The 72,089-nt window shown below is 36.2% G+C and overlaps 1 protein-coding gene across 11 annotated transcripts; it reads left to right on the forward strand.

The window, feature by feature from the left end:
• Window positions 1-4,238: 4,238 nt before the first annotated feature.
• LOC131149348 (DNA repair protein RAD51 homolog 4) lies at window positions 4,239-53,900 on the forward strand. Of its 11 annotated transcripts, none has more exons than XM_058099726.1 (11): window positions 4,287-4,536; window positions 5,410-5,485; window positions 5,598-5,641; window positions 5,766-5,921; window positions 6,012-6,059; window positions 16,713-16,853; window positions 19,307-19,420; window positions 19,506-19,590; window positions 21,575-21,645; window positions 22,856-23,005; window positions 23,104-23,382. In XM_058099726.1, the coding sequence occupies exons 1-11, from the start codon at window positions 4,522-4,524 to the stop codon at window positions 23,227-23,229; spliced, it is 1,026 nt and encodes a 341-aa protein (XP_057955709.1). In that variant the 5' UTR covers window positions 4,287-4,521; the 3' UTR covers window positions 23,230-23,382. The 11 variants fall into 11 exon arrangements, with proteins under 11 accessions (XP_057955714.1, XP_057955711.1, XP_057955717.1 ...); XM_058099733.1 differs by having other exon boundaries at window positions 5,766-5,881; window positions 5,978-6,059; window positions 23,205-23,382; XM_058099731.1 differs by lacking the exon at window positions 5,410-5,485 and having other exon boundaries at window positions 4,239-4,536; window positions 5,562-5,641; window positions 5,766-5,881; window positions 5,978-6,059; window positions 23,205-23,382.
• Window positions 53,901-72,089: the final 18,189 nt, after the last annotated feature.

Here is a 72,089-nt window from a genome sequence, read left to right on the forward strand (position 1 = left end):
TATAACATATTTTCACACAGCATTTCTATTTACTCATGCCACACTATTTAGTAGTAAAATTCATATATATATTTCCTATAAAATAAGTCAACCCACATTGAACATTCACGTACTGGAAAAATACATTTAATTTCTTACATAATTATTTTAAAAATTATTTCACTTTCATCAGTTCAATTTCACATATACGTATTCAGTAAAACAACCCTAAACTCAGAAAATATAATTTAAGGTTGGCAATTTAAACTCATACTGAAACATATACACATATATATAACACAATTTATTTTCAATTAGATTCATAAAAATTCTGGTTTAATATATATTTTTTATCCCTTACCTGGTTTCTTGAACTACGCCAACAGAGACCTTGAAAAGATACCTGCGGCACTTACCCGAGTCTTGAAATAAAAATCCTAGTTCCATTAAATTAATCTTAAATAAAATACTATTTTAATATTTTCTAGGCTCATAAATTCCAAATAAATAATTATACCCTCAAATATAACCAATTTACTTATTTTCCTAAATCCCACTCTTATTTTGAAGTGGGGCCTAGAAAACCCAAATTGAAAATTTACTCCAGCTAAAATGATGACGATTGCGACTAGGACTCCGTTGTGGTGCTCGATCATCGATTTAATGACAGATTTAAGGAGAAATTGAATAAATAGAGAAAAGTTGTCTTATCCCAAGAATGATGCCTATGCCGCTCCCATAATAAATCCACTCTAGTAGAACTATTAGTGGCGGAGTTAGGAACCCAACGGTACCTTCCGTTTCTCGATCGGCCAAATATCCGCCAAGAAATAAGGAGAGAGAGATAGAGACGGAGGAGAAAGGGGCGCAGTTCTCTCTGTAAAAAAAAAAAAAAAAAAATTTCTTCCTTCTTCAAAAGCTTCAAGAAGTTACCTTATGTATATATTCTTATATTATGTTAATATAATATATTATATTATATAATTTAAGTAATAATAATAATTTAATTAATTTACTTTTTTTAAATTAAAATTTTTATTGTATTAATTAATTAATTAATTTTTATTTATTTATTATTTTTTTGCCGAGTTACTACAACTCTCTTAAAAAAATGTTTCAATGAAAGAATCAAAGAGAGTTTGGAGAGTATAAACATTTACCTCAAAAATGATTTTGCAATAAAAATATAAGTGGGGGAACTTTGATTAAGAAAATGATTTGAGAGGGTTTTGAAAATAATCAAAATTACCAATCTTGACTTTTGAGGGCGTATATATAGAGTTTCAGAAATTTATAACCGTTGGGGACATATTGGAAATTTTAGAAAAATTTAATTAAATTTTAATCCCAATTACCACGATAAAAGCATGACAACCCGAGATGTTCGGTTGCCCGATGCGTAGGGTTGGTCACCCGAACACTCACAATGGCCCTTAGGCAATTTTCCAGGGCTTTGTGGTTTTGGTTGCTCGGTGAGTGGTTCGGTCTGCCAGTATTTTAGGTTCGGTTGACCGAGGTGTTTTTGAACTACAAGTTCGGTCGCCCAGGGATAGTAGAAAAGTCAAGTTCTATGGTTCGGTCGACCATAGAAGGTATGTTCATTTTATAGTCGCTCGCTCGAGGCATGGTCAACAGTTGACATTTTATCTACAGTGTGTTTGGTCGACTGAGCAGATTTGAACCATAAGGGTTTGGTCGACCGAGACTTTTATTTAAGACAAAATATCTAACGTCGATCGACCGAAGTCTTTGTAAGCCCTAATTTGACCCTAATGTTATTCCAAAAACTTTGTATGATTTTAGTTTTTTTAGAAAAAGGTTTTTGGTGAAAAGTTAGGTGTCCAATGGTCAACCTATGGCCATATGAGCATTTAAACATATCATGCAGATGCATGCATTATTATATACCAAAGATATAAAAAATTAAATGCATTACAATTAAAATCAAAATGTCTTCTTCTTTTGCTCTTCATTTTCCATGGAATTCAGTAGGAGTGTGTGAGTTTTATGTCCCTACTGGCTTTCATTTTCTGGTATCTTATGTTCATGCTGAAATGAAAACTTGTTCATACACTAAAGGCATACATAAAATATATGTGTTTTGTCAGCATCAAAATAGGGATCAGACTAAAAAAGTCAACAAAAATGTCGCTCACGCCTCTGCTGGGCTCGTGAAGACTTTCCAAGATGAGTTATTGTGACGCGGTTTGCTGTCCCAGATTCGTATCGTCGTCGCTGACCCGATGGTAAGCTCTGATACCAATTGATAAGGAAAATAGGATAGTCCAAAACACAAACACAACACACACAATCACACAAAACACAAATGGATTACGTGGTTCAGCCAAACTTGACCTACGTCCACGAGAGAGAGGGAGTCTCATTATATGATCAATAAGAACAATACAATGGAGGAGGAGAACACACCCTAACTCAATTCCAACTCAAACCTCTCTGCCTTTCGCACATAACTCAGTTGCATAAGCACTTTTATATTTTCTCTCACACACTTTCCTTTACAAAGCAGCGTATTTATTTTACCAGAGAGGAGACATGAGACAGAGCAGCAATAAAAAAAAAAAATGCATGCTCCATGAGGCTGTCCATGCTCCATGAACTGCACCTTCCCAAGCAGAAATAAATGCACCCACATGAATGGGCTAACAAGTATATCTTTTAATGAATCTATCACTGTTGTAAACTAGAGTGTTTAGTTACACATTTGATGGATTCACTTATGTGGGTACGAGAATGGAGCTGCTTTGCATAAAGGTTTAATGGTTACTTTTAAAGTACTCAGGAAAAATCTAAGTATAGTGCACAACCTATTCATACTGGCTTGCGGAAATTATGTGATTAGAGATGTTAGTGAATGATGTGTTTATTGTGTTACATTAAAAGAATTTAATTCAAAAATTCAATATTTACCAAATTCTTACAACTCATAGCACAATTTCTCTAATCCTATGTTTGGGAGAGACATTATATTTGAATTTGTATAGATTTAAATAAAATGTAAGATAATATTATATTGAATTTTGTCCAAAATCATCCAAATTCAAATTCAAACTTCGAAATCCATAGTCTCAAATGCAGTGTAAGTGTTGTTTTTCAAATCGAAAAATATTGTCACCAATATGTTTGATCTTGCGATTTTGAACCATGTGGGGGATTCCTAGTATTATTGTTTTAAATTAAAAGAAAAAATATTTTATGCCTACCATAAATATAAGGCATTGAATAGCCGCTAATTTTTTAAAAAAATTAAATTTATGATTTTTTAATCATTAATTTTGTTGGTTATACATTCAATACTAAGTATTATAATTTTTTTTCATGTTTATTGCAATTGTGAGTTATTTAATTTATGACAAAAGACATTCACCTTCTTTGAGGTTTGGTAAAAAGATGGAGACCTCATTTGAGGTTTTAAAAATGATACATACTTTTCTTGATGTTTGTAAAAAAGACATAGATATCCCCTAAAAGAATTTGTCTTTTTGTAAAGTATAACGAGAGATTTGTGTCTTTTTGACAAATCTTATAAGAAGTGCTTGAGATTTTAAAATCATAGAGGAAGTCTTTGGAATTTTTGAAAGCTCAAAAGAGGTTATTATCTTTGTATCAAATCTCAAGAGAAATTAGTATCTTTTGTCCTTAATTTATAACCTATAAAAGGTGTGTTTTAGCATCAGGGCAATAATGTAAAACTATCTTCTCCTCATTTCTTACGCTTAAAATTTTGTTAGGTAATTTGTCTCTACATCTCTTAAACCTCTAACATTTGTGAGGGCAAACAAATTAAACTTATTGAATAATCTTATAAATCGGACACAATGTATATGAGTCGATTGCACACCTCAACTTACTTTAAATATACATTTTTTTTCCATAATTACCTAGTCATAATTTTTTTCTATTATTTTTCCAATAAATTGTACAAAAAAAAAACTCTACTTCATGAAAATGAAGAGTTTTCAAAAATCATTTTAAAGCGCGAGATGTTAATATTTTTGAAAAAAAATGTATTTTTTTTTTAAATTTATGTTTGAAGGTGATTTTGGATTTGGATTTGGATTTGTATAAATTTTAAAAAAAATAAAATTATAATAATTTTTATTTAAATTTATCTAAATTTAAATTTAAAGTTGAAATTTATGTTTTTAGAAGTAGATTTGGTAAAAGAATAAAATAAGGTATAAGTATTTTGAAAATTAAATATCATAAGAAATTAAATAAAATGTTAGAATGGTCTTCTTATGAAAGTTAAGGAGACAGTGGCGAATTTTATTTCTTTTGTTTTTAAAGATTAGGACAACCTCTCTCAAATTTTACGCAAAATTCGTTTGATTTTTGGTGAAGCTCAGTATTTTTTCTTTTGCAAATTATATTTGCCACCCAATTTGGCGAACCCTCACGGGCTGCGCGCGCGCGGACGAGCTGAGAGAGAGAGAGAAAGAGAGAGAGAGATGGCTCCTTTGAAGTCTCTGGAGCGCGACTTTCCGATAATCGACTTCAATTTCCAGCAGTTCTGTGCGTCTCATGGCATTTTCACGGGTCCGACTTTCCCACCATTTGCTTCGTTATTTTCTCGAGAAAATTGCTTCCACTCTTGATCTCTGTTTGTGTGCGTGCGTGTGTGCGTGTGCGCGTGCGTGTGTGTGTGTGTTTAGTACTTTCATTGTTATTAACACTACCAGTGATTCAAAAATTAAGGTAGTCATGGAAAGTTCCGATGGTTCATTTTCTTCTGCCAGTGACGCATGCTTCAGTTGGCTAGTTGGAAAATTTGGGAAAGTTAAAAAAATGAGTTGATCACCAGAGTTTGTGTTATCTGGGGCCTTAGAATATATAGGACATCCACTGAGCTGTGCTTCAAGTTTTCAACTGCTAACTTCAGGAAAGCTCATCAATTTTAGAAAGGTGTCAACATGAAAGGGAGAATTTTTTCCACATTTGGGACCAAACATAGCTGAGTATTAGTGCTGGCAGACGATATTTTTTTTAATTAAAAAATTGGTATTGTTGGATCTATTCTGTATCTAAATGCAGTTCTTGATTTCACACTCCTTTTATTCACGTTTTTTTCCATCAATTTTAAATTTATATGTTTGCTTGCCTCCCTCTGTTTAGAGTTCCCTTCTTGTTGCAGTAGATTAATTTAAATTAAACTAAACTAGACCAAAAGTTTGAAACTTTTGGTCCCTGGAGAGAGAGAGAGAGAGAGAGAGAGAGAGAGAGAGAGAGAGAATTTCCTGTCCCAAATGGTGCTGTTATTTTAAATTTAAACGAAACTGTGCTTGAAATTCTCCCTCTTGTCGCTTTCTTACTTGTTTTTATGAATCAGCATTCACATTTTTCTAGTTCAAGAACCATACTGCTTATCTTTATAAATCAACAAGAATTTTGATTTTTAAAAAGTTGAAACAGATGATGAACTTGGATCTGGTCTCAGCACCTATTATCCTTGTATTGCAAGAGTTCTTCTCAAATAACATGCCTGAAGGTTATGCATGTTTTTACAAATGCTTTTGCTCCAGACTATTCTTTATACTAATTTTTCCCAGTTTGTTCTCATGCAGTGGAAGATTTACTGATTCATGATCTCTATGTTTTAGTTGCTTTAATGGAGCAGCAATCTACTTCAGAGAGATTGAAGCAGGTTAACTTTTAAAAGAAATCTTTGTTATTGATCATATTCCAGTACCTGATTACTTCAGAGGATGCAAGACAGTAGAGCCCTCACTACTTAAAAAGCTGTTCTGTCATCTTTGTTGTGTGAGTAGGGAATTACTCAGGTCCTCTCTATAATAGATGGTCTACATCGACCATGGTCAAATGGCATGGAGTTATTTGAAGATACTCAGCGGAACAAAATTGTTTTATCTACTGGATGTGAAGGGTATCTTGAATCGGAACTTTCACTTATTGCTTTTGATGTGGTGAGGTTTAATTCTATAAGGATGCCAAATTAAATAATCACGATTGTTTGGATTAGGATTGATTTGCTTCTTCATGGTGGATTTCATAAGGGACATGTGACAGAACTAGTCGGGCCATCATCTTCCGGAAAAACGCAGGTAAGAATTCCATTCATAGAGACATGTCCAGCCAGTTGATCAGCATAATTCATCAGATAATGCTTTCTACAAGTTTGCATTTTGTGGTCATTAGTGTAGTGTAGACTGTAGTATCCAGCTTGGGGCGGTTTTCATGTGACTGGATCCCTGTGGACCCTGTCATCCAATAGGGGACCTGGTCTAATCCCAATTTTTGTAAGGTGAAAAAACCTGATAGTTAGTTTAGAAGTTAAGTGTTTCTACCGTAAATAATGTAGGAAAATTTCAGTTGTATTTTGTTGAGGGAACAGTGTTTCAGCTTCAATTTTTTTGGATTTTCTTGTTCCTTGGCAACCAAGGACATGTTTCAGTCTGTAGGTGTTTGATCAATGATGAATTTTGGCCTTTGGACAGAGCTGGTCAACTGCAAACTTCCAGAAACCATAAGCCAATGGGCTTGTTCTGGGCAGTCTACAGTACCACTCAGCAAAGTTCATGCAGGTAGTTTGAAAAGCTTCCTTTGGGCTGTGCTTTTGTTTTCTATCCTTGTGTTACTAATCTACAAACAAAAGGGTTTGTTTGGTAGAGTCAAAAAAGATTCTTGAGCGTGAAACAATTGTCTTGTGAGAGAAAACTTGTTGGGTGTATTTGGGGCAATGGGTTTAGATAGCCTGAGCTCAATTTCCCATCTCGTATCTCTTTCTTCAAATCTCCTCACTATCTGTATCCCTATAAAGGCTGAACGCAGTGTTGAATTATGGCTTATTCTAGAAACCTACTATTGCCATTGAAGTCTTCAATGGTGGGCTATTTTTTCTAAGGTAGGTGATTAGTGGTTGTAATAGTGGTTTTTCCTAACCTATATAAATCCATCACCTCCATTTGTAATCTCATCCCCAAATTTGCCTACTTCTCTCTTAGGCACATTCTCTCTTCTCTTTCTCATTTTGTAATATTTCTACAATAGAGAAATATTGATTGATAGTGTCCGAGGACGTAGACACAATTAGCCGAACCTCGTTAATTCTGGTGTTCTTCATTTTATCTACTCAGTAGTTAACTTTTGTCGGGTATAGTTGTAGTAATATATTGTGTTAATTACATGTCTAAGGAAAATTCTGTCTAGGAAAGAGGGATTTAAGCGGTCCGTTGTGACCCCCCACTTCCCTGGGAATTTACCTGGTGTAATTTTGTACAATTATTCACTCTCTATTTACCTGTACAATTGTAACTGTGGTAAAGTTAGGTGGAACAATCCCTAGTTTCACAACAATCGGTATCAGAGCCAAGGTTATTCTCAGTATGCATGGTTTTAAATCACGGTAGCGGGTAGCGTAACGTAACGGTAACGGGTGTAACGGGAAGCAGGAGTAGCGGATGTTACATAACGGGAAGCGGGTGTAACGGCCGTGAATTTTTTTGGAGCACGCACAACCTTGTGCATATTAGCATACTTGCATGTTTTAAGCTTTTAGCCATCCTTAGAAAGGGTTTTAGTGTATTTTGGACCCTTTAGTTCGAGTAACTAAGTTATTTGGTAAGGGCAACAAGTTTACATTTGTTTTAAACCATCATTGATAGAAAATTACATGTGTGCGAGTATTTATACTTCTCATTGTTCTTATCTGTGATAAATTCTTATGCGTGCTAAATGAATTAATAAAATAAAATACATTATACACTCCATTAATCTATTAGACACATAAGACATACGAATAATATAAATATAAAATAGCAAGAAAAGAAAGAAGGTTGAAATTGAAAAATAAAGAAGATAAATATCACATTACTAATATTATTAAAAAAAAAAAATTCCCCAACAAGTTAATATTTTGAAATTGTTAATTAATGCATCTATTGTGAGTATTTAAAGAAATAGTAAATTTTGTATCATTGTCATCCTCATTATAGTCTTTTCCCCCTCTTGCCACTTGGTATATTGAGAATGATATATGAAAGAGAGAGAGAAAAAGTGATAAGAAAAAGTAAAAAATAAAATATTTTTTTGGTGTAACAGTCCTGTAGCGGTTACGTAACAGTTGTAGCGGCCTTTACGTAACGGTTGCGGTCTGTAACGGTCGCTACGGCCGTGATTTTTCTTCCCACCGATTTTGTGGTGTGTAACGGTATCGGTAACCCAAAAAACCTTTACGTAACGGCGTTACGTAACGGTTGCGGCCTTTATTTAAAACCATGTTAGTATGCTCTGTGGTTGCAGCTTAGTCTGATCTTCCACATCAGAAAAGTTTTCCTTGGGCTATTAGCATTCCGCATCGGCAGCTATTGAATAGCATTTATGGCAGAGATGGCAGATAGTGCAAAAGCATCCACATCAAACTCGTCTATTTTGGCAAGAACTACTGTGACAAATGCCAGATTTGCAGTGGAGATTTTTGACGGCACCGGTCATTTTGGTATGTGGCAAAGTGAGGTTCTAAACGCTCTCTTTCAGCAAGGTCTAGACATTGCCATTGAAGAAGAGAAACCAGAAGATATTGAGAAGAAAAAATGGGGGACCATCAATCGGTTAGCATGTGGTACAATTCGATCGTGTCTTTCAAGAGAGCAGAAGTATGCATTCTGTAAGGAAACTTCTGCAAACAAGTTGTGGAAGGCACTGGAGGAGAAGTTTTTGAAGAAAAGCTCTCAAAACAAACTCCATATGAAGAAGAGACTATTTCGCTTCACTTATGTCTCGGGTACCACTATGAATGATCATATCATCAACTTTAATAGGTTGGTTACTGATCTAGTTAATCTGGATGAGACTTTCAAAGATGAAGACTTGGCTTTGATGTTGTTGGGATCCCTTCCTGAGGAGTTTGAGTTTCTTGAAACTACTCTGCTCCATGGAAAGGATAAAGTGTCTCTTGGCGAGGTTTGTGCTGCTTTGTACAGCTATGAATTGAGGAAGAAGGACAAGCTTGAAAGCACAAGTGGAGCCAACGAGGCTCTAGTAGTTCGAGGCCGTTCACAAAGCCAGAATAGTAGAAAGAAAGAGAGATCCAAGTCAAAATCCAGACCAAACAAAGATGAATGTGCCTTTTGTTGAGAAAAGGGGCACTGGAAGAAAGATTGTCCGAAGCTAAAGAATAAAGGCAAACCTGATAAAGGAAAGGCCATCTCAAATGTGGCTGAGTACGAAGATGGAAGCTCAGATCTTTCGCTTGCTGCTACGCCATCAACTAGTTCTTCGAGTATATGGCTACTAGATTCTGGGTGTAGCCATCATATGTTTCCCAATCGGGATTGGTTCTTTGATTTTAAAGAACTAGAAGGTGGAGTCGTCTACACAGCAAATGATGTCCCTCTTACCACACATGGGATTGGTTCAATCTGCTTGAGGAATCAAGATGGATCAATCAAAATATTGACGGACGTTAGATATGTACCAAGTTTGATGAAGAATCTTATTTCTGTGGGAACCCTAGAATCAAAGGGATTCAAAGTAACAGCAGAAAACGGAGTCATGAAGATCATCTCTGGTGCACTTGTGGTAATCAAGGGAATTCGGAAGAACAATAACTTGTATCACTATCAAGGTCGTACAGTTATTGGGACGGCAGCAACAGTTTCTTCTGATGATAAAGAAATAGAAGCAACTAGGTTATGGCATATACGCTTGGGGCATGCAGGTGAAAAATCCTTGGGACTTCTTACAAATCAAGGATTATTAAAGGGAGCAAAGACCTGCAAGCTAGATTTCTGTGAACATTGCATCAAAGGGAAGCAAACAAGAGTGAAATTTGGTACTGCAATCCATAATACCAAGGGTATTTTGGATTATGTTCACTCTGATGTGTGGGGACCTTCCAAGACAACTTCATTAGGAGGAAAACACTACTATGTGACCTTTGTTGACGATTTTTCTCGAAGAGTATGGGTGTATACTATGAAAACTAAGGATGAAGTGTTAGGAGTCTTCCTTAAATGGAAAAATATGGTGGAAACTCAAACAAGCAGAAGGATCAAGCGCCTCCGTACAGATAATGGTGGAGAATATAGAAGTGATCCATTTCTTAAAGTCTGCGAAGATGAAGGTATTATACGACACTTCACAGTGAGAAGTACACCACAACAGAATGGAGTGGCAGAACGTATAAATTGAACATTGTTGGAGAAGGTTCGGTGTATGTTATCCAATGCTGGGTTGGGTAGAGAATTTTGGGCTGAGGCTGTAACATATGCCTGCCACCTCATCAACCGCCTACCATCTACTGCTATTTGTGGTAAAACACCATTGGAGAAATGGTTTGGAATGCCTGTTATAGATTATGATTCCTTACATGTATTCGGTTCCACTGCCTACTATCATGTCAAGGAATCAAAGCTGGATCCGAGGGCTAAGAAAGCAATCTTTATGGGAATCACCTCTGGAGTAAAGGGATATCGTCTTTGGTGTCCAGAAACAAAGAAAATAATCTTCAGCAGGGATGTTACCTTTAATGAATCCACTTTTTTAAAGGTGACAACAGAAAGTGTTGAGCAAAAAGATGGTGCTCCAAAACAGGTGGAGTTTGATAGAAGAATTGTTTACCCAGAAAATGAAGACTCTCCTATGGTAGAAGAAGAGTCGCCTGTAGAAGAGGTTTCAACCCAAGAACCTCCACAGCAACATGAATCTATTGCATTGAGTAAGCCAAAAAGAAAAATTAGAAAGCCTGCTCGCTTTGTTGACATGGTGGCTTACGCATCTCCAATTGCAAACGATGATACTCTTGTTACTTACAATGAAGCAATCCAAAGTTCGGAAGAAGAAAAGTGGAGGGAAGCCATGAATGAAGAAATGCAGTCCCTTCATAAGAATCGAACATGGAAGCTTGTTAGTCTTCCGAAGGGAAAGAAGGCAATTGGGTGTAAATGGGTATATACAAAGAAAGATGGATTTCCTGACAAGAATAGTGTTCGCTACAAAGCAAGGTTGGTGGCTAAAGGCTATGCACAAATGGAGGGAATTGATTACAATGAGGTATTTTCTCCAGTAGTAAAACATTCCTCCATTAGAATCTTATTGGCTTTGGTAGCAAAATTGGATATGGAACTAGTTCAATTAGATGTAAAAACTGCATTTTTACATGGAGACTTGGAAGAGGAAATCTACATGACTCAGTCAGGAGGTTTCAAAGTTGCTGGAAAAGAAAATATGGTGTGCAAACTTGAAAAATCGTTGTATGGATTAAAGCAATCCCCAAGACAGTGGTACAAACGATTTGACAAGTTTATGATGGGGCAAAAGTACAGAAGAAGCAAATATGATCACTGTGTGTATTTTTGCAAGCTACAAGATAGATATTTCATATATCTTCTTCTTTATGTTGATGATATATTGATAGCCTCCAAGAGTCAGACAGAAATTGACAAACTAAAGGCTCGGTTGAATAAGGAGTTTGAGATGAAGGATCTAGGCGAAGCAAAGAAAATTCTCGGTATGGAGATTAGTAGAGAAAGGAAATTGGGGAGGCTTTGTTTGACTCAAAAACAATATTTGAGGAAATTACTGAAGCGTTTTGGTATGGATGAGAAGTCAAAACCTGTTAGTACTCCGCTTGCTCCTCATTTCAAGCTGAATGCATCTATGTCTCCAAAAACTGAAGCAGAACGAGAATACATGTCAAAAGTACCGTATTCAAGTGCTGTTGGTAGCTTGATGTATGCCATGGTGTGTACAAGGCCCGATATTTCACAAGCCGTTGGAGTTGTGAGCAGGTATATGCATGATCCTGGAAAGGAACATTGGCAAGCTGTGAAATGGATTCTACGATACATTTTGTATACGGTAGATGTTGGACTAATATTTGAACAGGATAAGTAAGATGATCATAGTATTGTTGGATACTGTGATTCCGACTACGCTGGTGATTTGGATAAGCGTCGGTCAACTACTGGCTATGTTTTTACTCTTGCAAAAGCGCCAGTTAGTTGGAGGTCTACCTTACAGTCAACAGTTGCTTTGTCCACGACAGAGGCAGAGTATATGGCAGTCACAGAGGCTGTGAAGGAGGCAATTTGGCTTCAAGGATTGATGAAAGATTTGGGAATTGAACAGAAGCACATCAAGGTGCATTGTGATAGCCAAAGTGCTATCCATCTAGCAAAGAACCAAGTCTACCATTCAAGGACAAAGCATATCGACGTTCGATATCACTTTGTTCGAGAAATTCTGGAAGAAGGTGGAGTAGTAATCCAGAAGATTCGAACCACTGAGAATCCTGCTGATATGATGACAAAAGTGGTAACTGTGGTTAAGTTTCAACATTGCTTGAACTTGATCAACGTTGTTAAAAATTGAAAGATTTGCGCTACAAGCGCGTTTGAAGACATTATGGAATCTATGAGAGATGTTAAGAGATGGAATTTCGCCAAGGTGGAGATTTGTTGAATTATGGCTTATTCTAGAAGCCTACTATTGCCATTGAAGTCTTCAATGGTGGGCTATTTTTTCTAAGGTAGGTGATTAGTGGTTGTAATAGTGGTTTTTCCTAACCTATATAAACCCATCACCTCCATTTGTAATCTCATCCCCAAATTTGCCTACTTCTCTCTTAGGCACATTCTCTCTTCTCTTTCTCATTTTGTAATATTTCTACAATAGAGAAATATTGATTGATAGTGTCCGAGGACGTAGGCACAATTAGCCGAACCTCGTTAATTCTGGTGTTCTTCATTTTATCTACTCAGTAGTTAACTTTTGTCGGATATAGTTGTAGTAATATATTGTGTTAATTACATGTCTAAGGAAAATTCTGTCTAGGAAAGAGGGATTTAAGCGGTCCATTGTGACCCCCCACTTCCCTGGGAATTTACCTGGTGTAATTTTGTACAATTATTCACTCTCTATTTACCTGTACAATTGTAACTGTGGTAAAGTTAGGTGGAACAATCCCTAGTTTCACAACACGCAGAACCATTTAAATCTTTGTGTTTTTTTCTATTTGAGTATGTCTTGAATTCCTTTTCACAAGCCTGTTGATACGAGGCTCTTTCCTGAAGAGTGGGACCCATTTTCAACCCTTGGGAAAGGGTCCATCACATTTCGCTCATCATGTTTGCCACTTCATTGAGTTGTCTAGGGCCGTGGGGGTTGGATTTGACTCAACTTGATTAATTTTTTATTCACCAGGTCTTATGCACATGTGTGTGTGTGTGTGTGTGTGTATTTTAGATTACAAAAGAAGTTGTATTAGATTGAAAAGAAAGAGAAGTTACAATCTAGGGGGACAAGAAGTCCATCCAAAAAAATAAAAAATAAAAATAAAAAATAAAAAAACAAAAAATAGATACTCTCGAATTCTTGCCGAGCATTCATGCAAGAATAAAATACCTGCTCCATTTCTTTTCTTGTTGAGTAATTGGCTTCATTATTATCTTGTTGGTCTTTATACCAACAATTACTTTAAATGTGATTCAAATTTCTATATTTTTTGCATCAGAAAAATGGTATATTGTCGTGTGCACTTTATTTTTTTATTTTTAACAAATAGGACACTAAGAATCGGAATGCTAAAATTGCTTAGGCTCAAATATTTTGGATTTGACCACATCCTATTCCATGTGAATTTCTTGGAGTTGAGCTGCCTTCTTTATTATCTTGCTCTCCTTATAACATTTTTGCTCTCTGATATTTGTCTTTGACTGAAAAGCTAGCTCTAAAATTTGGTTTGAAAATCTATTCATTCTTTTTCATGGGTTTCAAAACTTCCTATGAGTTCATCTAGAATGAGCTTTGACAGATGTTTCGATTCTTCTAATTGCAGCAGCTACATGTTCAAATATTGTTGGCAAGCCTTTCAAAATTTTTGCAACAATTTTCTTATCTTCTATGCCTCTAATTGATTAATTGTAGAAACTCTAGTAAAAAATTATTGCACATAATGGCTAATTTATCAAACTCTTGCCATGAATTTTGGATCCTAATGGGGATTACCTTATCATATTCTTTGTAAATGCATAAAATTACTTCTTTGCCCTAGTTTGTGGCATTGATCAAAGTCAAACTTGTATATGCGTAATAATTAAATTAATTATTAGTTATATTGTATTTGCTGTAGGAGGTCAATATTGGTGGTGTGTGCCATGATTGGCCACAAAGACATGCGGTGGGTCTCTAACAATCTCGGTCTTGGGATGTTCTTGAGAGTCTTGATTTGGTGGTCTAGAATTAGAGTTCCTATCCCTTAGCCCTTTCCTAAACTGTTCAAGCATCCAATGCCACTCACACGTGCTTCCTTTTATTTCTCTCACCCTAACTATGTGTCACAAATTAATTTGCTCAATGATCTATCATTTTTTCATCAATTGAGATGTGAAATGACACTCTCTGAATGGACTATGGATCCTTACACCCTTTTGCTTCTCCCTTATAAACATCCCCAATTATACTTCAAGGGGGGGGGGGGGGGGGGGTTTCCTTTTGACACTTAGACAATTAAGCTCTTCCTCTCTTTCTCACCCGCTCACTTTGGATTTCAACTAGTTAAAGGAATCGCTTTAGTTATCATAGTACCTTCACTTACCACAATCCATGCCTGAGCTTCCTGGGAATTGCTTGGCTCACCTAGGTCCTCTCTTGAACATTCATTACTTGTGTGCAACGGAGTCCTTCTCCGGTCTCAAGAAACCCTTGCACATGCTCCAAGTTGTTTTCTTAAATTTTGCAATGCATCTTTAGGTGTAATTTTCCTGCAATTCTAGGTAGAGTAGTTTTACTTACTCCTTGGTGCATAAACAACATGGCTCTTGCTTTTGCTATTGAATAAGTTGCTCTAATCCCTAGACTCGGAACTCCTTCAAACTTATCTTAAAAAATGTATCAATCTCCAAAATATCCTGGAACATGAATTATGTCTTCATAAATAAATTGTAATCTCCAACCAAGATTGGAACTTGTTGGAAATATTTGAAAACAAGCTCATTGTTGCTGCTTGAGGTCATTGTTATGGCTAATATGTGAGGGCTTATGGAGAGAAATTGAAATCAAGGGGCTGGTTCTCTTACCGCTTAATTGTGTATGAAAATGAAATTTTATAAAAATAAGACGAAGGAATTATAAAAGCATGAACACTATTGCTTTATGGAGCATGGAGGCAGCAGAGTTGCCAAAGCTGTGGATTTTCATTTTGCAATTGCATATGATGATTACAATGAAATGCACAGGATGCTTTTTTATTGGCAACAAGTGGTTGCTGCCCTAGCAAGTTGTGCAATTTGCCCACTTGCATAGCGGGTCCAACTATAAAGGCCATTCAAATAATAATAAAAAATTGCAAACTATGTTTTGATACTCATGCTCATACATGTAGGCTTTCAAAGCTCAAATAGGTAAATCTTAGCTTTTGCTTTGTGTTGTTTTTCCACTTTGCCTTGAAAAAATCAGGGTATATGTAGCAAGTATACTGATGTCATTAAGGATATGTAGTAGGTATATTGATGTTATTAATGATATGTACGATGGAGTAATGACTAGTGTAAGGACTATAGATGGAGAAACTAGAGAATTTCCATTCACCATAGGTGTACATAAAGGATTTGCTTTGAGCCTTTATCTTTTTGCTCTAGTGATGTACCAACTGACTAAGAGTATTAAAAATGAGGTTTCATGGTGTATGTTGTTTGCAAATGATATTGTATTAATTGATGAAATTAGGGGCGGAATAGAGGCTGAGTTAGAATTATGGAGAGAAGCTTTGGAGTCTAGAGACTTTAGGATCAGTAGAAATAAGACAGAATATATGAAATGTAATTTCAGTAATACTAGGAGGAATGTTGGAGATAGTTAAACTTGATGATGAAGATATAAATAGCCCTTGTAGATTTTGATACCTTGGATCTATTATGCAAGTTGGAGGAGAAATTGAAGATAATGTAATGCATAGAGTTAAAGCAGGTTGGGTAAAATGGAGAAGTGCTTCAAGTGTCCTTTGTGATCGTAGAATACCCTTAAAATTAAAAGGAAAGTTTTATAGGATGACTATAAGACCAGCTATGCTATATGGATCAGAATGTTGGGCGACGAAGAAACATAATATCCAAAAAGTAAAAGTTGCCGAGATGAGAATGCTGAGATGAATGAGTGATATAACACTGAAAGATAAATTAATGAATGAACATATTCGTGGTAAGTTAGGTGTAACTCCTATAAAAGATAAGATAAGGAAGGGACGAATCAGATGGTATGGACACTTGCAACGTAGGCCACATAATGCGCCAGTGAGGAAGAGTGAGTTAGTTACTGTGGGGGATACTAGATGGGGTAGGGGTAGACCTAAAATAACTTGGAAGGAGATAGTGAGTATGAATTTAATAGCCCTGAATCTGTCAAAAGAAATGGTCCATAATCGCATAAATTGGCAGAAAATGATTCATATAACAAACCCCACCTAGTGGGACTTAAGGCTTGGTTTTGTAGTTGTTCTTGTTGCTTATCTGCTCTATTGCTGTGTTGATTTGACCTTTGATCATAACCTTTTGCTTTGTCATTTTGCTCTGTGCTCTGCTATTTCTTCTCATCATTGTGTGTGTGCATACTTGATATTCCCCTTGGTTTTTGTGAATTTTAAATTGCTGGTTTTATAGTGATACCACGAATGCAGTTAAAACAAGTTTTTTTTATAGTTTCTCATTAAACATAAATTTTTATTTAGTTTACAGCTGATTCTTGTTCTTGTATATTATTAGGTTTGCTTACAAGCTGCCTCCACTGTAGCAAAGGACTATGTTGGTGGTGTTGCGTTCTTAGATACAGGAAACTCTTTTTCAGCGAAACGTGTTGCTTGCTTGATTGGCCAGACCTTGGACCTTGACCCTGACCTAAAAGAGGTTAAATATAATATTCTTTTACCGTTAATAGTGTTTTCTTTTTATTGTTTGTTTAGTTAATCTCTCTTGTGATCCAGAAATGGCTATGTGCTTTCCTCCACAGGTTTGTTGTGAATGTCTGCTGCATCGTGCCTTTTTTTTCACCAACAGTAGTATAGGATATTTCATTTGCATGGGAACAAAAATAACTTGAACACTCTAAAGATTACAACAACCAGCTTTGACAAAAACTGAAAATCAAAGGAATAACACAATACACTCTAATCAACTGAGAGTGAAGCAAAACAAACTCTGAAGATGTCACCAATTCAGAACCTGAGATTTAGATCCATGCCATCATGTCCACAGTTTTCTTGAGTCCCAATTTTGCCAGATGATCAGCTAGCTAACCTTCTCTCTATGTACGGATGAACCCATCTTCTCATTGCCCGAATTGTTATACAACTGGTTGGTTGCACTTACGACTATGATGGGTTGGATTCTAATTTGCATTTGATCTTGGGATACTGTAAACCCAAACAATTCTTTAGTTGTTAGACACTATGTGAACGTAACATTACTGATTTTGCTGATAATAATTTCTCTGTATTATATTATATCATATTAAAAATATTGATGCATTTCTTTGGGAAACAAGGATTCATGCAGCCAAATCCCCAAACCATGGCTTTGTTGAGTTGAATTTTCTCTAACATGTTTCTATACTCACATACATGTGAATACATATAATTTATTTGTCCATTTTTTTGATGAACTGGTTTTTTTTCCCCCCTACTATATATATATATATATATAGTATCGCTTGTGTTGCACTTGTCTTAACTCTTTATTTTGGCCCATCTAGCAACCTGGGTGAGGGTTGGGTGGGGGTTGAATTTGGTTGACAATCAATTTCATTTACTTCAAGCATCATTCACAAATTTGCACAATCAAGTAAGAACAACACAGTTGAAATCAAAACTTAAAGAGTGGGAAAAGAGAGAGAGGGACACAAAGACTTCATACTAATCCAGTTCAAATCTAGAGCATACGTCAGCTCCTCCAGTATCTATCTTGACCCTTTCTCTAAATTCGAGCCCATTTGCAGTGAAGTCTAAACCTGTTACAATTCCCAATTCTCAACAAAACACTGAGAAATCATTTTTCCCACACAAGGTACCGAACCTTCCACCATGCATGGACTACACATCTGCACATGTCCTCTCAACATAGCACAATTTCATGCACTCAGAAATCTTGGTTTTTCTGAGTCCCTTAGCAAGCTCAATTCAGTAGGCAAGAGCAAGGTTGATTCTTCGCATGCTTCATTTGTGAATATATATGGCCTTCAAAAGATCTTGCTCGTTAATGTTCCTACACTTTCTTTCCTAGCAAATGTAGTGGCTTTTGCGATATCCAAGAATATCTTTGCTGAAGAAAATATGGGAAGGAGACAATATAGAATTAAACAAATTTCATGTTTATAGAAATATTAAGTCCATAGGAATCTTTTGACAAAATTACTTTAAGAAAATGAAAATTTAATTTATAATTTGGTCAAAAATTGTTTTAATCAAACAAGAAAGTATTTTTTGAATGCAATTCAAATAGAGAATCAAGGGCACAGTCAAGAATTTTCATGATTCATAAGATATGCTTAAGAAATTTGAATTATGAACTTAGCCAAGGGTGAAGTAACAGAGGCCAAGGGTTACACCTACGGTCCTTTTGAAATTGAAGGCAGGATATTCAAGTGGGAAAATTTGTCTTATAAATGCTATATTCCAAATTTTAACATATGAGATTTATCTATTAAATATGCCAATTTATTATTATGGTCAGCTCACTATTTAGACACCGAATTTTTAAAGGAGTTCGGAATCATCAAATCTTAGGGTAGTCCCAACCTTTACATAAGGGAGGAGGATTGCGTCAGGTAGCAGTCAGGGTAAAAGTTGTTAGAGCTCTTCGATATGGATAATTTTTACTTAAAAAAAAAAAAAACTTCATTTTTGAAGGGATATTGATTTATCTGACATTCTGATCATGCTGATTTTTGATTCATGCTCTCAACCAAATAATATGTTTGTAACACAATCAAGTTTAAGCAAGATCTGTGGGCACTAAAAAGTTGGTCATGCTATTCGTAAATCTACGGACTAGATAGTAGAAGTATCATATGGGCCTACTTTGTGATGGATATCTATATATGCATTGCATTGCGTACGTGATTGTTCTCATTTCTCAGTGTATGTTTAACCCTATACATATTACAAATACATGCTAGTAGACAACAGTGCATTTACTCCTGTTGGATTGTGGACATGAGGTTGCATTAGGATGTGGCATTTTCTGGTTATTGGGAAGTGAACTTGCTGACACTATCCTTTTTTAAGCACACACAAAAACATATGATAAATTAAAAGCATAGTTCTCTATTTAATCTCTAGTATTGTTCTTAACCTTTGTTGCAGGCCAAACACAAAATTGTCCAGAAAGTAATGAGTGGCATATTATGTTACTCGGTGTTTGACATCTTTGCAATGCTGGATGTGCTCCATCAGCTGGAGTCTAACTTGAAATGTCGGGTATTGACATAAAATAAAGCTTTATGGGTGACTACATCTTCATTCCTATGCTCATCTGGTTGAACATTTATTGACATCAATGCAGGCAGGAGATAATGAGTTGCATTTGCTTATCATTGATTCGATTTCGTCATTGATTACCACAGTCCTTGGTGGCAGTGGACCTCATGGTATGGTTCTGTTTTACCTTTTTTATAGGTATATTAGATGATGTTTTGCTCATGCTTCTTCACAAAATCCATTCTAGAAAATCTTTGTTAAAATATGCGTATGGTTTCAGCTTGAATAAATGTATAATTGGATATGCTTTGTTTCTTTATGGCTCAGTTTGGATCAAGGATTTATTGGAGAAAAGCAAGGAAAGGAAAGGAAAATAAAAAAGAAATTTATTTTCTATTGTGTTTTTTCTCTACTAAAATACTATAAAAAATAATGTTGTGTTTTAATAAGACTAAAAATTAAGAAATGTCAAATGTTAATGACATGTAAAATTAATTTTTGATTCATTGACTTGTTATATATCTTATTTTCTTTCTCACTTTCCTTGGTAACCAAACGTGAGACAACAGAATTCCTTCACATTTTCCTTTCCTTCTCCTAACGGCTTTCCAATTTCAAAATGACCCTTATATGTTTTATGGTTTTTTATTGCAGAGTTAATGAGCATTTAATTATTTTAAATTTAGGAAGTAATATGATTTTTCCATTCATATTTTATTTTTACTTTTTGGAAAATTTTGATTCATTTATGAAAGTAATATCTAACTTTCATTCATAAATTGCCAATTCATTTTCTTTTCCAATTCCTTCAATACCACCCTAAAAGTTTTATTTCATGATTACAGATTTAATACAATCATAATAACATCTGTAATTGTAATTCAGTAATTTGCACCTGAACCGGCATTCCCGAAACCATCACCTGGTTTATCTAAATTATTTCTGGAAATTTCTGAATTCTGGATTATGTAGAGATATTGTTTGATCAAAATTAAATTCTTTTAAAAAAATCACAGTAATGCAGCTTGTTAGTTTGTGTCTTGATTTCTTGTTGTTCCTTTCTTTTTCATTTTGGTGTTTAATTGAAAACATTTTGGAGGACATTTGGTATCACTGTCAAAAATTATGAACCAATAACTGAAAATTAGAAGTGAAAACTAAAAACTGAAAACTAGCAACTTGTTTTCAGTTAAAATTTCCAAAAATAAAACAAATTAAAAACCAAATTGAGCTCATGTTTGTTTTTATGCTTGTACCAAATAAGAACTAAAATATATGATTCAAATGATAAAAATATGACACAAAATAAATTTAAAATATTATAATAAAAAATAGAAACTAATTATGGCCATTTCTTTTTAAAATTTAATTTTTAGTGCTCCAAGAATCATTCTACTGTACATCACAATTGAAAAATGGTAAAAATGATTTTTTGAATGGCTTTTAAAATTTTTAAAAACATTTTATAAAATTTATAGATATTTTTATTTTAATTATATTTTAAATCACATGATCATTTTGATAGGAATAGAAAATGCGCAACATAAAAAGTTGTGTTAACATGTTATTTTATAAAAATGAAAACAGAGAATCAAAAACAGAAATGATGCTGAACGACTCTTTACTGAAACGAAAAGAAATCCTTCTTTGTTGGATAAAAAGTAGAAACCATTTCTTTAAAACTTTTTTCATCACATGTTATAGCCAAGCAATTAGAAGTACTAGCCTGTTATATTATGTTTAAGAGTAAGACTGTAGAGGCAATTAATTTCCTCAAAATCTGAGTTGCCTGTCACAAAATGGCTTGCCTAAATTGTGCACTTTTATTTTCATTATGATCTCCAAAGTGGGTGTGTATTTGTAACTTAACCTAAAAATTGATTAGCTGGTTGTTGATACTGCAAAAGTACTTTTTCTTAACACATGTTGCACCAGACTTTTGTTGCAAACTGTATATAACACAACTAAGGCCGCAGCTTTTATATGAACTTCTATTTCTTAATTTATTCATTAATCAGTATGTATGATTGGAAATGGAGAGTATAGTTCATATATATAACAACTCTTTCCATATCAGAATTCTGTTTGTCTGATGTATCATGTTTAGTTAGTCTGCAACTGAAAACTTAATGGATTCATGCCTGATGGACGCAGGACATGCTTTGATGGTTTCTGCTGGATATCTGTTGAAGAAATTGGCACACGAGCATAATATTTCAGTGGTTGTAAGTTCTGCACTTAAAATTATGTCCATACCTCATTGACAACTTCTTTGGTAGTTTGCAGTAAAAAACAAAAAAAAAAAAAAAACCAAAAAAAGGTGGAAATACATGCATAGGAAAATGGAAAAGTGAGAATAAAATTTTTTTTTTCTTTTATTTATTGATTTATTTGGAAATGCTTCATGAGATTCTTAACTTCAACTGTCTTAGGTTAAGTAGTCTAAAAAGATACTTCATTTTCTGTGTGGTTCTTGGATTTATTTTTATTTTTTTGCAGTTTCAACATTAAAGACTCTAGAAGGGGTTCTTGAAAGGCGAGCAGGGTCTATGTTTTACACGTGTAATGGATGTTTTAGGGAGGTTCAGATAGGAGAGCAAGCTAGTCATCATGAAACTCAATAATGATTGGTATCAAGTGAAGGGGTTTTGATGGTTGGAGCGATTCTCTGAGCTAGTGGGAATAGAAAAGTTGGGGGGATTTCTTGGAAAGAGCGAGCGAGAAATATGGTTGCTCATGCATCTAAAGACCCTTCGTATCTGTTGGGGAGAGGCAAATGGGTCTAGGTTGTTATCCTTCAATAAGAGAATGCCACATCACTTCTCAACGAATGAGAAATTGGTAAATTGTTGGTTCAACAGCGACGCACGGTTGGAAGAAAAAGGAGCATGTCATAAGCAACAAGTGGCGGATGCTTAAGAAGACTTGGATAATGCTAAGGGGTCAGGACTCTCCTTTTGAGCCTTAGTGAAGCTATGACTCTAGAACACCCAAAGATTGGGATTAGTAGGGAAACCCCGCCAAGTATCTATTTAATCAAAATCCTGGGCGTGGGTGTGCTCTTTTTTTTGTTTAACCTCCTATAAAGGTGCAAATGTATGATAGTTAACAAGTAATTCATGATTGCACATGTGCAAGTTCACTGTGGGTTAATTTCATGATCTGGAGGAAAATGGTAATTTCATGCATTTATAAAACAAATCTGCTCTCTTGTTACGTCTAGTGAGTGGAATCATTCTGATGCAGTCTATTCTGGAAGCAGCCATATTGTTATCTTGTTTTGCTTAGTTATGAATGCAAATAATTTTGAATTTGCGCATTGTTTTGATTGAAATGATGATTTACCTGGACATTGTGATTCCTCATGATAATATCATTTTCCTAGCTAAAAACGAATATTGCATCACTGAAACTTTTTATGTTTTATTTAATTAGGTGACTAATCACATGGTGGGTGGAGAGGGAGGCGTTCTGAAACCTGCACTTGGAGAGAGCTGGAAGTGCATACCCCATGTGCGGCTTCTGCTCTCCCCAGACCGTGCAAGCAATATCTGCAACATATCCTTGCTTAAACATCCATACATAGTATGTTTCTACTCTCTCTCTCTCTCTCTCTCTCTCTCATATTCATTTTTTTCTCTATCCTGCTTGTGATGCAAACTACACGGTTGAAACAAACCCAGATATACTGTGAGGCTGGTGTATCTCCTGTAGCTTCATCCTATGGTAATCAGTACTTATCTTTTTATCTTGTTACTTATTTGTGTTATTTTCATTTCCTCAGGCATCTGGTAAAGCAGCGAGATTAACGATGCTTGATTGATAACAATGTTTAGTTGAATATGTTGTTTTTTGGCATTGAACTGAGAGCTGTAAAAGCGTTAAATGATAAAAATAATGTATAGGAAGGATGACGGCTTGTAGGGTTTAAGCTATATGAAATATATTTGAATTTGTGTAAATTTGAAAGAAGTTCAAATCCAATTTGTGTTAGGAAGAAAGGAGACCAAAAAAATACGGCAGCATAACTGGAAGTTCTTTCTCTCTCAATTAACAAATCAGTTCTTATAATATGACTAGCACAAAAATATATATTTTCAGCAATACAAAATCAGCTAAAAAATAAACGCAAATATCAATTACACGAGATAGAATTTTGTGGAAAACAATTTCAAATCAAAGGGTAAAAATCACAATATTTAGAGTCCACTCAAAAAATTCACTATGATAAAAGTGTAAGTATAAGATTTCAATTTTCAGCTATCATAATGAGTATATAAATCTATTTTTAGCTAACAAAAAAAGATCTTCAAAATCAAAGAGAAAAAGTTGAGAAATCCACAAAAAAACGTAGTTATTGTTCAAATCCAATATTTGATGTTACAATGCTTGTACAATCAATCCGACCATTCAAAATTAGCATCTAAGAGTCCTCTGTACTGACAAAAAATTAGCTTGATCGGACCACATATGACCTTCCAATCATCGGTTGATCAAAATTGTATACTATTGCAAAAATTCAGATTTTCTCAACATAGTGATTGTTCAAAAGTCCTCTATCTATTGACAAAGAAATAGCTCGATTGAACCACGGATGACCATCTAATTATCAGTTGATTGAAATTGCTCATTATAGTAAAAATTCAGATTTTCTCTTATGCTTCTCCCTCTTTCTGCTGCACACTTTCTCTCATTTTTTTGATGGAATTTTACACTCCCAACCCTAATTTTCTTTGCTTAAAAGAGGTGTAAAAAAGCTTCTAAAAAAACCTAATAAAGAGCCCAAAGAAAATGAGTTAAAAGGGTTGAATGGGTTTCTCCACATGGGAGGGATACCCAAACCCAACAAATCTCCTCCTCCTAACTATGTGGAGGTGCTTGCCATCCCAACTCAATTGTCAGACTGAACCTAACTAGTCTCCTTTACGGGGCAGAGACTTTCCAGTTCAATTTACGGACTAAACCCAATTGGTACAATAACAATATTTTTGTACATAAGAAATGCTTTTAAATACAAGCAGAGATGTACAACATTGAAGTACATAATGCACTCTAGTATGATATGAGATATGCTCAGTAGAGTATGTAACGTCCCGAACCCGAAACTGGGGTCCAGAATGTTATTTAAAATAAATCTCTGATACCATATAATAAAACAACGGAAGATCTCCATAACATTACCAGAACACTAAAAATTAACCTTTATCACAATAAAAATCTCAATATACAATACGGTTCAGAGGTCATTAAAACATAAATAAAATATTAACAATTCTAACCAAGGACCTTCTATTCCACCCACGTTTCCATTGCGCATTCTGATTACAGCTATACTTTTCATGACATCTGAAAAGTGATGTGATAGTGATGGGATGAGACACTTCTCAGTAAGGATGAAATAAATTATTATTAGGGTCTGGTAACATGAGTTTTAGTGTATAAAAAATATAATAATTTAATTATTCACCAATAACTGAATAAAAACTTGTAGACAGTACTCACATATACATCATCATCCATAACACAAAAATCCGCATACACATATATCACACATATTACCATAGTACATCCACCATCACAGATCACACTACAACATAACCACAATTACGATGCATTTAATTCACACACACTACTATTTATAGCGAGAGTTTCCCGAGAAATGGGGAGTTTACACGCCTATACATGTAATGCTCCTTTGCTCTGATACCTTATGTAACTTCGCCCATTTAGTTTGGGTGTAGCTACAACTGATACTTTTCAGGGCACTTGCCTTACTTAGCAAGCTCTTGGGTGGAGAGTTTACCTCGCTTCAATTATACATAATGCCACAGTATAAAATTTCATTTAATACTTTGCTATAATTAACTTTTATTTGCCAACTCGAACACACACACATTCAATATCAACCATACCATATAATATGCATATATGTCTACCACATCACATCACAATTACCATACATTCAATTCACATTCATGCACGCACATCCATAATTAAAATGCACATCTCTACATCACACCTTTACTTTCCAGCCTCCTCGCTGCGTACTGAGCATCCCTCCTCATCGTTCTCAGTACGTGGCCCACACAAGGACTTTTACTGCGTACTTTTCAGTACGTGGCCCACATAGGGACTTTCACATCACACAACTACGCACTGAGCATCCCTCCCCATCGTTCTTAGTACGTGGTGTTAGCCTTGGTGTATTCCCAAGAGGGGAGTGAATTGGATATTTAAAAATTATTTCCTAGGTTAAATTAGATCAACAACAGCTTTACACAAACCTAGGGTTTTTCTATTTAATTATAACCCAATCAACACATGTATTACCTATAATGAATTAAGCATACAACATACATGTGCTGAAAAATAATAGTGCGGAAAATAAATTTACGGAAATATAAAGAACACGCACGAAATGTTATCGGGGTTCGGCCAACTATGCCTACGTCCCCGCCTCTAGCTCGCAAGCTCAAGGATTCCACTAATAGCTCACTTAACGGGTGGAGCGGCACCTAATACAATCAGGTCAATTAGCACAGGGCTGACCTCAACCTTTACAATCAGGTCAATTAGCGGTGCTGACCTCAACCTACACCTTACTAGGATGGTGCACTTAGCTTTCCTAACCGGATCTTAGTCAATCTGGGACTATTTCGCAGGGCTAGTCTCCCTCTTCAGACCCGTGCTTGGAATACAACATATTTGTTCACAATGAAATGGTATAGTAATTATGCTTTCATGTAAAGCAGATGTATACCCAATAAGCGCAAGTAATAATCAATCTACACCAAGCATGTCAGAACTATAAGCTCAGTGGTGTATATGTGCAATCTACACTCAATATAATGACTTTATCTAATCAAACACAAGAGTGTTCAAGCAAGCTAATCTTTGAAAGTAAAGTATATGAAATCTCAATATCAGCTTAGTTTTCAAAGATGCTAGCAATATTATTCAAACGAACTCAAAAATATTTTCTCAAATTGTATCAAGCACAAAAGTTGTTTGAAAACAAGCTTTGAAAAATATTTTGCACACAAAAATAATTACTCAAGGAATCTTGCAATGACAATGCAAAGATTCTCAAGTTAAAGAGTTTTCCCAGCATAAGATTTATCAAGTTAAATTTATGGGAAAATCTTTACTTAACTTTCAATATGAAAATCAAATATCAACAAATGTAATGAGAGTTATAGCTTTGTAGGATCACTCAAGATGTACTCACTTAGAAAGATTTGACAAGGGAATGATAAAAGAATGAGTATATGAGATGTGTATGAAGAAAAGGGCATTCAAAAATTTAGAGAGAATTTTCTTAATCTAACTCCCTAATCTTTTCTTAATTTTTGCAAATGATCACATATATATAGACATGAGGAGAATTATGACCGTTAGAGACATGAAGGGTATTATTATGATTGTTTTAAAATGTTTAAGAATGATTAACCCTATTTAAAAAAGTTAACCACGGTAAAAAAATCATGCCTAACTCGAGAGCACCGGTCGACCGAGACGAGTCGATTGACCGAAGTTCTTGAGGTTTGGTCGACCGGGCGTGAAATAAACTGTGAGTTCGGTTGACCGGACTTGTATGTCCAAGGGTAATTTTCCCATTTTGCGAGGTTCGGTCGACCGAGATCATTTTGAACTGAGCTAGTCGGTCGATCACATAGTTGAGTTCCCACACGTGAGAACTCGGTCGACCAGGTTGGTAATATACAAAATATAGTCGGTCGATCAGGAGGTAAATAAAGTTGAATCCTGGGAAATTCGGTTGCCCGGGGTCAAATGAACTACGTGAGTTCGGTCGATTGAGTTATGGTCAACTAGTTGACCCGGTCCTAATTCGGTCGATTGGGAGCATTTTATACTTAGGGGTACGGTCGACCGAATGTGCACATTTAGTGCATTTCGGTCATGTTTTAAGCATTCAATCACCCATTTCAAATGATCATTCATATATGTGCATGAGTGAGTGTTTTAGGGTCATTTTTAAGTCCTTTTGAAGGCACCGAAAAAATCTGGTGTCAGTCGAGTTCCTTTCGTCTTTCTATGGTCATTTGATTTTCAGGAGATGTGTAGGGACCTAGAGTCGTTCTATGGTCTTTGAGCTTTGTAGTTCTACATGCATGATATGCGCCAATTATTACAGACCATTCCTACTTAAATATTATAGACCCAAAATGATAAATATAAATTACAACACAAAACAATCTTTAGGGTCTTTGTCTTCTTTAAGTCTATGTGCGTGTACCATATGATATTTCCGATTGGTCCTGCATACAAACTCATTAACCATTAAATATCAGAGTATTTGTCATAATCAAAACGGGATATGACCAATAAGGTCAACATATGGCCCACACAAGGACTTTCACATCACATAGAGCTTTTACAAATAAACCTCACATGCACATATATGTTCATAACCCACAGTAATTACAATCAGTTCAATTATAAAATGTTATTCTCATGCTACACGATTTAAGTATTAAACCATAATATAACAACAAAAAATCATCGTTTCCATAAGTCTAAATAATTTAGAAAAAATCATATATAGTATTTCGGTATCCAAATTCTCAATTTAATTGGTCAATCTTTGAAATAACAGTTATTATAAAATCCCTAAGTTCACAAACGCCAATTTAATCAACTCATAATAATAATAATAATAATAATAATAATAATAATAATAATAATAATAATAATAATCCATAATCCAAAATCCATATATCCGAATATCTAGAAAAACATACATATAATTTCCTGTAATCGCGTATTAAAATTTAATCGGTTAAATTATAAAAATTCATGACATAATTTATTCCCCTTACTTTTTCTTAGGAGAAGTGCTTAGGAAGTTCAAATCTAAAATCTGCTTTGATTAACTTAACGATGATCGAAACTAGGACCCTATGATGGTATCCAATTGTTAATTTGGCTGAATATTGAGGAGAAATTGAAAATAGAGAGTGAGTTTACCTTATCCTAAGAGAACCTACGACGTCATAATCACGAATCCACCCCGGTTAAAATGTTGGTGGCCGAGAATGGAACCCAGTGGTATTTTCCGTTCTCCAATTGACCGAGAATCGGAGAAGAAATTAAAGAGAGAGGGAGACAGGCGGAGGAGAGAGAATGGCGAGAGAGCTTCTTTTCTGGAAAAATTTTTCAATTCGAAAGATTCAATTGAATCTTCCTAAGGAAGATTCAATATATCCTTATATATATTACTTTAACAATAATAAGATTATATTAATATATAATATTATATTATTTTATTAATAATAATAATTATTTAACTAATTAATAATTTAATTTAATTTAATTTTATTTATTTATTTATTTATTTATTTATTTATTTTTTTGGATCACTATAGAGTAAGGGTGCATTTTTCGCAATAATAATTTTGAAATCTTTGAATATAATGTGTATGATGAATGTATCAAAGATTGACCCTTAAGTAAATATTTCTCCCAAAAATATTTTTTCAATAAAAATAGGAGAACCTAGGGTGTTTACTTTCAAAGAAATTTTTCCACAAAAAGGAATGTATGATCTTTGATTAAAAGATGGAGTAAGTGATTAAGCATTTCAAAGATCCGAATGTGATAAATATGTTCTCCAACAAAAATTTTGCAATAAAAAATATTTGGAGAAGATAGGATTTAAGCTCAAAAATATTTGAGCAATGAATGCTATATGAGCATTTGAATCTTGCACTAGAAGTGCAAAGATTCAAAGGCTATGAAGAGTTTTCCCACAAAGTATTTATCAAAAAAATAATATGGGAAGAACTCTAAACCAACTCTCAAAAATAATTTTCAAACTAAAAGTTTGAGAGGGTGTAAGTGCTTTTGATAAACAAGATGACCAAACAAAATACTCTCTTGTAAAATAAATTTTCAAAGTATGAATGAAAGAGAGTTGTAGAGTATAAAATTTTAACCTCAAAATGATTTTTGGAATAAAAGTGTATGTGGGGGAACTTTGATTAAGTAAAAAAATTTTGAGAGAAATATTTTCTAATCAAAGTTGCTAATTAAAGCTTATGAAGGGGTATTTATAGATTTTCAGAAAATTATGACTGTTAGGGACACGTTTGGTATTTTTAAATTTGTTTAATGAAAAATTAATTACATTTTACCTCTGATAATTACCGAAACCCAAGAGGTTCGGTCAATCGAACCAAGGTGTCGGTCGACTGTCCTCTCACAGAGATATTTGAATTTCTAAAGGGTTTGATTCGTCGAGCAAGATGTGGGTTGACCAGTCGAAGGTGTTTTCAAACCCTTCGTAGGTTCGGTCGACCTAGGCTCAAGGCCGATCCGCCGAGCAATGAGGGCCGGTCGGTCGAGAAAAATTTGAATTAAAAGGACGGTAGGGCGTGGAAGGTGGAAAAGTTAAATTTCATGGGTCAGTCGACAATGGAACCTATGTTCATTTTATGGTCGGTCGGCCGAGGCATGGTTAACTATTTGACTTATGACTTTAAGTGTGGTCGGTCGACTGAGGTTGTAACAACCCAAAAATTATACCATTTTTTTTAAAATAAAATAATTTACCTTGATACTTCTGCTAGAGCATCTCAGGCCCCAGACGGCATTGAGATATTCTTGTGCGTAATGGACATGCCTAAGCAGCGGACAACATAAAAGAAAATCATAAACCATATATACATACAATTCAGAATCTAGTATTTCCCAAATCACAGTTACACTTTCACATCTCACAACAGTACCATCATCCCAAAACACAACCCTCTGTACACACTTACCCTATAAACAGGGTAATCAATGGGTCACTCTATTTGTGAGCCTGATATGCTTGCCTAGTTGGATCACTTGAAAAATATTAAAGTAATGGGATGAGTCGAAATTCTGTAAGTGGAAATATGCTATTACTAGTATGTGGCGACCAAGTTGCATAACTATTATAGTAACGTTTGAAATTGTATAAGCTGGTAAATCAGTAAAAAGTATATCTTATAATTATCGTGGTGTAAAACATAATTGTATCATTTGAATTTTTTACTTTTCATACTACTAATATCATACTATACTTATCAATGCTGTAAAACTGTATATATATACATAATTGTACTTTTTTCCCTGGAAATCTGTATATCATGATTTGACCCTTCATGACAGAGTTGTGTGGCCCGTAAGCGAGACTTAACTCTGGTTGATCTATCAGGTAAGTCACTGTACTTTACCCTTCCTCAGTTTGGTCAAACTGTATCCTCTCCTAGGCATAGAACTGGATTGTTACCTCGTCAAGTCGGGCCCCCTCAACCCAGAAACTGAGGAGCTGCATCACCTCTGGGCACTGTTGACGGTACCCACACACTATCTGAGATATGTGGTTGCACTCTATTATGTAAATAGTAACGGTACCGTGCTATGATAACTGTATCTGTCTGTAATATTTTCTCAGGGATCTGATACTATATATATATATATACTACTATAATTACCTTACTATTTTCATCATGTTTTCAAAATAACCATAACACTATAATTCTGTGCTAAATATACTGTATATTTGAATAATATAATTGTAGCATCTAGATGCTATAACTGTATAACTGTCTGTATAATCTGTCTGTACAATCTGTCTGTATAATCTAAGTGTAATGATATTAGGAAAAATGACATTCTGTAAATACTGTAATATACTGATTTGAATAAAATCTGTAATACTTGTCTAATAAATATCTGTGTATATCTGTATATACTGCATAACATGATATGTTGGGAAAAAACTATATAATTTTTATATCAAGTACATATCTACTCAGGCCACACAAACATTAAAACTCACATTCTGTAAAACTGGAAAATAAACTGATATAAATATATATAAATCTCTAATAACATTATTAAAATTCCTAACATAACATATTTCCCTTACTTGATTTTTGCAAAGGCCCCCTACCGTGACTGACCCTACACTCGTAGGGTTCCCCACTCAACACTCTAAAAACAATATCTCTTAAAATAAAATATCATTATTTTTTCATGTATAACATTTTATATAACTATGGGAAAGGCAAAAACTGAATAAAATACCTTACCCTGAAATTAAGATGGAGTTCAAACCACTTCCACCAACGATCTACTCCGACAGATTTGCAGAGAACTTTTCCAAGAGCGTCGTGGTGACCTCAGATCGTCGATCCAGTAAGAAACGAGGCTGGAATCGAAGAAAGAAGGAGAGGGGCGTTTTAGAGAGAGAGAGAGAGAGAGAGAGAGAGAGAGAGAGAGAGAGAGTAATTTCCTGCACAAGTTTCTCGTGAAAATCCGATTTTAAGAGTACTTATAGCCCCGAATTCGTCGACGAGACACGTCATCTTGTTGACGAGTCCTTGAAGAACTTCGTCGACGAACCTGAACCCCTCGTCGACGATTTTCAGACTGCCAAAACCCCCCTCTCGGTATTTTCTGGTCGACGAGATCCTCATATACTCTCGTCGATGAATCCCCTGTGTTCGTCAACGAGGCTTTAATTAATTTCCTGGGTTATTACAGAGGTGATTTGAACTGTAAGTAACCGGTCGACTGAGGTCCTTATGAAACTCAATTTTGACCCTATTTTTGACCTAAAATAATTTTGAAAACCTTTATATAAGTTGACATTTAAGAAAAAAAATTGGTGTGAAAGGTTAGGTCTCCTAAGATCAATCTATGACCATTTGAACATTCAATCCATATCATGCAGATGCATGAATTATTACAGATCAAATAATAAAAATTAAATGTAATTACAATTAAAATAAATTTATTTTCATTTCTTTACTCTTTTGATTCTATGAAATATGCTAGATGATGTATTCTTTGAGTTCTTTCTGACTTCCATCTTCAGTCTTCTTATGTGTGTGTTGAATTATAACCTGTTAAAGCACTGAATACATACATAACATACATGTATTTTGTCAGCATCAAGACATGGATCGAATTTAAAAAGTCAACAATCAGTTTTAGATTAATGCTTTTGAGTAACAAAAATAAAAAGATGCAAAGCCTTCACAAATAGGTCTTTCATTTTATTTTGCCGCTATTGATAATTTGTGTCATTTAAAAGAATCATTCTACTTGTGCTAACATCTATAATTACACAATTGGAAGTTTTTTCTCCCCCAATTAACAAAATTAGTTCTTATGATATAACAATAGCGCAAAAAAAAAAAAAAAAAAAACTTTCAGCAGCACAAAATCAGCCAAAAAATAATCAAAAATATTAATCACACGAGACACTTAGTTTTACGTGAAAAACCCCTTCAAATCAAAGGGTAAAAACCACGAAATTTAAGAGCTCACTCAAAATTTTCACTATGATGAAAGTGTGGGTACAAAATCTCAATTTTCAGCTATCACAATGAGTACATAACTCTATTTTTTGGCTAACAAAAAGAGATCTTAAAAATCAAAGAGAGAGAGTTGAGAATTTCACAAAAAAATGTGGTTACTGCTCAAATTTAATATCTGATGCTACAGTGCTTAGACGATTACTTCGATCGTTCAAAATCAGCGTCTATGAGTCTTCTATCTACTGACAAAAAATTAGTTCGATCAGATCACGAATGATGCTCCATTAGTTGGTTGATCAAAACTACACACTATTACAAAAACCTAAATTTTCTCAACGTGGTTACTATTATTCAAAAGCTGATATTTGACGCTATAGTGCTTGGATGTCCAATCTGACCGTTTAAAATCAGTGTCTATGAGTCTGTTATCTATTGAAAAAATAACAGTTTGATTGGACCACGATTGTCTCTTCAATCGTCGGTTGATCAAAACTGCACACTATAGCGAAAACCCAGATTTTGTCTTCTACTTCTCCCTTTTTCTGCTGCACACTTTCTCTTTTTTTTTTTTAAAATGGAATTCTACACTCCCAACCTCAATTTTCTTTACCCAAATAAGGTGTAAAAATGTCTCTAAAAAAGTCTAATAAAAAGTCCAAAAAAAAAAAAAAAGATTTAAAGGATTGAATGAGTTTCTAATATAGAAGGGATGCCTAAACCTAATAATTTGCCGTATATTTTATACAAATTGACATAAATTCCAATCTAAGATTCAAATTTGAGAGTATTATGCTGTGTTTTGAGAGGCTTGGGCCTTAGATTTAGTTTGTGTGGATCGAAATTTGGGATGAGACAACTACTTTTTGATACCTACGTGTCCTACTCCATTGCACATAAGTGGGCATGCCTGGTGAATGAATTGGGCCTGCCAACTCCTCGCTATCGGATGATTTAATGCCCTAAATTGAATTTCTCAACTGCCCACTAATGTCTAGCTTTGTTGGGTAGCACAGAATAATCCAATGCCAGACCTCGAAACTCTCTAAAGTGTAAACCTAATAGTTTAAAAGGCGAAAGGGTGTGTCTGGATTTGGTCACAGCTCCATTCCCCTGTTCCTGCCCAGCTGCTGCTGAGTAGGGCCCAACGCAGGGTAATCAGTATTTGTGGGTGGGTAGTGGGTTGATTCTGAAGTCCCACAATGCGACAACCAGAAATTGAAAGCGCGGTGACGTTACGATCTCAACGCTCAGAGCTATAACTGTTTGCGTACTAACATACTGACATTTCTTTGTTAGGCCTTGTATTTAATTTTTGTGACATTTATATCTTTCCAATACGTTAATACCAGTCATGTTTCAAAAATAGGAGGAAACTCTGGAAATATTTGATTTTAGGGACTTGATATTCTCATTATAGACAAAAAATTTGAATTACATGTATAGAGATTAATCATTTTGCCATCTTTTCTGGCCTCGACATATTTAGGATCTGTTTCGATTAAGGATTTTACGTAGAAATGGAAAAAATATAGGTAAATAATAAGGAAACTCATTTTATTTTAAATTTAGTATACTTTTTTTTTACCCCCCCCCACTTTTCTTCATAACTAAACATGAAAATGTGAATTCATTAATATTTTTTTTTTTTGTCTTAGTATTTGTTTAAAGGGGTGTAGGACTAGAACTTAGGTGTAGGTCGTAACTCCCTTGAGCTATTGGGCGGTCTGCTATTCTCCTATCTTTTCACTGCTCTAGCCATCTTTTTTGTGTCTTTTGGGCCCTTCATTTTCAGGTTGATTCAGCTCCTTGTGACCATCACCTCTTCCAGGTTGATGTATTTCTGAGCACGTGCCATCAGCTCTCCCATATTGACTCGAGGTTTCTTTCCTAGTGAATTTAGCAAATTCCCTGGCTGGAGAGCCATTGTTAGTGATGCTGCTGCCACTCCGTGATCTAAGTTTTGAATCTCTAGGGTTGCGTTGACGAAACGATAGATGAATTTCTTTAATGTTTCATTTTCTCCTTGAACAAGGCTCATCAGATGTGTAACGCCCCGACCCAATAGGTGGGCCCAAAGTGCTACTATTTATACATAGTCTGCACATATCTGATAACATACATAACCTACCCGCCCTAAATAGGGACATACGGGTGTATCATACAGATCTGTGCTTTCATACATTGTGGAAAACATAAACAGTCATACTTCATCTAATAGATTTACCAGAGTTTCTAACTGACTTCTTACATACATATGGTCGTACTTAAAATATAACTGTATTATAGTCCCAAAAAGCCATTCTGGCTAAAAACCCAGTACTCATACAAAGCACTTACGTAAGCTAAAAAAAAACAGTACTAAGCTTCGACGTCCCTTTAAAAGCCTAGGACTGGTTTCCTGAAGGACCTGAAACAAAGGTTATAAGTTGGCGTGAGACACTTCTCAGTAAGGTAAAAGATATTACATCAGTGTATGACAACATGTGTTTAAGCCAGTTGCAAGCAGTCACGCATATAACATATTCTCAATACTATAATATAGGAGATATATAGATATGAATCCTGCAATAGCTAATTTAGCATCATAACAAGCGAGAGTTCTCGAGGTTAGGGTAGGATACAGGCCTATATACTGTACAATCCCTCTGCCCGGTATTCAAACCTATGACTTTGCCCATTTTTATTTTTAAATCATGCATATGTATATTTAGAACACCGCCTAGCTTTGAAACAATAATAACTATGCTAACACTACCCCGTGGCGCAGGTTGTGCGATAATAAAGCACTGATCAAGCCCTGTTTGTGCAGGCATTGTTAGGCATCGTAATTTACTCGAGTCCATCTTGGCCATCACCACCCTGATCTGTGATCAACCAATGGCCCTTTGTACCAAGACGACTACATAGGTACCAATGCTGAGAACATAGGTGTGGTTGCACTGTATCTCATATTCTAGCAATGATGTCGCGCTTACATAATAACATTAAGCTTTTAAGGTTTTAATAATAACGTTGAGCTTTTTAAGCCTCTCATAGTAACAAGCTGCGATCCCAATATTATATATACGATTTACAATAAAACACATTAACCCGTGCAATTCCAGTATTTTTCACAATCTCATTTATGCATTCTTTCATACATTATTTCTTTCATTCAAACTGTGGTATAAACCGGCACATGCACTCTCGGTTTAACCCTTTCACATATAGAGCTGGTATCTAATGGACACCTGTTTTCCACATTTTCATATAACAATTTGGAACTTGAGTTCCCATAGTTCATATACGTATTAATCAGTTCCACGTATTCCATTTCATAACATATGTCACACTCGTTTGGGTAAAAACAAACCATACATAGCATATAGTTAGAAAAAAACATCGTTTAAACAGAAAACAAGGGTTCTAGGCATCTCCTACATTAGGTTTAATACAAGTAAAGTAGTTTTGGAAAATTTGAAGATCATATGCCAAAACCCAACTTTTTACCAAAACCGTAAAACTAAAGAACCGACACTTTTACTCGGTAAAACTTTTGTAAATGAACAGTCATAACCTACATATAAACATAAGCTAAATTTTTAGTCGTTTAGTTTTCTAAAAATACTGATGTAAACAAATCCCTTTACCTTTTTGCTGAACACTGAACCACGAACTATATGGCTCCAAAACAGTGGATCGAGTTCCTAAAACCTAAAAACCAAAGAACAATACTTCAACACAATCGTATTTACTATAGATCTATCGAACCAAAAACGAACTTAGACCCTTACTTCAATTTCGGGATAAAACTCGAAAATCCTCAAAGCGAAGATCCGATCTGCTACAATCGTAGAGGTTTTCTCCCTAATCCACGTGGTATCCTCTAATCGTCGAAACAGGTGACGAACGGTGAAAGATCGAAGAGAGCGAGAGAGAGAGCTCACCGATTCTAGAGAGAGAGAGAGAGAGAGAGAGAGAGAGAGAGAGAGAGAGAGAGAGTTTTTGTAATTTCTTAACCCCTAAGCAATGAAAAATGATATTTATAGATCCCTTGACCCTATCAAATTCGTTGACGAATGGTGCCTTCGTCGAAGAGCCCTAGTCTGATATTTTTTTCTTGTCGGTCAAGATCTCTTCATCGCCGAGACTCTGAATTTTGGCGATGAACCTTATATGGCATTCGTCAATGAGAACCTTGGCTTCGTCGAAGAAGCCTGCTAAATTTACCTTCTTACCCTTTTATTTATTTATTTCCTTATTTTATGGGTTCGGATCTCTACAAGATGAGTCAAAGATTTTGCTATCTTCCAACTGCTGATGAAGTGTCCTATGAACTGCTGCTTCATTTTGGAAAAAGATTCAATGGAACTAGGTAGGATAATATCCATTACCTCTTTAGTGAAAGGTGGATCTGAGGATTTGACTGAGAACTCCCCAGTGGAAGGGTTGCTACGAGTTTCCTTCATTATTTTTTCCAATTGATCAATTTTTCTGAATTTTTCTTCTAATTCGTGTGACCTTTTGTAAGAACTCGACTTGAGAAATGTGGATTAAATAAATAAGAAAAAAAAAGGTATTGAAAGGAGAAAAATAGCAGGGCTCGTCGACGAGGCTCCTTCTTTTGTCGACGAAGTCCTTTCTATAGCTCGACGATGAAATTCAGAGGTTCTTCGACAAGTGAGTACCGAGAGATTTTGGGAATTCTGAAATCTCAGGCTTGTCGACGAGGCCAACTCCTTCGTCAACGAATTCCCTTCTTATGCTTGTCAACGAGGATGCCGCCTCATCGATGAGGTTGGCTGGGTAAACTAAGTTATAAATATATATTTCATTGGTTAATAGAGAAGAAACTCAAATCCTCTCTCTCTCTCTCTCTCTCTCTCTCTCTAAGATTTGAGCTATTTGTTAGCCGAATCAATGATCTGACGTTGCTACGTGGATCAGGAGGAGATTCTCTACAGTTATAGTGGACCAAATCTTCGTTTCGAGGATTTTCGGGTTTTGTTCCAAAATCAAGGTGAGGGTTTGATTTCAGTTTCAGTTTGGTAGATTTGTAATGGTTGAGATTATATTGAAGTATTGTTCTTCAATTTTTAGATTTTGGGGATCCCGTGTTGTTGTTTTGGATCGATTAGTTTCGTATTTTGGTTTTCGGGATAAGGTAAGGGGTTTCTGTTTATATCAGTTATTTTTGAAATCTGAATCAATAAAATTGTGGTTTACGATTATATGAATGTTTTGGCTACTTATTTGGAAAAATCTATTAGGTGAAATTATGAGATTTTTGGGTTTACGATTTTTGGAAAAATTGGGGTTATCGGGTTTCATCTCAGTTTTTGTTGGAAAATCACGTATTTGAATAAATGGTAATATTAGAGATGACCGTACCTTCATTTTATGTTAAACTGTATTCTCAGATTAATTATGATGTGATTATTTGTTACCCAAATAGGTGTGGCATGAGTTGGTAAATTGAAATGAGTTGAGTTATGAAATCGTGAAATGGGATATAGGAACGGTGGTTCCAAAATTATTTTCAAGAATATGTGGAAAACTAAAACCGGTTGAATATCAAGGATTCTATTTGATGATTGTTATTATGTGGTGAGCATCCGGTTTAATTACCGATGAGCTAGGGCATCCGGTTTGCCATCGATGGGCCGAGACATCCGGTAAAATTCTGATGGGTTTGAAATCCGGTTTTAATTTAGACAATTCGCTCATCTAGGTTGTTACCGATGAGTTGGGACATCCAGTTTAATTTCGATGTGGATATGTGTTACGAAACATACTATGTGTTTGTGAACTCAGTGTGATGTGAATTATACTGGAACTGTGATGTGAACTATACTGAAACTATGTTGTGAAAATACTGGAATTGTGAAGTATTATGTTTTGCTGTTGAAATAACACTCATGTGCCTATACACTGATATAACATGTTTCTTCCTCACTAATAGGTTTCTTACCCCTATCATACAAATGTTTTTCAGGTCCTTCAAGTAGCCGACACTAGCATCCTAACATTTCAGGAGCGTGGTTGTTGGTTATCTTTGTAGAAGTACTTGTGTAAGTACTGATCTTTGGTCGGATTGTCATTTTGGGTTATGTAGACACCCGGGGAATGTTTATGTGTTTGAGAATTAGTGTCACACCCAAACTCGGAAATGGGCCCCAGGGTGTGATTTAGTAACCAAACATGTCCCTGTATCATACAATAGTCCATGATACTATATAATATAAGGGTCCGACCCTGTAGGGATCACGTATACCTTATCCATCATCACATATACAGTATATACGCAGCGGAAAATCCAACCTAATACATCCATAAAACCATACCAGAGTCTATACAAAATAGGATCTAATTCCCCAACATGCATAACATACCCCAGGTTTCTACATAACCCAAAATGACTACCCGGCAAAGGACCAGTACTTACACAAGTACCGCTACACAGCTAACCAAGCACCATGTAGGATGCTAGTGTCGGCTACTCGAAGGACCTGAAAAACATTTGTATGATAGGGGTGAGACATTTCTTAGTAAGGGAGAAACAAGTTATATCAGTGTGTGGACACATGAGTGTTATTTCAACAACAAACATACATTTCACAGTACCAGTATTTTCACAAATACTGTTCCAGTATACATACGAGACAAAGCAATACGATCTAGTGTTGTCACTCTTTGGCCTAAGCCGAATTGTCTGGTGGTATTTCACACCCTTCGGCAAAAGTCGGTGCCCTCGGTAACCTAGCATAGCATAAGCCCCCACAGCATTGAACCAGTGCAGATCTGGTGTTCTTACACCTTTTGGTAAAAATCGGCTGGTCTAGTGGTATTGCGCACTTTCCAGAAAAAGCCGAACATCAAATCCTATGGTCTTATTCTGACTCGGGTCAAAACCTGGAACATTTTGGAACTCACGTTCTTCTATCTTATTTGAATAATTCACAACTTACGGTAGTTAACCACATGCTTTTCCACACAAAATACATCATTCAAATTCATCATCTCATTCCACACTTATTTTGGTAAACAAACAATCACACATTAGGTATTCCAGAAATACAATTTAAAATAATCAAAGGTACGATCATCTCTATATCACAATTTATACCAATATAAAGTTTTTCAACAGAAACGAAGATGATACCCAAAATCCTCAATTTTGCCAAAAACTATAAACTGAAAATCCCGTAATTTCATCTGATAGATTTTTCTAAATAGGTAACCAAAACATCCGTAGAATCGTAAACTACAGTTTTACCAATTCATATTACAAAAATAATTGATATAAACAAAAACCCCTTACCTCTCCCCAAAAACCAAAACACGAACTAAATCGGTCCAAAACAACGTGATGGGACCCCCAAAACCTAAAAACCGCAGAACGATACTTCAATATAATCCTATCTACTACATATCTACCGAATAAAAAATGAAATAGAACCCTTACCTCGATTTTGGGATAAAAAATGAAAATCCTCGAAATGAAATTCTGATCCGCTACAAACGGAGTGATTCTCCTCCTAATCTACGTGGTAATGTTGGATCGTTGATTCAGGAAACAGACTGTCCGAAACCCTAGAGAGAGAGAGAGAGAGAGAGTGGTTCGAGTTCTAAAGAGAGAGAGTGAGAGAGAGAGAGAGATTTGAGTTTTCTTAGCAAAGAAGAAATGAAAAGTGATATTTATGGCCCCTTTGACCGGGTCCAATTCGTCAATGAGATGACGCCTTCATCGATGAATCATCTACGCATTTCGTTGACGAACCGGTTCCATCGGTGATTAACCCTATTTCGATATTTTACAACTCGTTCGGTATCTATTCGTTGACGAGGTTTTAAATTTTGGTGACGAAGAGTATAAGAGCCTTCGTCAATGAGAACAATGGATTCGTCAATGAGAACAATGGATTCATCAATGAAACCTATTAAATTTACCTTTTTACCCTTTTTTTATTTATTAAATCTAAAATTCTCGGGTCGGGTTCTTACAACCTCCCCTCCTTACAAAAATTTTGTCCTCGAAATTTGTAATCAACTAGATAACTCATCCATATACCAAAACGTATACCCGATTCTAGAAAGAGCCAGTGGCCACCCACATAGCAGTCACATCCCAAATATATAACATACCCTCACTTATGACGGAGGAATACCGTGATTACATACACAGTGTCTCGGGAGTTCACAATATCACAAAACCCTCATAGAGACTAACCACACATTAATACTCTAAATAGATACATCAAATACTTACCTAAACCGTACCTGTAAACATTATCCTTAGAACAAATGTGGATATTTTCAGCATATTTCTGTCTTCAATTCCCAAGAAGTCTCCTCAACCGCGTGATTCTGCCACAGTACTTTCACTAATGGTATCTCCTTGGTACGCAACTTCAAAACTTTTTGGTCTAGAATCTGAACGAGTATCTCTTCGTATGCCAAAACATCCTCAATCTCTAAGGATTCGTAACTAATAACATGTGAAGGATCCGACACGTACCTCCTTAACATAGATATGTGGAACACATACATGTACCTCCTTAACATAGATATGTGGAACACGTAGTGGATCTGAGAGAGCGCTGGAGGTAGTGCAATCCGGTAGGCTACTGGACCCACTCGTTCAAGTACCTTGAATGGTACGATATACCGCGGGCTCAATTTTTGCTTCTTTTTGAACCTCATCACCCCTTTCATCGGAGCGATTTTCAGGAATATCTTACTCCTTGCCTCGAATTCCAACTCACGGTGGGGAACATCCGCGTAACTTTTCTACCTACTCTAAGCCGATTTAATTCTATCCCTGATCAATATGATCTTTTTAGAAGCATGCTTTATAAGTTTGGGACCCAATATCTACCGTTCACCGACCTCATCCCAGTACAAAGGAGACCGACACCTCCGTCCATATAATGCCTTAAATAGTGCCATACCAATACTAGCTTGAAAGTTATTGTTATAGGCAAATTTCACTAACGATAGAAACTGAATTCAACTATTACTGAAATCTAACACGTAAGCTCGTAACATATCTTCCAAGATCTATATCGTCCTCTCTGACTGTCCGTCATTCTGAGGGTGGAACGCTGTACTGAAAGTAAGCTTCGTCCCTAGTGCTTCCTATAAGCTCTTCCACAGTCGAGAAGTGAATTTCGGGTCTCGATCTGAAACAATGGATACCGGTACCCCGTGCATTTTGACTATCTCCTGTATGTATAGATCTACTAGCCTATTCAAGGAGTAGCTAACTTTCATCGGTACAAAGTGAGCAGATTTAGTCAACTTGTCCAATATACCCGAAATCCCCAATTTTTCCAAAAATTGTAAACTGAAAATCTCATAATTTCACCCAATAGATTTTTCCAAATAAGTAACCAAAACATTCATAGAATTATAAACTACAGTTTTACTGATTAAGATTACAAAAATAACTGATATAGATATAAATCCCTTACCTTTCTCGGAAAACCAAAATACGAACTAAATCGGTCCAAAACAATGTCACGGGACCCTTAAAAACTAAAAATCGAAGAACGATACTTCAATATAATCCTATCTATTAGATATCTACCAAATCAAAAAAGAAATCGGACCCTTACCTCGATTTTGGGATAAAACTCGAAAATCCTCGAAATGAAATTTGGATTCGTTATAAACATAGAGATTCTCCTCTTGATCCATGTGGTAATGTTAGATTGTTGATTCGGGTAATAGAGGGTCCGAAGCCCTAGATAGAGAGAGAGAGTGGTTTGAGTTCTAGAGAGAGAGAGAGAGAGAGAGAGAGAGAGAGAGAGAGAGAGAGAGAGAGAGATATTTGAGTTTTCTTAGCAATGAAGAAATGAAAAATGATATTTATATCCCTTTTGATCCGATCCAATTGGTCGACGAGACGATGCCTTCATTGACGAATCATCTATGCATTTCATCAACGAACCAGTTCCTTCGACGACAAACCCTGTTTTGATATTTTACAACTCATTCGGTATCTCTTCGTTGATGAGACTCTGAATTTTGGCGATGAAGAGTATAAGAGCCTTTGTCGACGAGAACAATGGTTTTGTCGATGAAAGCTACTAAATTTACCTTTTTACCTTTTTGTTATTTATTAAATCTGAAATTCTCGGGTCGGGTTCTTACAATTAGACTTGTAGTTTTGTATAGACTATGTTATGATTTTATGAATGTATTAGGTTGAATTTTTCCCTACTTATATATTGTGTATGTGATGATGGATAGGGTATACATGAACCCTACGGGGTGGGACCCTTATATTGTGTAGTAGCATGGATTTTGTATGATAAAGGGACATGTTAGGTTACTAAATCACACCCTAGGTCCCATTTTCAGGTTCGGGGTGTGACAGCTTGGTATCATAACTAACCATGTTGTTAGGTTTTGTAGACTTGATTAGGCATGATTATGTGAACACAATAGAGTATAGGATGTAGAGAATGGGTAGAGTAGGTTGAGGGTTGTCTTGTAGCTAGACAGGGATTCTTTGGCGATGTTTTGTGTTTTTCCTAGAATGACGATTTCCATAAAATCACGGCAAACCATTGATGGTTTTGTGTTTGTGCGGTAGGGCAGACCTAGACCTGAGAGTCTAGAAGTTAACATAATTATCCCGTAATGATTGTCTTAATTGTGCTATGATAGAGGAATACTAACCTATTCCTATACTATTTTCAGTATGGAGCCGAAGGATAGCAATTGGGATAGTAGCTCAGAGGGGACTGCGAGTGAAGGGTCACCTTTCGTGCTTCGGGAATTAACTAGGCAGATTATGCGGGAGGTCGAGCGAAGTGTTAGGGGACGGGAGCATCCACCTACAACTGCAGGTTGCACCATTGAGAAGTTCACCCGCATGCATTGTTCGATGTTTACTGGAGGATCTGACTTGATTGTAGCGAAGAACTGGATGCAAAAGACAGAAAAGATACTGAAAGTTCTACACTGCACCAACGAGTAGAAAGTTTTCTATGCTACGTTTCAACTGGTAGGAGAAGCTGAGAGATGGTGGTTGGCTGTGAGTTTGCTAGAGGAGCAGAAAACTGATTCATAAGAGATGACGTGGGGTCGTTTTAAGGAGGTATTCTTCGAGAGATACTTCCTGACTTCCGTACGTGATGCAAAGGTAGACGAATTATCGAGTTTAACTAAGGGGACCCTAATAGTGCAGAGATACGTAGTCAGATATATTGAGTTATCTCGCTTTGCGCCATGTTTGATCTCGAACAAGTACGAGAAGATTTGAAGGTTTGAGAAGGGTCTGAATAAGGATATTCGTAGGCTAGTAGGAATGCTATAGATTCGGGAGTTCTCTGTCTAGTGGATAAGGCCGCCGTGATTGAGGCTAGTCTATAAAAGGATGAGGTGGTGCAGGAACAGAAAAAGAGGCCAATACCGTCTAGTTCTCAAACTAGTTCTCGACAGAGACAGTGGAAGAAGAGGAACTATGGTACTAGTATTGCCAGGGAGCGGAATCGTGGGGTCCACAGGGGGATCAACCTCGCGAGCATTGTACTTGGTGCCATAGGTGGCATGACAGCAAGTACCGGTTCATGGGTAATTGTTACCAATGTGGAAAATTGGGCAATGTGTCCTGAAACTGTCGTACGCAGATGAATGGCACGCTTGCGTCGAGTCATAACTGAGGAAAGAACTAGGTGCCCTAGGGAAACACAGCTCAGGCAAGGGTGTACTCGCTTACTCTAGTGGATGTAGAACATGCTGGCAACGTGGTGATATGTACCATGTTATTGCTTTCAAATAGACCCGTTGTCTTATTCGATTCAAGGGCAACCCACTCCTTTATATCTGTAAATTTTGTAAAATTGTGTAGGGTTGAAACCCAAGTTATGGATGAGGGGTTGCTTTTGGCTACATTGTCTGGGAGTGTAGTGATCTGCAAGAAGATGTTAGGGAACTGTCCAGTGATAATTCAGGGAAGGCTGCTACCGGTGAACCTGGTGGTGTATGATATGTTCGGTTTTGATGTTATACTAGGGATGGATTGCTTATCATCCAGTTTTTTTGTGATTGACTATCGTAGGAAAGTGGTGGTGTTCATACCTCCCGAGGAGCAAGAATATGAGTTCGTAGGATCGTGTGTGCATTCGACGCCACATATTCTGTCGGCTATGTAGGCAAGAAGGTTACTCTTGGACAGTTATCAGGGGTATCTAGCTTGTGTGAAGGAACTACCTTGGGATGATATGAAACTCGAAGATATTTGAGTGGTTAACGAATTTTCGGATGTATTCCCGGAAGACTTACCCGGTTTACCTCTTGATCGTAAGGTGGAGTTCGCTATTGAATTGCTACCAGACAAGGCACCAATTTCTAAAGCTCTATACCGAATGGCTCTAGTTAAACTTAAAGAGTTGAAGGAGCAGTTACAGGAACTCGTGGATAAGGGCTTTATCATACCTAGTTTTTTGTCCTAGGGATCTCCAGTTTTGTTTGTGAAATTGATTACCGTGAGATCAACAAGGTAACAGTGAATAACCGATATCCGTTGCCTTGTATAGATGATCTATTTGACTAGTTGCAAGGAATGTAGGTCTTTTTGAAGATCGATCTACGGTCAGGGTATCATCAGGTGAAAGTTAGGACTAAGGATGTTGCGAAGACTGCTTTCTGAACTAGATATGGTCACTACAAGTTTCTAGTCATGCCATTCGGGTTTACTAACACTCCGACGGTATTTATGGACCTAATGAACAGAGTTTTCCATGAATACTTAGACTAGTTCATAGTGGTATTCATCAACGATATTCTGGTATATTCTAGGAGTTCGAAAGAGCATGTGAACCATCTAAGGTTGGTGCTTCAAGTACTAAGGGAAAAGAAGTTGTATGCCAAGTTGAAGAAATGCGAGTTCTGGTGAAGTTGCTGTTGTGCTGGAGAAGTTGCTGCTGCGCTTTGGTGGTCCTGCTATGGAGTCGGCTAGTGTTCTGCTGTGCTTGGGGACTGCTGAAGATGGTGGAGGAGGCTGGCCGTACTACAAGAGGGCAGAGGAGGCCAAGAGAAACAGAGGAAAGGGGGAGAGTGAGGGAGGAAAGACAAAGGGAAGGAAGAGAGACAAGGGGAGAGAAGTAGAATTGAAAAGAACAAAAAAAACAAACTAAAGAAGAAGAAGAAGAAGAAGAAGAAGAAGAAGGAAAAGAGGAGAATGGGGAGCCATGGGGGCTGCCCCTGCAGGAAGAGAAAGAGAAGGGTTAAATAGGATGGGGGGGGGGGGGGGAAGCCCTAGACCCGAATAGGAAACCCGAATTGCTATATTTTTTCATTTTTTTCATTCTCTATTTATCGCAAATCTGACTCTTTTGGAGCCCATATCTCACAAAACTCAAAACACAAAAGTTGTAGATAATCGTTTCCTCTTTCTCCAGAAATTTGAATAGTCTCGATCGGAGTTCGGACGAAAAAGTTATGCACAAAATACGAACAGGTGTCGGTTTTGATTCCCAGGAATTTTCCTGCAACAAAAAATTACCAAAACTTCATAAATAGTGCAATAAAGTTCAAGAATGATGATTTTGGCATTTTATTAAAATATTAGACAATTTTAGATATTTAATTAAAAATATAAACCGTAAAGCTCGGGTTAAACGTCCAATTACGTAGTTTCGGTGCGTAATCACACCCCCCAACTAACGTTTCGCTAGTCTCTAGCAAATGACGTGAATGAATCTCAGGGTGGTGTCTACAACTACATACTCCGGTGATCATGAAATCAATGCACATGCGATATAACTATACCACTTCACATACAAGAACATAACTGAATTTCACACAAGCTCGTTCATATTCAATGCACACGACTCCAAAGCACGTCACTCATGCAAGTTTCATCGTTTATATGTGATTTGAGAGTAGTGTACTCACATAAAGTTAATCAGTGGTACATTCAGAGTTAATGCAAGCATATAAGTTTGAGTATAAACAGGTAAACTCTCGAGGTGTGTGTGATGTGTGTGACTCAGTACACCTAGGACGCTAGTGGACACCTACAAAACGGTCGCTTTGACTCGGCCTAACTGGTATACCCTCAAGAAAACTCAAAGAAAATGGGTTCACTCATCATATGTGAGGAGGAGTGTCGCGATCAAACATCCCACATATTAAAAGGAACAATGCTAAGTATATGGAGTGGACTAGTTTGGAAAGGATCTAGCCTATTTATGAGGTGTCGGGTCCTTCACCCTAGCATCTTCTCACTTACTCGCCATATCCAACTGGGACCACCCTAGATCAACTCATTCACAAACTTGTCGTGAATACATCTGAGGCATTAACCGGTTGAAGCATCTTCATACGTGGAAAATATGTGTCGTCCTTGACTTTTTGTGATATGTATTTGGGCCGGCATTGACATTTTATTTCATGCGCATATGTGTTGCTTATTCTTTTTTGGTCTTTGGCCGGATTGTCATTTTGGGTTATGTAGACACCCGGGGAATGTTTATGTGTTTGAGAATTAGACTGTAGTTTTGTATAGACTCGGGTATTGTTTTATGAATGTAATAGGTTGAATTTTATGCTATGTATATATTGTGTATGTGATGATGGATAGGGTATACGTGAACCCTACGGGGTCGGACCCTTATATTGTGTAGTATCATGAATGTTGTATGATACAGGGACAGGTTAGGTTACGAAATCACACCCTGGGTCCTATTTTCGGGTTCGGGGTGTGACAGTTGTTCATAAATGCTCACGCTATTCACGTAGTCCAACTTCTTTGCTAGAACAGAACCCCAATTAGCGATTTCTGGTGGATCTACAACTTTCTCATTTGGCTTGGGTTCTACTTGGTTTGGATGAGGAATAGGTTCCTTATGATCTCTTTTCTGCTGCAGGATCATAGTGAAAATGTCCTCCATCCTTTTTCTAAAATGCAACGAATTCACTTCTCGCCACGCTGGAATTGTCACCTGGTGCAAAATGTATGGATTGGGGGTGATTGGTTACCCATTGTCGGTTCTGACTTCGAATTGTGTGATGTAGCTATCATGATGTTCTAGACGGAATGAGGCAAATGAAAAATGTAATGTTTAATTTTCGGGAAAAATGGTGTAATGGAGTCGCCACTAACCTTTTAGTGTGGTTAGAACACTTGATTACTACCCAATTAAGGGTAGAATCGGTCTGCGTTACCAAGATAGGAATTGGGAGTTGGGTTACGCGCGGGGAAGGTACGAGCACCCCCTACATGCCCGTTCTTACGAACGGTACCTAATTAATTGTAAAATTATCCTAAAGTAAATTCAAAAAGCCTTTTATGTTACTCTTTTTGTGAATTTACAAAGTGCAAATGTACATGAATGAATCACACAAATATTTACATTATATATATATACACACATATATTCCCTCAGAACCGATGTACACAAAGCTTATAAAGTTCATACCCTTTTGTTACAATCATTGGGATCGGAGAATTGAGAAGATATGTTACAAAATACACTCCCAAAATTTTGAAATTTGTACGATTTTTCTAAGTATGAAAATATTATCTTGGGAAATTTCAGAATTCATTTAGGGTAGAAAAGAATGTCAGAAATGATTTCAATTCTCAAAATATTTTTCTTGATTTTTGTGATTTTTTATAATTAGGCTGAATTTTCAAATAGATAACATAATAGAAAAATAAATTAAAAAAAATACTAGATAAACAGTTCAAACTGGTCTAGTGAGTCAAACAGTTCGTAGAGGAGTAAATTGGGTTTAGATTCAAGGTTGAACCTAACTTTGGGTTTGAGTTCCCGTATTCACAACTTCATACCCAACCTATCACATTTTAGAATGTAACCTAGGAAGGGAGAGTCTATTAATTTTACCTCTCGTCTTCCTCTCCTCCGATCTTCTTCTCCCGTCGATGAGTCTATAGGGGTCAGTCCATAGCATCTTTTCAAGGGTGGTCCTTGAACTTTGAAGTGAGACACTACAGAGTGCTTTCTTTAGATGGGATGACCCAACACCGGTAGGAGACGAGATCGGTCGACCACTTAATCTCCCGGAAGAATGGAACGTAACCTCACTACTCACTCAAAAAGAGAGAGACAAGCTTCACAATCTCAACAATAGAAGACTTCAATATATTCTAAAAGTCAAGATGTAGTCCCAAGAGGGAGGTGAATTGGGTTTATAAAAATTATTTTAAGAGTTATTACAAATTTATAGCTTTTTGTATACTTAAGCAAACACACAAGAATGTTATGGTTTTAAATACTCAATTAAACTAACCACAATCACAAGCACAAAACCAATCACAAACCAAATAATAAACAATCACCCAATCACACAATACTTAACCAATTTGAGGAGCTGCAGCACTTTCTTATTTCAGCATTGGCCAAATTTCAGTTTATAGCCCTGTATGAATGATTTTTGTATATGCTTCTTTTAATCAAGATTTTCGCAAGCAATTAATCAACGTACTCCCTTTAAGGTTTTCGCAAAAGATTAACCAACGTACTTTCTTAAATTAAAAGTTCTTCTCAATCTTAGTTTTTAGCAATCCTGCACTTTGAAATACAATTTGTATATGCTGAAATTTAAATAGAAAAGAGTAGAGAGTGAGACAGAGATTTTTTACGAGGTTCAGCTTATCCCTAGCCTATGTCCTCACCCTAGGCAAGACTACCTAAGGATTCCACTAACACGTTCCTTTGCCGGTGGACCAAACCGATTACAACCCTCCTTTAGGGTGGAGCCCCCCTCCAAACGATACCCCACGCTTAGCTACAATGATTCAATGACCTGAATCATCAAAGAAATAATAAACAAGAAACAATTTATTTTGTACAAAGAATGCTCTCAGATAGAGCTAGTTAGTACAATTGAAAACACTAATATACTTCAATAACAAATATCAAAAGAAATTGAATTGAAGCTAAAAAAAAAAATTCACCGAATTTCTTCTCTAGATAAGGATAAGAAATTTAGATGTTAGAGCTCAAAGAAGATTAATTAACACTTCAGAAAAACTCAGCAATTCTTAGTATCAAAGAGTGAGCAAGAGAACTTTGAGAGAGCAAGAGAGCTTTTAGCTTGAGAGCAGATTTTTCAATGCTTGGTGTGAATTTGATTAAAGAAAACATGTATTTATTAGGTTCAAAAAGGTTTAATTTGTGTTGCCCAAGTTACTTGAAGTGTTTCCCAAGTTTTTACAAAATTTGGGGTACAAGAAACTTAAATTTGAATTTTAAAACTTTTAAAAAATATAACTGTTAACAGTGTTCAGGCGCCTGAGGTCTTGGGGTCAGTCGCCTGAGGTTCCTTCAAACTGTGAATTTTCAATTATAAAACAGGTGAGACGTTTGAGGTTACCAGGGTCAGTCCCCTGAGCCTACACTTCCTCTTTAGAGTTCTTTCAGGAAAATCTTCAGGTGCTTGAACTTATTCTTTAGTCGCCTGAATAGACAAAAATTCTGTTTTTCAGTTCATTTTTCAAAAGCTCTCAACCATCTTGCTTTGTCACTTTAAAAATTATTTTCCAGGGTTTAAAAAAAATCTCTAAGTCCATGATAACCCCTAATGAGTTTTACAACATTTCCATATGATATATAACATGGAGTACTTACATAGGTAATCCTAAAGTCTTAAACACTTTAATTTTGTAGTCTTCATATAAATCTTTTTTTTGAATCCTTTTAGACTTGAGCTTGATTCATATTTAAGTTTCCACATGCTTTGATCATTTTGGGTCCATTTGAATTTCCTTTGGATCGCTTTGAAGATGAGTGTGACTTTGTAGTACTTAGTGATCTTGAACTTACATTTCTTTTGATCTTTTGAAGTTTGTCATTTAAGCTTTCTTGAAACATCATCACTTTAACAAACATGTTAAATCAACCTTTATTTGTTATCATCAAAACGAGATTTGAAAGTCATGTTAGGCCAACATATTCCAATATTTTTTATTATTATTATTTTTTTGTGCTTACAATGAGAAGACTATTTATAGACTTAGTTTAGGACAAACATGGGAAACAAGACATAGGGGAATAATTATGAGGGGAACAAAGCATAAAGTGAACAATTATGAGGGGAATATAGCATGAGGTGAATGATAATGAAGGAGACAATGCATGGGGTGAACAATTATGAGGAGAATATAACATGAGGTGAATGATAATGAGGGGAACAATGCATTGGGTAAACAACTATGTGGGGAACAAAGCATGAGATGAATGATAATGAAGGGGACAATGCATGGGGTGAACAATTATGAGGGGAATATTGCATGAGGTGAATGATAATAAGAGGAACAATGCATGGGGTGAACAATTATGGGGTGAACAAAACATGAGGTGAATGACAATGAAGGGAACAATGCATGGGGTGAACAATTATGAGAGGAATATAGCATGAGGTGAATGATAATGAGGAGAACAATGCATTGTGTGAACAATTATGAGGGGAACAAAGTATGAGGTGAATGATAATGGAGGGAACAAAGCATGGGGTGAATGATTATGAGGGAAACAAAGCATGTTGCATTTTACAAATTAAATAAATAATAATAATAATAATAATAATAATAATAATAATAATTTACGTCAAGTATGACCCAATCCGTGTGGGACCCATGAAGATGTGTGGGGCCCATAAGCAGCGTGGGGCCCATTAAGATGTCTGGGGCCCACAAGTCATGTGGGGCCTACAAGTCGGGTGAGGGTTGTAGGAATCCGAACTAGTGTCAAAGAGGGTAACGTGCACCGGATGTAGGAATCTAAGCTAACGTACCAGGAGATGACATGCATCGGATGTAGGAATTCGAAGTAGCGTCAGAGGGGGTAACATGCATCAAATGTAGGAATTCGAGCTAACATACCAAAGGGGATAACGTGCACTGGATGTAGGAATCCGAGCTAGTGTGCCAGGAGATAACGTGCATCGAATGTGGGTATCCGAAATAGAGTCAAAGGGACTCAATTTTGAAATAAATCGGGACTTAATCGGATCCTCCTATTCCCAGTTTATAAAGTCGTCTTTCTTATCACACGGGATCTCCTCAGAAAGGTTTGGTTAGAATTGGGGTGTCTATAGTATCCATGATCAAGAATCGAAAAAAACTCTCAAAAAAATTCCTACAAATGGCGCCAATTGTTACTGCCTGAAAATCGAACAACCTTCACGAATCGTTCCTCGATCATGACCACTTGAAAAAGATCAAGTAAGAATGGCTTAGAGGACCCGAGATGTCCTTTAGGGGATCACTTGATGCCTAAGTAAGAGACTAATGAGAGGCTTTAAATTGCAACAGTAGAAAAAAGTGGATATGAATGAGATGCTTACTTATTCTCCAAGTCACATTTTTTATAGTGGTGAAGGTTGACCCTCCATCAATCCAGCATTGATGAGCATTATTGTAGTGACCCGAAGAATAATATTATTTTAATAATAAAGAGGGAGGAAAATGGAAACAAGAACAGAAGGAGGCAGTAGACTTCGTCGATGAATACAGAGGTTCGTTGACGAGTGTATAAGGAAATTCGTCGACGAATACAGGGGTTCGTCGACGAGAAAATACTGAGAGGCGGATGGGCTGCTCTGAATTTCGTCGACGAATATAGGGTTTTGTTGACGAATTTAATGAAGGACTCATCGACGAGGTGACTTGTCTCGTCGACGAATCTGCCCCTATAAATAGCAAAAAATCAGATTTTTATCCATTTTCGGCGACGCTCTCTCTCTCTCTACGTCCCTCTCTCACTTCTTTCTTCGTTTCTGGGTCTATTCCTTGTCAGATCGAAGATCTGAAGCCACCACAACATTCCTGGCGGAGTTCTCTTCAAGTTTGCTAGGACGGATCATCGGTGGGATCGAGTTGGAATTCATCCCAAATTCAGGGCAAGACATTTTAGTCTATTTTTGGCCTTATAACAGTTATAGGAAATGATGTAGACAAAGAAATACTGATATTCTGTTATGAAAAATGTTGTTTTCAGGGTGTTATGTAGAAGGCCCTGTGGGTGTTAGGCTAGTGTACCATAGCGGCTTTCCAGTAGTCAGGTAAGAGAAATATGCTATGTTAGGTCATTTTAAAATATTTTACAGTTTACTTAATTATGAAAATTATGTATTAAATTATGGTGTGGCTTGAGAATATGAATATAGTACGGATTTATGTTTACGAATTTCAGTATCATGATTTTACGTATTTCAGTGCCATGATTATACGAATTCTAATACCATGATTATACGAACTTCAGTATTATGATTATGCAGTTTTCAGTATTATGATTATGTAGTTCTCAGTATTATGATATATGAGTTACAGTATAGTTTATGCAATATCATGGTCATTACGATTATTTCAGAATCATGGTAAATCAGATAGTTGTATATAGAAATATATTATATAGTATCAGACCCTGTTGGATTATGCAGTTACAAAGTACGGTACCGTTGCTACAGATATTACGTTATGTTATGAGTGCAACCACCTATTTAGGTAATACGTGGTAGTAGGTCGATCACCTAAGCCTTTGACGTGGACATGCTCCCCATCAGATATGAGTTGAGGTGGGCAGATTAGACCGATGGAGTATAGTGGTTTATTCCTGATTGGCCAGCCAAACTAAATCCCGCCTATGGGCTGCACAACTCTGTCATGAGGGGTTAAATCATGACACACAGTTATCCACAGGGAAAGTTTTCAGTTACTATTACGTACATACAAATTTACAGAACATGGAACATACTTATGTACTCTAGAAGTATTTTGAATAGTAACCTACAATACTGATTTGTTAAGCAACATGGAAAGGGTGGTATATTTTATCACTTGTACTGTATTTACGTATTCAGTTATACATGATTATATGAAACAAATTTTCATGATATTGTAACTCATTTGCCACACAGTAGTAATAGCATATTTCATCTTACTGAGCGTTGACTCATCCTAGTGTTGAATCATTTTTCAGGTGATCCAGGTAGGCGAGCAGACCAAGCTCGCAGATAGAGGGGTTTCAGTAGTGCCCTGTCAGTGAAGTGAGTATTGTGAGAGTATTTTTGTATAGCCCTAACTAGTTGAGGGTATTTTGGGGATACAGTTATATTTGTATAATTTGGAAAACATTTTAGAACTCTGGTATTGTATGTAATGATTTATGGTTATGTTTATATGATTTCCGCTTCTCGTTGCTTAGGTTAATGGTTGGGTTCACCCCAGTATAGTATCAGAGCATGTAGATTATCATAGTATAAAAAAAAAAAAAAAAAAACTAGTTAATTAAGCAGGTCGTTACAATTATTGTGCTTGTGAGAGTTACTGAGATTTTATGGGCATTTATATGGAAGTTTTAAATATAGTTTGTAACCATCCCCTCTCATCAATAAGTGTATTGTTAAAGTTTGACCGTCAAATTTGTAAAGAGTTTAATGGCGCTTTCGAAACCATTCCCTTTTTTTAATGAGGATATTTTGATGCATATAAAGAGGCATTTAAAAGGAATAAATCTTGAATCAGAAGCAACTTTTATCCTTTTTAACATTAATATTATATATGGTTCTAATATATTTGTAATGTATGTTATCCTGTTTGATAATTATCACATTCACTTTGGATTTAAGTTTTGGAGGCGATGTTGACATTGAAATTGACATTGATATTTTTGGCATCATTTGAAATATACATTTTGGGAGATTTCTCAAACCCTCTTTGAATTTCATACAATAATTATTACATTTAATGTGTATCAAGAGCCCGAAAATAGAAAAATCAAATGAGTTAATTTTGAACTACATTTGGAATAAACAAGGAGGACAAGTCCAACAACATGCAGCAGCCATCATGACATGAAATCAATCAATCCAAACCCACTTGGCAAAATTTGGCACTGCAGACATAGCAGGCTATGTGCAGTCACTCTTGACAAACCATAAATGCCTGCAACCACTTTCATTTCATAATTTATTTTTGTGGGTTGATGCAGGGTGAGTAGTATTCAGTGGGAAAAAAATTTATTAATCAAATCAGAAAAGTTTAAGGTTTGATTAAGATTTGAATTTAAGTTAATTTGATTTGATTAAGGTTTGGTGATTGGGTGGGGTAAATAGAATTTTTTTATTTCGGTTGACCGAATTAATGATCGAATATATATTAATATATAGATTATAATTATGTATATTATAAATATTTATATATTTATATTATACATAAATATAAAATATCTATTTATATTATATACATAAATATATGTGTAAACTTGAAGTGTGGTCTAATTTTAATTAATCAAAATAAAATTTGGTCAAGTGAGGATTTAGGTATATCCTTTAATTTAGTTTGATTCAGTCCAAGAATATAGTTAACTCGAAATTTTTTGATGCATTTGGTTAATTCACCAATGCACTGTATTGACCAATTGCACAATCCTAGGTTGAAGGTTGTAAGACACAATAAGAGTACACACATTTTTTATTATATACTCTTTACTCTTTTAAAATAAATTCTAATTATAAACCTTTTTACGTGGAAAAGGAAAGCAGGTAAATAATGAGGAAACTCATTTTCTTTAATATTTTCCTACTCTTCTAAATATTATAAAAAATTAAATATTATTTTAAAATAATTAAAAATTATAAAAAATTAAATATTAATGATGTCTAAAATCAAAATTTTGTTTATAAAATTGGTGTATTTTTTATTTTTCTTTCTCATTTTCCTTGATAACCAAACATAAAAAATGAGAATTTTCTTGATATTTTTATTTCCTTTCCCCTAATATATTCTAAGTTTCAAACGGAGCCTTAGGGTACATTTAGATCAAGGATTTTGCTTGGAAAAAGAAAGGGAAGGATAATAAAGAGAAAATTTATTTTCTTTAATATTTTTCTTTTCTATTAAATACTATAAAAAATAAAAGTTCATTTTAATATGACTAAAAAAAATTAAATATTAACGATATGCAAAATTAAAATTTTGTTCATAGATTTAGTATACTTTTTATTTATTTTTTCCCACTTTTCTTCATAACTAAACATGAAAACTTGAATTCTTTAATATTTTTATTTTCGTTTCTCATTATTTTTTGAATTTTAAATGAAGCCTTATAATTAGAAGAAAGAAAACTAGTTAAGCTTTCTTGGAATGTTATCTTCTTCACAAAAGATGGTTACTTCAACATTAATGTTATATATGGTTCTAATGTTTTTGTTTCCCTAATTATCATATTCACTATGGATTTAAGTTTTGGAGACAACATTGATATTTTAGGCATCATTTGAAATGTACATGTAGGGAGATTTCTCAATTTATTTTTGAATTTCATACAATAATTATGACATTTTATGTGTATCAAGAGCACCCCCCTCCCCCCCAAAAAGTCAAGTTAGTTAATTTTGAGTTTTTTTTCGAATTTAATTTTAACTTAATTAAAAATATTTAAGAAAAATTCGGGTGAAACTTTATTTCCACATTTGATGTGTCCCAAAAAATGATAGACCATCTAGTGCGTTTTTATGTAAAAAACGCTATTTGGACCATCGATTTTTGCATGACCCATACAACATTCAATAATTGGAAATTTTTTTCATATTAGGGATTATTGAGAGATTTGAACAATTTTCAACGATTTTTTTTTTTATATTAGACATCAAAATATTGGGAGTATTTAAACTAATTGCCTTTAATTTTAACTCCTAAATCTTTTTCTCACTTTCAATAACAATGAGTGTGTTCTAAAGTTTGTACAATAAAAGTTGAAAAAGGATCTAGTGAACAAACTTTACACAAATAATTTTGCCAATTCAAACTATATGGAAGAAAATAATCATAAAGAAGAGTCCACCAACATTTATTTAAAAAAAAAAAAATCAAAACAGCATACACAAAAGGAAAAATGTAATAACCTAACACTCTTAAATCAACAAAATAAACTAGTTGTTGCAGTGGTAGAAAATGATTCATGTAACTGACCTCACCTACTAGGGTTTAAGGCATGGTTATTTTTTATTATTGTTGTTGGTGGTGGCGGTGTCTTAGACAAAAAGGCAAGCTTCCAAACTATTTACTTATGAATAATCTTCAAAAATGAATATTTAATACTGGTTACAATTTTTTTTGTCATTTCAATAAAGAGTTAAGTAGCCAAGAGTCAACAAGAATTAGCTATTTCGAAATATTCAATTAGCTTTGATGGGAAGTGTTCATTTGAAAGATTGAAGGCAATCATATGCTCTTTGGTTCGTTGAGTTCAGCCAAGAAGTAAGAAGATGTCCTAACTACATGAGAGCACAAGTTTTGCCAAGATAAGGGAATGAAGGTTTTGATGCAATGGTCTAGCTACGTAGATCCTTTTATAACAATAAACTAAGAAGATATACATTGGGACAAAAGGAGTTTGAGTTCCCAACATCAAGTCATTATGAGATGATAGATTTAAAGTTTTGTAGCTCAACCCTTACACTAGGGTAGAAAATCAAAGCAATGTCATTGGTGAGACATGTGACTTAAACACGCTCAGCATAGCCATGTACATTGGGGTAGTTTGGAGTAGGATGTTCATCGATGGACCAAGTAAAGTCAAGGTTTCAAAGGTCAAGTCAATTGCATCATAGTGTTTGATTTTGCATAATGCATATTTCAACTTCTTTGAAAGTCCATAATGCTCACGGATTTATAAAAGGAAGTTTTGAGAAAGCAAAATGAAAATTCAGTCAATTACCTTCTTTATGAAAATAGACTCATAGGAGAAGCGCATCATGTTTAGATTATGCTACTAGGTCACCTCCTTTGTCTTTTGATCTAGGAAACTCATACTATTTTGAATTTTCGTTCAATCCTCAAATGTTAGCATACATCCATTGCATCAAGTAGGCAGTCATTTTTCAAATTAGAGCCCCAAATTTCAAGAAAATAAAAGAAATCATCGAATTTCAAAATCCGAGGCTAATGTGCCTTCACAATTCAACTTGGGGCAACATACTTCAATGAGCATGATTTTCTTATGAGGTCCTTGAAAAACTCATTTAAAAAAAAAAAAAAAAAAATTGAAATTGCATTTCCACTTTACACTTAGTTCATTAATTACATGAGGTCTAGTTCAAGAATAGCAGTTAAACTTAACCTCATCTGCATTAAGTAAATCATTTATATTAAGTCAGACATTAGCATTTGCATAAAATTGTCACTTGCATCTAGTTTAGTTTAAGATTAGTTTTTCCATATATCATTTCATTTGCTTCGTATTTCACACATACATCATCACGAAAATCGAAACCAAGCATTATGTACCTACTTTGAAAAAACATTTTATTTTCATTAAATCCAACACATTCATGACATTAAATTCAACTAAAAGGCAAATATACATTCAATTTCTCCTTCTCATCAAATTTAGTTTAGGAATATCACATCACTTCATTAAGGCTTAGAAGGAAACAAAAGAAAATATTATATATATATATATATATATATATATATATATATAAAACTGTCATCGACAATCGATAATAGTATTTTGACAATTTTGATATATAATTGTATACATTCATACTACATCGAACTTTTCTAAAAATTTTGATAGAGTCTCGTTTTAAAATCAAGTATACCCATCCATGCTTGCACCTATTCAGAGAAAACAATTTTCATCAGCAATCGACAAAAGTATTTTCACAAATTTCATACACAATTGTATACATTCATACCACATTGATATTCTGTAAAATTTTTGGCCGAGTCTCCTCTTAAAATTGAGTATACCCATCCATGTTTGCACCTGTTCAAAGAAAATAATTTTCATCGGCAATTGATAATAGTATTTTCACAACTTTCATACACAACTGTATACATTCAAACTACATCAAATTTCTGTAAAAATTTTGGCAGACTCTCCTTCTAAAATCGAGCATACCCATCCATGCTTGCACCTGTTCAAAGGAAACCATTTTCATCAACAATCGATCACAGTATTTTTCACAACTTTCATACATAACTATATACATTCATACTATGCAAACAGTATTTTCCAATTACAAATACATATTAAGGATCAACAAATAAACATTCCAAATTATACAGAAATAATGCATTGAGGTCATACACATGAATACATAAGAATCAGAATAATGTACAACACAATATAGGCCCTAAAGTACATATAAAACAATGAATGCTCAAGTGCCACACGCAGGTGGTCTCCGTTGTCGGGGTGGCTGTCGTCTACGTCCACCCTCTCCTTGCTAGTCATCCGCATCTGGTCTCCTGCTCCGCTGTCGTCCTATAGCTCTACCATCTCCACCCTGAGATACTGCATCATCATCCATATGAAGCAAATGGTGTGATGACTTATATAATGATGTTGGACGGGAATGAGGTGGCATAACCGTTGCATCGACGTCCTCAACATCTATATTGTTGTCAAACATGAATGACGTGGATGGGATGGTAGGAGAGTTGTATGGGGTACTCAAACCTGGAGGCCTGGAGGATGAAAGAATATCTCCAGCATATGGTATGCTACTAGATGGCTCAGTAGGCTACGCACTCCTTTAAGGACAACATTGAAACACTCGATAATATTAGTGGTCATGTTCCCATACCGTCGTCCGCCGTCATGACACTGAGTCCACATTCGAGAAGGGATTTGGTCAAAAAATACCTTTGCTAATTCTCCACTACCTTTGTCAATTATCCTCTTTATCCACTTATCAAGTTTTCTTACCTGATGCTCCCTCCCTGCTCGCTCGGTCATATGCTTAAGATTGACATTTCTGAATTTAGTATTGAAGTTACCGACCACATGCCGAAGGTAAAATCAGTGGTGGGCACGTGGTGGTTGCCAATCCCTATTTTGTTGCACGATAGCCAAGATGCTTGTAATAACCCAAGTAATTATTGGAATTAAATAATAAAGAAAATAGAAGGAGAAAGAATTTTAAAAGGAAATATAGCAGGGCCTTGTCGACGAGCAGGGAGCGTTCGTCGACGAACAATCTGTTTGGCCTCATCGATGTGGACATGTGTCTCATCGATGAGAATTTACCGAGAGGCTGTTTTCATGCTCTGAATTTCGTCGACAAGGATAGGGTGTTCTTCGACTAACTTGCTTCTTGGCCTAGTCGACGAAGTGACATGTTTCGTTGACAAAGCCAGGAGTATAAACAGCCAAGAATTCTTTTCTGCGAGGAATTTTGCATGCAGGCTATCTCTCTCTCTCTAAAGTCCTTCCTCCCTCATTCTCTCTTCGATGCCAACTCCATTCTTTGCCGGTTTGACAATCCGAAGCCGTCACATCATTCCTAGGAAGATTCTCTTCAAATCTGCTGGAGTGATTTGTTGATTAGGCCAACTTGGGAACCATCCTAAAACTTGGGTAAGTGAATTTTTAGATATTTTTAGTATTACTAGTATTATTTAAGGCTAGATTTTATATATTATGAGAATATACTGGTGTTTTGTGGAAAAAATTTGGGGTGTCATATTTTTAGGAATAGGATGTTTTGGGCCCGATAGTCATGGGTTGAGACCCCAGCAAGTTCAGAAACTCAGGTAAATTATGGGTTAAGAGATTTATGAATAGACAATTTTAGGATTTATGGGTGTGTTGATTTACTAGAGAATGTGTATATAAATGGAGGTTTTTGGGGTTGGTACACCGAGGGCGCAAGAATGGAGAGTTGAGTAGAGGCTAGCCTCGCAGTTAGATAGGTAAGGGAAATATACTATGCTATGGATTTTAGAAAGTATATCAGAAGATTATGCATACATATATATATATATATATATATATATATATATATATATATCAGCTTATTTTTCAGTTTTTCCAAAATATCATTATTATTATCACAATAGAAGTTACAAATTTTAGAGCATGAGAATCTAATTGCTTAACTGTGTGGCATGGGTTTATAACAGTTTAATAAAGTATTACTACAATTTTACAAATATCATGTTTTACAGTATACTAAGAGAAGATATCCATATAAAGTTTCCAGAAAATATGATTTATAGTATTTTCTTCCAGAATGTTATGACTACAGAACCATAACACTTAGATATTCAGTTATTCATTTATTTAGCCAGATATACAGATTAGTTTTGAAATGTTATAGTTATTTCAATATCTTGGTGTATATATATCAGTACTAAATAGTATCAGATCCTGTGGAAATATTCATTCAGATTCAGACAGCAGAGCACGCTACCGTTGTTATTTTAGATCAGAGTGCAACCACATATCTCAGATAGTGTGTGGATTCCGTCTAACCATGCCAAGAGAGATTGTAGTCTCCCCAGAAGGCTGGATTAAGTGGCCGGTTTGACGAGGTAGAGGAGTAGTGTGCCCGAAGAGCCCGCAGTGGGCCAGATTGTTGATTGATAGAGATTCAGATTCATTTTCTTGGTAGGCCAACCAGAGTTAAGTCCCATCTACGGGCCGCACAACCTTATCACGAGGGGTTAAATCATGACATTCAGTTCCCAGGGTATTATCACAGATGTTTCTATATATATATATATATATATATATATATATATATATAGATTTATAGTACAACAATAGTTTTATTATATTATTAGAATTATGTGTAACTGGAAAACTCAGATATATAGTCATTTTTTAAACCATAATAAATGTAATCTGTACAATTTACTAGACTATCAGCTTTATAGTTTTAGTATTATAACAGTATATTAAATGTGTAACTCAGTTGTCACACACTAGTGATAGTATATTTCTTCTTACTGAGCGTTGTCTCATCCTAGTGGCTTAACATTTTTCAGGTAATCTAGTTAGGTGAGCTGATCAGGCTCGCAGGTGGAGAAGTTTCTGCGCTGCCCTTTTTGGAAGGATGAGTGTGTCTTGGGTGTTGGTTGTTTGGGATAGATCCCAGGGTTTTTGATTGATGTCACTGGATATTTTGTGATGTATATTTTTGGACTTTCTAGATTTATGGAATTGTAAATATAGTATATAGTTTTATGTTTACCGCTGCTTAGGAATGTAATGTGGATAGAATTTTCTTAGTGCTCCTTTGGGGTTTGAGATGTTTTTAGCAGTTAATACAGAAATATTTGTTATATATTTTATATATAATAAGGAAAAAAATATGGCATAAAAAGGCAGGTTGTTAAAGTTTGGTATCAGAGTCTAGGTTGCTAGGTTCTGTGGACCATAGAGTGTAGCGGAAACAATACCAAAATATAGGAAAATGATTTGAGGTTTTATTCTGTCGTCTGGGTACAGTATTTTAGTGATGGTTTCTATGTCTTTCCTGTGGTGACGATTTTAGGAAAGCCATAGTAAACTATTGATGAGTCATGTGTCTAGATTGTAGGATTGAATTTTGAGTTAGGAATAGGGGGGATAGTTAATTTTGAATCTGAAGTTTTAGTTGAATGAAATAAATTGGATCTGTATAGGAGATAGGAACCTTAAATAGTGTTCTATGTATTTTCAGGATGGATCCAGGGAGCAGTGGTACGAATACTAGAAATGATAGAGTAGGACCCTCCAGTATGGGAGGTGGGGATACAAAGGCAGTATTGCGTAGCGTCACCCAGTAGGTGGTTGCTGAGATGGATAGGAGCACGAGGGAGCGTGGTTGCACGATCAAGAAGTTTACACAGATGAAGCCTCTGTCTTTTGCTGGCAGAGCTGACCCAGTTGTGGCTGAAAATTGGGTTTAGGATATTAAGGAGATCTTGGTGGTGCTTTTATGTACAGACGAACAAAAGGTGTCATTTGCATCGTTTAAATTGACAGGAGAGGAAAAACACTGGTGTAGATCAGCACGATTGATTGAGGAATAGAGGCTTGATCCTGTGTTAGTGACGTGAAGTCGATTCAAGGAGCTGTTCTTCGAGCGATATTTCCTTGCTATCATTCAAAGTGCAAAAGCAGTGGAATTTCTGCATTTAGCTCAGGGGTAGATGACAGTATCACAGTATGCAGCACGGTTTATTGAGTTGTCTCGATTTTCCCCACACTTGGCACCAGACAAGGAGAAGAAAGCAAGGAAATTTGAGGAAGGCCTGAAGCAGAATTTGTGTGAGAAAGTCATCGATTTTCGGGCTCAGACGTTCACGGAGGTGGTGGATAGAATTGTCGTTATCGAGAGTGCCATGCAAAGAGGTGCCGCAGCTCAAAGTTAGAGGAAGTGGCCCACACCTCAAGATTTTCAGGCGGGTTCTAGCAGGGGGCCATATAGGGGAGACCGATATGGAGGTTGTCAGGGACGGATGATAGGGCGCAGTGGTTCTCAGGGTGGATGTGTAAGAACCCGAACAGTGATAGGTGATTTTAATTAATTAAGAGAGGGGCGAGATGGTAATTAAATAGACTTCGTTGATGAAGCCAGAATTCGTCGACGAAGGCCTTACGTTTCTCGTCAACGAAGTTCAGAGGCTCGTCGACGAGGAGAAGCCGAGGGGTTTCAGAAAATTGAAAATCCCAAGCTCATCGACGAGGCCATCGTATTGTCGACGAGCTATCTATAAAACCTTGTCGACGAGGATGCAATTCGTCAACGAGAACTGTTGAGTTAAGGGTACTATAAATATCCATTTTCATTACTTCTCAGTTAAGAAATCTCATTTTCTCTCTTTATCTCTTTAGAAACTCTTCCTACTCTCCATCTCTCTAGATTTCTTCGCTGTTCGTCACAAAAATCGTTAATCTGAAGCTACCACGAGGATCGTGGAAGGATTCTTTACAAGTTCTATGGATTGGATTTTCGGTTCAACCATTTTTGGGTTTTTGCTCAAAATTGAGGTAAGGCTCAGTTTTCAATTCTGATCTGGTAGTTTTATAGAAAACAATGTTGTGAGTATTTTCTGTACTATACGTTGTAGGTTTTGGAACTCGGTTCGCTATTTAGGGGCCTTAGAGTTTGAGATTTGTTATTTGGGGAAAGGTAAGGGGAATCTGTTTATGTCGATTATTTTTGAAATCAGACTCGGTAGAACTATGGTTCACGGTCCTGTCTGTGTTTTGACTACTCATTTGGGGGGAATCTAACGGAGAAAACTATGGGTTTTTCATGATTGCAGTTTTGGGAAAAGGGGGCGAGGAGCTGCATCCCTAGTTTTGTTGAAAACCGTATGTATATGATGATTTATACTGTGTTAGAGGGATGTCGTGCCTTGACTTGTTTAAACTGTATGTGTTTGTAAAGCCATGATTTTAGATTACCAAATGGGTGTGGTTTGTTTGGTTATATGAGCATGCATGTGTGTGTGATTGGTCGAAATGCGAGTAGGAACGTGGTTCTGAATTTGTTCCAGGTACGGAGAGTGTCTGGCTCTATATTTGTGGACGTATGAAATGGCTAGGCCATGTTTGGAAAGAGTGTCCGACTCTATATCCGAGGGCGTGAACCTTACCGGCTGATCACGAAGGGTGTGGATCTACTAGTTTAGTGCTGGTATGATGCCATGGGAGTTTGGGACTAGCTATGTGCCGGTGGCACCATGTTACGCGGGTTGGCTACGGGCCAAAGCCGTATCTCGCGGGCCGACTTTCGGTCAAAGGGTGTGACGACACCGGGATTCCTTGATCATGTGTGTGTGCGTGTATACACTGTTGTGAAGTTAGTAATGGAACTGCATTTAACTATATATGTGTTGCGTCATGATAACACTCAAATGCCACACACTGATATAACTTGTATTCTTCCTTACTGAGAGGTGTATCACCCCTACTGTACGTACATATTTTTCAAGTCCTTCAAGTAACCGGAACTAGCGTCCTTGTGTTGGGTGCATAGTGGTCGGTGTACTGCGGGTAGCGCTTGGGTAAGTGCTAGTACTTGTGTTATGTGGGTTGCCATTTTGAGATATGTTGGGCACCCGGTTGTACGTTGTATGATAGAACCTTGTTTCTGCTCTTGTATAGACTTTGGTATGGTACTGTATATATGTATAGAATGACCTTTTTCCGCTACGTACATTCTGTTGTGTTTGGATGTGTATAGGGTGTCTGGGAACCCCATGGGATCAGACCCTCATCCTTTGTACTGTATATTTGGATGTTTTGTTGGATATAGGGACAGGTTAGGTTACATTCTCACCCCTAGGTCCCATTTCCGGGTTCGGGGCATGACTGGACAAACTATTCCTATTTGTCACAGATGTGGTCGGAGGCATCCAGGTGAATATAGGATGGGAGAGGACGTCTGCTATCGTTGTAGGAGACCCGGGCTTAGGTCTTGGTCATGTCAAGGATTGTCAGCACAGGGACCAGCTCCCAGATCATTTCGGGGTGATTATCAGGCGCCCCATGGAGGCTAGCAGAGGAACACTGCACTGACGAGGGTTTATGCGTTGACGTCGGGTGACGTCGAGGCAGTTGGAGACGTAGTTACAGGTACTTTTACCCTTTTTTCATATAAAGCTATTATTTTATTTAACATTGGTGCCACCCATTCTTTTATTTCCTCGGGGTATGCTAAATTGATTGGGTATAAGGCACGGTTGTTAGATGTCAAGTTGGCTATAACTACACTGACTGAATTAGTGATGAGGTGTAGGAGGGTACTTAGGGATTTTCTAATGGCCATTTAGGGAAAAGTATTGCCAGCTGATCTTGTGATATTAGAAACGCAGGGGTTTGATGTAATTTTTGGTATGGATTGGTTGACCTCTAATCATGCTAGTATTGATTGTCATTTGAAAGAAATGATTTTCAGACCTCCTGGTGAGTAAGAATATAGATTTACTGGTTCACGTGTGCGCTCTTCGCCATTGCTTGTGTCCGCTATTCAGGTGAGGAAGCTGATTCAAGATAGTTGCCAGAGATTTATTGCCTATATAAAAGAATTGCCAAAAGAATAACTGAAACAAGCATTTTTGTGGTTAGAGTATTTTCAGACGTTTTTCTAGAAGAATTACCTGGTTTACCACCAGATCGTGAAATTGAATTTACCGTGGATCTTCTACCGGGGTCAGCACCAGTATCTAAAACACCTTACCAAATGGCTCCAACTGAGTTGAGGGAACTAAAAAATCAATTGCAAGAATTACTGGATAAGGGATTTATCAGGCCCAATGTGTAGCCCTGGGGAGCACCAACTCTATTCGTGAAGAAGAAAGATGGGACCATGAGGATGTGTATAGATTATAGAGAAATAAATAAACTGACAGTCCAGAATAAATATCCTCTTCCCAGGATTGACGATTTGTTTGATCAGCTCTAGGGGACCCAGGTCTATTCTAAAATTGACCTTCTGGTCGAGTTACCATTAGGTGAAAGTTAGGCCAGAAGACATTTCAAAGACAACATTCCGAACAAGAAATGGGCATTATGAGTTTCTGGTAATGCCATTTGGGTTGACTAACGCACCAGTTGTACTTATGGATTTAATGAATCGGGTGTTCCATCAATATTTGGACCAGTTTGTTGTTGTATTCATTGACAATATACTGGTCTACTCGAGGAGTTTTGAGGAGCGTGAGCAATCATTTGAGGCTGGTGTTGCAGACATTGAGAGAGAGGAAGTTATACGCTAAATTCAAGAAATGTGAATTCTGGTTTTCTCGGTCATGTGATCTCTAAGGCGAGTGTATCAGTTGACCCGAGTAAGATAGAGGCAGTGGTGAGTTGGGTGAGACCAGGGAATGTTTAAGAGGTTAGAATTTTTTTGGGTTTGGCAGGCTACTGTCGATGCTTTGTTGATAGTTTCCGCTAACGCGACTCATGAGGAAAAATATGAGGTTTAATGGACCGATGATTGTGAACAGAGCTTTTAGGAATTGAAACAGCGATTGGTTACTGCCCTAGTGTTAGCTATTCCATCAGGAGAGGACGGGTTCGTGATATATAGTGATGCATCCCTGAAGAGACTTGGGTGTGTATTGATGCAGCATGGCAGGGTTGTCACATACGCTTCTAGGCAACTTAAAGAATATGAGAAGAACTATCTTGTGCATGATTTGGATCTGGCTGCAGTGGTGTACGCTCTAAAAATTTGGAGGCATTATTTGTATGGAGGAAAATGTAAAATCTTTACGAATCACAAAACTTTAAAATATTTGTTCACTCAGAAAGAGCTAAATATGAGGCAAAGGAGATGACTGGAACTTATTAAAGATTATGACTGCACTATTGGCTACCATCCAGGAAAAACAAACGTGGTAGCTGATGCATTGAGTCGAAAGTTAGTGAGAGCAGTAGTATCAGTAGTAGAGATTTAACACCCTATTATGATGGATTTGGAGAGATTAGGCATGGAGTTGGTAGAGGATAATCCTCAGGCAATTATTGCCAGCCTGGTTGTGCAACCTACGTTATATGAAAAGATCAAGGCCGCTTAGAGTAATGACCCAGAATTAACAGAGGTAATAGCCAAAGTACAGGATGGTCAGGGAGAGGAGTTCAGTATCTCTGATGATGGAGTTCTGAGGTTTCGCACCAGATTGTGTGTGCCTGCATATGATGATATTAGGAGAGCAATTTTAGAGGAGGCTCACAGATCTCTATACACAGTTCCTCCTTGTAGTACTAAAATGTATAGGGATTTGCGAGAGTATTTCTGGTGGAGTGGCATGAAAAGGGATATTATTGAATTTGTAAAATAGTACTTGACGAGCCAGCAGAAAAAGGCTAAGCACCATAGACCCGCAGGGCAGTTGCAGCAACTTTTCATCCTAGAGTGGAAATGGGATCACGTCTCTATGGATTTTGTTACTGGGTTACCACCAGTGCGACAGGGGTTGAATGCTATTTGGGCGATCGTTGATCATCTGACGAAGACCGCTCACTTCATCCTTATTAAAGTCGGCTATTCCATGGACAGATTAGAAGAAACATATGTTCAGGAAATAGTTCGCGTCCATGGTGTACCGAGGTCTATAGTATCAGACCGAGATCCTCGATTTACTTCACGATTTTGGAAATGCTTTTAGGAGGCTATGGGAGCATAGTTAGCATTCAACACTGCTTTTCACCTTCATACGGATGGTCAAACTGAGAGGACGATCCAAATATTGGAAGATATGCTTCATGTATGTGTGCTAGATTTTGGAGGTAGCTGGACCTAGTTTATGCCGTTGGTTGAGTTTGCTTACAATAATAGCTATCAGGCCAGCATTGGCATGACACCTTACGAGGCACTGTATGGTAGGAGGTGTCGTTCACCTCTTTTATAGGATGAAGTAAGCGAGAGGTGAGTTTTGGGTCTAGAGATAGTATAACAGGCATATGATAAAGTTATGCAGACACTCGCCGCCGGGAATTAGAATTTGGCTTGGGGGATTGGGTATTCTTGAAGGTGGCCCCTCTGAGAGGGGTTATGAGGTTTGGGAAGAATGACAAGCTGAGCCCTAGGTATATTGACCCTTTCGAGATACTAGAGAGAGTGGGGTCAGTTGCCTACAGGCTAGCTTTCCCACTAGTTTTGTCTAGAGTACACGACGTATTCTATGTTGCCATGCTAAGGAAATATGTCCCAGACCCGTCCCACGTAATTAGTTATGCAGAAATAGAACTTAGAGATTCACTAGCCTATGAGGAAGCACTAGTACAGATCTTAGACCGAAAGACACAAGAATTGCGCACCAAGGAGATTCAGCTAGTGAAAGTTTTGTAGAAGAACCATGCTATAGAAGAAGCATCGTGGGAACTTGAGGAAGAAATTAGACAGAAGTACCCACATTTATTTAATGAATTATAGTATTATTCAGTGTTTTTTAGATAAAGATAAAGTTTGTTTAGTGTAAAGTGATATACATATGGTTATATTTTAGATTATAGAATAGGTAATGTTTTGGTTTTGGGAGAATTTTTCTTTTTGAGTATATTTGTAATCTCCCAGGACCTTAAATGTAACCATGGTATTCCTCCGCCATAAGTGAGGGTAATTAATAAAATAAGTAGCCAATATTCTTTAGAGAGTGGTATATGGTACATATAGAAAATTTAGAGGACGATATTTTATAAGGAGGTGAGAATGTAATAACCTGGATAATTATTGGAATTAAATAATAAATAAAATAGAAGGGGAAATAATTTTAAAAGGAAATATAGCAGGGCCTCATTGACGAGCAGGGAGTGTTCGTCGACGAACCATCTGTTTGGGCTCGTCGACTTGGACATGTGTCTTGTCTATGAGAATTTACCGAGAGGCTGTTTTCATGCTCTGAATTTCATCAACGAGGATAGGGTGTTCATCGAATAACTTGCTTCTTGGCCTCGTCGACGAAATGACGTGTCTCATCGACAAAGCTAGGAGTATAAATAGCCAAGAATTCTTAGGAATTTTGCATGCAAGCTGTCTCTCTCTCTCTCTCTCTCTAAAATCGTTCCTCTCTCCTTTTCTCTTCGATTTCAGCTCCATTCTTCTCCGGTTCGACGATCCAAAGCTGCCACGTCACTCTTGGGAAGATTCTCTTTAAATCCACTAAAGTGATTTGTTGGTTAGGGCAACTTGGGAACCATCCTAAAACTTGGGCAAGTGAATTTTTAGGTATTTTTAGTATTACGAGTATTATTTGAGGCCAGATTTTGTATATTATAAGAATATAGTGGTGTTTTGTGAAATAAATTTGGGGTGTCATATTTTCAGGAATAGGGTGTTTTGGGCTTGATAGTCATGGGTTGAGTACCCCAGCAAATATCTGTTTAGGAACCCAGGTAAATTATGGGTTAAGGGATTTATGAATAGGAAATTTTAGGAATTATGAGTGTGTTGATTTACTAGAGAATATGTGTATATAAATGCAGGTTTTTGGGGTTGGTACACCGAGGGTGTGAGAGTGGAGTGTTGAGTGGAGGCCAGCCTCGCAGTCAAACATGTAAGGGAAATATGCTATGCTAGAGATTTTAGAAAATATATCAGAAGATTATGTATCTATATATATTAGCTTATTATTCAAATTTTCTAGAATATCATTATTATTATCACAGCAGAAGTTACAAATTTTAAAGCTTGAGAATCTAATTGCTTTACTGTGTGGCATGAGTTTATAACAGTTTAATAAAGTATTACTACAGTTTTACAAATATCATGTTTTATAGTATACTAGTAGAAGATATCCATATATAGTTTCCATAAAATATTTATAGTATTTTCTTCCAGAATGCTATGACTACAGAACCATAACACTCATATATTCAATTGTTCATTTATTCAGCCTGATATACAGATTATGCAGATCAGTTTTGAAATGTTATGGTTATTTCAATATCTTGGTATATATCAGTACTAAATAGTATCAAATCTTGTGGAAATATTCAGTCAGATTCAGACAGCAGAGCACGATACCGTTGCTATTTTAAATCAGAGTGCAACCACATATCTCAGATAGTGTGTGGATTCCGTCTAACCGTGCCAGAAGAGATTGCAGTCTCCCTAGAAGGCTGGGTTGAGGTGGTCGGTTTGACGAGGTAGAGTAGTAGCGTGCTCAGAGAGACTGCAGTGGGCCAGATTGTTGATTGATAGAGATTCAGATTGACTTGCCTAGTGCACCAACCAGAGTTAAGTCCCGCCTACGGGCCGCACAACCTTATCATGAGGGGTTAAATCATGACATTCAGTTCACAGGGTATTATCACAGATGTTTCTATATATTATATATATACATATTTATAATACAGCAACTGTTTTATTATTTTATTAGAATTATGTGTAACTGGAAAACTTAGATTAGGGACGATGTAATTTAATTATGGTCCTACAATATCAATTGACTCAAACACGTGTGCAGACCACCATATTAAGTGATTTCAAATAGATTGTGTTTCTTCTGCAACATTGCACACAATTTCCATCTACACTTAGAGTCCTCCTTACACTTAGCAACCCATAACTGTGGGTTAGACTACACCCCGTAGAAGTCATAGTGCGTTCGAGCTTGATAAATCTGCACCGCAACTATTCCTTAGATTGAAAGATCATCCACTTACACAACTCAGATGACTCATCCCAACGAGTGACTTGTATATGGAACTCCTATTGACGTTTCATATCTCCAGCCTCCACATCAATTTCAGCGTACATTGGAGGTTTGTCCATATACTGTCTATTGTAGATGTCAACATTCATTTCACGGGAGGACGAATTCACTTCATCGCGAATGAAATAGTTTTCATAGTTGGTGAACTCATTTAACCCCTCAGAATTTTCATGCTTGATGTTTTCCATATTCTTATAAATTAACATCGTTCGTGATGTTCATCCCCTCATTTAATGCAAAGCTCGTAATGGCGTACAAATCAATGAGAACGTCAATGCACCTGGACTATTCATCTATGTGATGAACATGCATTCCATACGTAGGAGGCTCAAACAATGATCCTGAACCTACATTCAAATCCACATTATTCAAATTATCCCCACCAAACTCTGCACTTATGTACTACTTCTCCATGGGAGATGCAACCATTTCATAATAAGGTGTTGGTTGGGTCTCTCCTTCCACTTTAGCCACTTGTTCCCTAGGCGTCGACGTTTATGTATCCTTAGTGACACCAACTTCTGTATTTGATATTTTAGGAATGGTCTCCACATATGACTACACAGTGTAAATATTCAGGTAGGAGCTGTGTACGTCCAGTGCAATGCGCAGACCATGATCATTTATTATAGGAAAACACTCAAAGATTACTATATCATTTAACCCTCACAACAAGTATCTTGCATTCATTCGCAATACATACTAGTTTGGATTAATATGCAAGTATTTGTATATCTTAGTATACAATTTGTGTATTTTTTCCATCAAGCAATTCAAATTGCTCTAACTAGCTTAGTACTATAACAACCGTCATCAACTCCTGTGATAATTTCTCCCCGATTACAACAACACAGTCACCAAAACACTGCTTGAACTTCTTGCCATTTATAGTAGACCTCCAGAAATAATAAAGACTTACGAGAAAACAACAAAACTATTTTGCACAGTTAAACAATTTTTCTACTATTTATATTTTCATTACGAATCTTAAAAAACAAAATATTTTATATATGTGTTCTATACATTTAGACAATTAATTATAATTTCAAAAGAATTTTAAATTAGAGATTATCATTAGAACTAAATTTTTTAAAATTTTTGAACAACATAGTTTTTAGGGAGACAACTTGAAGAGATGTGGTTCTTTGGAACACCATGGCGTTGGGATGTTTGCATAGAGATTTCATCCCTCTTTTAACAGTAGGCGGCCACACCTCCCTTTCTCTATGGAAGCCACGCTATTGGCCTATATTTCTCCCGATGACTAATATTTTTGCTTTTCTTTAAATGAATTCATGTTTTTGATGAATTGAGTTTATTGAATGCATGCTTTTATCTATTTTTAAAAGGACATTTCCTATGCTTTTGTTAAAAATGACTCTTATTGATGTGCATAAATTTTAATCTTCTGATCAACAAAATAAATAACACAAAGAACATTCAC

Source organism: Malania oleifera, chromosome 2 (assembly GCF_029873635.1).
Source record: "Malania oleifera isolate guangnan ecotype guangnan chromosome 2, ASM2987363v1, whole genome shotgun sequence".
In the NCBI taxonomy this organism is placed as follows: Eukaryota; Viridiplantae; Streptophyta; class Magnoliopsida; order Santalales; family Ximeniaceae; genus Malania; species Malania oleifera.

Coding starts and splice junctions, on each gene's coding strand:
- LOC131149348 (XM_058099724.1), top strand. CDS start 4,449: ATGGCTCCTTTGAAGTCTCTGGAGCGCGACTTTCCGATAATCGACTTC. Junction 4,537..5,561: donor GTCTCATGGCATTTTCACGG/GTCCGACTTTCC, acceptor GTTCTCATGCAG/TGGAAGATTTACTGATTCAT. Junction 6,060..16,712: donor CATCTTCCGGAAAAACGCAG/GTAAGAATTCCA, acceptor GTATATTATTAG/GTTTGCTTACAAGCTGCCTC.